Genomic DNA, 72089 nt, shown 5'->3' with positions numbered 1-72089 from the left:
TAATGAAACTTGATTCCAAAATTGTGAAGTTAATGTTGACAATTTCAAATACTACTACACACATATACTCTTATTATTATAATCTAGGATACACATAAGTCAAAAAATGAGCGTTTACCCATTTCTAATTGCTCATCAGTAACTTCTATTTTAGTAATAGTTTTCATTTCATTCATTACACATTTGGCAGATGTGATTGATTCACTCGTTGCCTCATGTTAAGAAATGTGGAAGTAACAATTAGACCTGAAAGACACATACAATGTACATGTACGTGTTGTGATGTTCAGTACAAAATGGTACTGTAGTTGAATAGTTGCCAGGGAAACACCTCGCACAGTCGGAATATCTAATGTGTTGTCAAACCTGATCCTGCATTTTCTCGGTTGCATAGGGCCAGCATGCAAAATGATTAAAGTAGCTTTGTGGATCAAGAGAGTATTGTAGATTCAGGAATGCTCGATCACAACAAATCAGAATACAAAATTTTGTAGCTACAGTTTGTACCTACAGTGCCGTGTACTGAATTCAGGCGTTCAGCTTACAAGATGGATGGATTATTGTTTTGAAATGAGATCTTAATTCTACTTTATGTCAGGAACATTATGAAAAGTGCATTAGAATGTATCTTCTTTTTTTTCTTCTTTTTTTCAAATGTCGATTCCAGAACAGAACGCTAAACATCAAATAGAACGTTTATGGCATGAAGGTTAAAAAGAAGTACATGTATTACATCTACATTTCTTGCCATAAATAAAAAAAAAAAAACATGTACGTGTACATTGAAGCAATAAATATATGTAACTGTAAACTTGGAAGAAAGTCGTGTATCTTATTAACATTGATACAATACTAGTCTACAAAATCAATATACATGTAGTATCCATGTCAATACGCTTGGCTATACATGACTGCCATGCCTCATTCGATGGCTACACAACGTCACCTTGCATCGTGCCATACGTTTGTAGTTCATAACATTATGAGACAAAATGCAGTAAATTGATTATCAGTAGCAGGAATAATTTACAACTAAGAATGGGAGGGGGATTTAACACACTGCCTCACATATACAGGAGGTACACACTACACACACACATGCACCCACACAGAAACACAAATGTGTACATAAAGTTTTTCTTTTCTTTTCCATTACATATCTGATTATAACGCCCATGTTGCTATCTTCATCGTAGAAGTAAAGATCCTGATGCTGCGTTTACGCCATGTTCCCTTCGGCCACGGCGGTCACCGCCTACAAGTTTCGTTACGGCCTATATTATGTGATGTCACGCTTTGTTGCGTACGCCCGTTTTGTATTACGGTCTACAAGGTTTCTCATTAGCACCGGGACTGCCGTGGCATTTTTTTTTTTTAAATGACAGTTTAAAAATTTGACACGGCATCCATGGCAATCAGAGACTGTCACGTTTGCCTATAGCCCGTTCCACCGCGTTGTCTCACGTTCATTCCGTTTTGTCCACGGTGGTCTGAAAGTTCGTAATTGGACGTGACGGAAAATATTTGTGTAGTCTTATAGCCTGACCAGACGCCGTGAGATCAGCGTCTGATAGCTACATGTTCACAACAGCGAGGACTGGAACAAACAGGACTAGAATACGGAGGGGAAAAAACAGGATATCCCATCTACCCACGTCGAACTACGTTTCCGGCAAACGGGGCTGCCGTGGCTGCCGGGAAGCGTTTTTTTAAAGACGGCACAGATTGGGGCATGGCGCGTGTTAAACCTATGGGAAAAACGTTGGGTTAGGGTTTATGGTTAGGGTTAGGGTTGGGGTCAGGGTTAGGGTTAGGGTTAGGGTTAGGGTTTGATGGTTAGGGTTAGGATTAGGATTAGGGTTAGGTTTAGGGATAGGGTCCCCAATCTGTGCCGTCTAAAAAAAACACGCTGCCGGGAACATGACTATTGTGTAAACGCCTCGTAAAGGACCTATCTCACCAGAGAAATTGCCGCTACCGCCCCCAAAAAGGCTTGCGCCTCTCACCAAGAAGTCGACCCACTTTATAGTCAAAAGCGGCCTAAGAGGAACGCTCTTCATCATGGAGCTATAAACTGCCATTGAGGGGTCCAAGTGACTATTTTTTACTATCCAAAAGAGAGACAGGATCGCTCACTTTTACGACACGCAGTAGTAAGTTTTGCTTTTAAAGAGGAATTTCAGGGCACTTACACTGATACATGCATGAAAGAATTAAATTCTATCGACACAAAATTGACGATTTGCCCGAAATCGGATGGAAACACAGTTATGAAATTACAAAGTTTTGCTAATATTCTCGAAACACTTCTTGCACAGTTCATAAAACGCAAATGAGTGAGTAATGTCATCGCCTCACAACATGCCATATAGTTAGTAGGCCCTACATGTATAATGCAAAATCTTGAAAATTTCTAGCTGTTCAAATACCATTATCCCCTTAGTCTCAGATTTTGATATAACTACATGACTGTAATCATTATTTTTTCACCTCTTCAGCCATGATAGGAATAACAATGACACTATCGGAACGGAGAATTTGATTTTTTTTTTTCGTCAGTTTTGTTGTCTACACGATCAGTGGTACCGCAGCCTGTTAGTGAGGTGATGACATTCTGGCTCTCTCGTTGGCATGTTGAATAGACTTCGATAACTGTTCTGCATGAATCAGCAGAACTTCGCTATTGCATTTTTTTTTTCAAATTTTCATCAAATTTTTATAAAATTTTCAATGTTGTGCTCGTTAAACCGCAGTATAACTCTTTCTTTTCAGACAATTTTTTAAATGGTCCAGAGTATATCAATTAAAGATGGTAGTGTATATCTAAATAAACATCACCTGATTTCTTGCTGGCTATAAAATATTTTGCCAAGGGGCATGGAACAAATAAATGAAACGGTCATTTAATTATGGAATATGCTCTTTCCGTTCACTGACATGCTTAATAAGTCTTTCCTATGATTATCACACGATAATCATTAATCTCATGATCTTAGGAGAAGGCCTAGTTCATTCTGAGAACCGCAATGAATGTTAATTAGCCTACATTGTATCATGATTAAACGGAGTTTGCCTTCTGGTAGCCCTACTTTTTTAAGCAAGCATGAAATGGAAGGAGATGGAACATTTCGTAACTTTCACCTATCTAGCAATTACGTTGTTCCCCGTTTCCCCAGCTACTGTCGCTAAGTACAAGAGGCGATGAGGGGGATGTTTTCAGTAGGTATGTATTCATTTCCCCGCCGTGTCGTTACCGTCCGGACGCATGGCACTGATAATAAGTCCAATGCTTTAGAAGTGATTTTACGGGACGTTTCTTGAGGATGAAACAGGAAAAGGGGAGAACAAAAAGGAGATGATGTAAATGCTCAGCATAATCACGAAAATAGGTACATTAAGACATTCTGATGCAGCTTTACTATTGAAATTTGTGTGAAATGTCGTGGGTTTTCTCATTTTCATTTTCAGCACACTGTATCTTAAATAAAATATAGATGTAAATTCCATTATATATAACAAATTTTATAAGAGAACAGCTCGTAAAAATAGCCACTAGATAAGAATTGTATTCATGAATCAGTAATGAATCAATTATTTTACGAACTCTAAAACCTTTTTCGGTTTAAAGGTTCCCCCTAAAACTTAAGAAAATAGTTCCGCACTGTTCTGAAAGTTAAAGCAAGGTATCGTACGAAGTTGTGGTACTTACAAGGAATATTTGTAAATCCGTATGGAACCTCTGTGGTTGCTTGGTCAGAAGCGCTTTCAGTGCTCACTGGGATATGAGAAAACAAAGGTAAAGCTTGTTATTAGAAAACAAAAGTCTTTCACCGGTTCATTCCTGAATGACGAAATACAGAATATACTATACAATGGGAAATCATAGTATACAATCTATACTTCGCCTTGAGAGTTTCTAGTTAAAACTATGGGCAGGGGTGACTCCAGAGAACTATTCACTGAGGGGCGCAGCCCCAAAGTGAATGGTTCTCCTGGAGGCACCGAGGCCTATCTAGTTTTATTTTTATATAAATATATAAATATTTTTATATTCTATTTTTACAAATATATATATATATTTATATTTTGGATGAAAAGTTTAAGCAAAGGACAAAGGAAGGGGAAAATGGGGGAAAATATGCGAGGCGATAAGTCGTTTGGTGAATGCGATGCTGTGAAGGGACCCTACACTGACCCTGCAGCAGCGCACGATATCAGAACTGTTTTTTGATGTTATCATTGTATTGTTCGAAAATGTTTATTTCACAGAGTGACGGAACGAAGCAGTGCGCTACGTCAAAATTGTTTTTTTGGTTTTTTTTTTGCGTCACAACTGTTGATATACAAATGATGCACAGGATTATTTCGTGGCGTTAGTGGAGGCGTGGTGCACTCTCGGGTATTTACAATGTAGTGCATGTTTCACAATTGTAAATACCCTCGAGTGCACCACGCCTCCACTAACGCCACGAAATAATCCTGTGCATCATTTGTTTTATAAAATGGGTCGAAAATTCGAAAACTAACATCATTTTTCAGCGTTTTTCACGTACCTTTGTGGGTCAAGACGTCCGAAGATGTTCGTCCCAAACATTTACGCACGTCGCACTCGCGGAAGTTCCGCACATACAGTATAAGTATAATGGGGGGTTGGGTTTCCGGACACTTAAGTTCCCGCATGAAAACTTACTTATTTTACATAGAATATGCACCCTTTACCTTAAAGACTTGATATAGACTCCTCATATAGGCCTACTAGACAACATACTCTGAAAACGGCGTGAGAATTAACCTGCTAAATCGTTGGATTTGCTCTTCAAAGTGACTCCATGTACGCGTCCGGTCCCATAACGCGTGGTCTACTGTACTGTACAAAGTGTATGGAGGTGTATCCTATTACCGAACGATTTTTGTTTTATTGCTCCAAACGGGCAACATTATGCAATAATTTAGCCAAGAATATCCTTATAGATAATTGAAATGCTGATGACTTTAGCTGTAACGAAAATACTTGAAAAATAAGCCAACTTCTAGAAAAAATCCGTATTTCAAATAACCCTTCCACAAAAGTTGTCTCTTTTTACCGACGCAAATCGTATTGTATTACCGAACGTGCGCCCTCTGTATGGGGAAATTTGTACATTGTATTTTCGGTCAATGTTTATTAACGCAGGACAACGAGCATCGAAATTTTAGCAATTATAACGTAAATTTGAGGTAAATTACGTTTTGTTTTGTTTTTTGCTGCAGTTTAGCAATTTTCGGCACTGGCTTCCCCTGTGAGATATAACAGCGCGTAGTGCAATAAATGCGTATTCGAGTTGTTGTACGCGCTCCATTGACAAAGACTGGTCAAAGTACGCGTTCGGTAATAGGATACCGTTCGGTAATAGGATACCTGACTATACGTATAAGTATACGTACGTACGCCACACGTACACATGTTATGCACAAGGGAAGACAGGCCGGCCGGCCGGCAGCCCGAACTAGAAGTTGTTTACAGGATTGACAGCGCGTATGCATGCAATTCATCAAAGGACCCGCCGCGCGCACAGACGATCGGCAATCTACCATAGGATTACAGGCAGTGTAATTGTACTGAAGTAAAGGAAGGAGGTGTGTCTCATTTCAGCGCTTCCTATTGGCTACATTCTTGAACCCATTTTATAATAGAAATTATACAACACCTCAGAATGATGTCGAATTCTGATTGGCTAAGAACATGTCACATGACATTCAATAGAAAATACCTATCAAACTCATTGAGAGTGACAGCCATACAATAGGCCCCTGGCATGGGCCTATTGCACGGCTCGAAGGTACTATAGCACGGCTTCGCGGGGGGCTACTAATGCATGGCCGCTCACAGAGTTCTGTGGCTCACACCCGTAGCAAAGCGCCAGCAAACTACATTGTACAGTGTACGTGCTGGCCGGCTGCGCTGCGCTGCCGGTAAGTCTCACAGACCAGGCGCGGCGGAGTACTGCAACGTTAACGTGTACGCGCAGTTACTTTACCTAGCTTGTTGCATGTATCGCGGCCTTTACACCTACTGCTGTGTTTTTACTTTTGACTCTGATCTGCTACGTGGACCACAGTGATCCCAAAATCAAGACTTCATTTCAAGTTGAGAAACCGTAATTTGATTATTTTTCTGTGTTTTTATACAAAATCATTTTCGGAAATAGACAAAGTCTAGACCTACTACTAGATCTACCGACATCTCAGATCGGCTTAACAGTCAGGCCTAACTCGATCTAACGTTAGCGTAGAATGGGTATAGACCCTGCGGAGTTTGTGATTCCTGGTGACTGTGTGGTCGAATCATGACGAGTGTTTGAAAGCAGTACACAGGGTGGTTTACAATTCTCTGCCTAATTGTTACATTTATTTTTGGGCCTTCCTGAGTTGGCGGTCGCTAATTTTGTATTGTGATTGTGGACAAGGTGTTGTATAAAACGAATAATTTATGATTTTGTTCGTGCATTGGGGCACGTAATACCGCACTCGGCGCGAGATTCGCCACTGGTCTATTCAACGCGGCGCTACGCGCCTTGTTGAATAGACCAGTGGCTCATCTCGCGCCTCGTGCGATATTCGTGCCCTATGCACTCACAACTCATAAATTATTCGTATATTGTTGCATGCCACGCAGCGACGGTGCGCGATGTCAGTATTGCTTTGTGACATCATTTGCAAATAGTATACAATTTGCAAAATGTCGTCATAGAAGTGATGCAAAGTACTTCATGGATGCCAACATTCAGACATAGAAAATACATATAATCACCTTAGACTCTTTCAACCAATCACTAGAGGGTTATTTTTTAGATCCAAAACATAGTACATTGTAATGATTATTGTTGTCATGCCCAGAAGCTTCAAGTCAATATCGTGGTTGACACGGAAGAATTATCTTCTTTTTTTTTTCAAACCGAAAAAAAAAAGAGTCTTACTAGCGCTTCTCAGCGTATAACATTTTTGTTAACTTCGTGTTGGTTTTGCTTTGAAGAGAATTATGTTTTCAAATTAAGCCATGTTTTTGCCAGTGCTTATTTGCCTTATATTATAATTAGTGCAAACCTAAAACTTCTGGATAATACATTATGCCTCCATTTCCCATTCCATACAAGCCATTCTCTGATTCTCACTGGTATGTTACTTATACAGTTCATTATTCTCATCGTAATTTGTTAATTAACATTAATTTTCTACTGGTGGCATTTTCTTGATCTCCTAATATAAAGTATGTTTTCTATGCAAGGCAGTTTACACCATGCACAGTGTATGAAAGACCCGGTAGCATGGAGACATCATGGAGTAGATTAAAGGTTGGCACGATTCGGATATTAAGGAATTTTGTACAGCTTTATCACGAATCTCTACGTATTACAAGCAAACACACAGCCGAACAATGTCGACTGGAGTCGATCGTTACCGATTTCGAATGCCCTTGATGGGCAGCAATTCAATCGCACCACCCCTATTTCCCCACGATACCGGGGCTTCGATGGTGTCTGGTAAAATACAAAGGCCTTGGTATATATATCTCTAATGTATAACTGGTCATCAGCTGTTTCGTTGCTAAGCAACACTTACCTACAAAATAGAAGACAAGTGTAACAACGATGATGGCAATACAAATAAAAAACATCGTCATGCATAGGGGTGCCGCAGAGCATTTTTGTCTGTCTGGCCCGCCATCTGTAGGTTGCATTTCTATAATTGGTAGCTGATCAATGTCTTTGCCGCCATTTATGGCGCCGCTATCCTCTTTGGTGATTTCATCCATGTTTACTGTGACTGAGTTGTATGTTGGTTGTGGAGAGGGTGGTGTATCGTCTTCGGATCCGTGGGTGGATACCGGTAGAGTTGCACTACTTCCGTCGGTAATTGTGTCGAAGGACGACAGTTGTGCTATCACCTCACTTTCCAAAGCTGCAGTGTCGTTTTCGTTGTATGGCGGTTGTGCGTCAGTTGCAAGTTTTTCAGGAATGTCTTCAGAATTTTTACCCTCTCCAGTCTCTTCAGCACCGTAGCTTTCCGTGTCGATTATTACTTCAGATACGGCTTCATCTACTGTCCCGTTGATACTGCCAGGGTCAGCTTGCGGAGGGTTTATCTCTCCTGTTTCTAGCGATTGCGACGACTGCTGGACGCCGGTTTCATCAAGGGGATTTTCAGGAGGTGGCGCTGGGTCCTCTCTTGACTGCAACTCCAGATCGTTTTTACTGTCATCTACTGATACTGTATTAGACTCGGGGAAAGGAGAGTTATCTTGATCCTGAGAATCTGAGGGGGAAGACATGAAGTCCTTGTTGTCGTCGGAATTTCCGTCGTCCGGCTGAGCGTCGTCCGACTTGAAATCATCCGTCTGCTCTCCGCTTTCGCGCTCAGAGTTTGGAGCAGTGTGTTTTGCCGGTGTGGAGTCTTCCTCTGACGTATGGCTGAAGGTGGCACTAATGGTCTCAGTATCTGGTGGAGGTGGAAAGTCAGAGTCATTGGCTATTGGCTCCTCATCTAATGAAGTCCGTGGCTCCAGCGAAGGGACAGTGTCACTTGCAGACGAGTGAACATCGGGATCGCCATCAAATCCAGAAAACACTGGGTCCGCTGAGGGCGGCGTCACTGTTTCGCTCGGTTGTTCTAGTGCAGCCTGCGAATTTAATAGCGAAACATGAAAACTTGTCACCATTCACAAGGGTGTGTCACAACAGAAATAGTAAAATAAACAACAAAGAAGCTGACGTTCTTTCCGTATTTTTACATTTAAAGTGGGTCTGACGGTAACCAAGAAATTTGTCAAAAAAAAAAAAAAAAAAAAAACCCTGTGACTAACCAGCCAGTATTTGATTTTGTAATTTTCATTATGACGGAGTTCGTTACACCCAGGCCCGAATTCGCGAAGGTGGTACAAATGAAACCATGGTTTAAACCACGGACAAAAACCATGGAGCGCCAAGTGTGGCATGGAATATTTCGTTACGAAGTCAGTCTTTTCGTCGATGAAATGATTATTTTGTAACGAAATGACAACATTTTGTAACTAAATGAACATTTCGTCCACGAAATGATAACGTCGTTAACGAAACGGTCATTTTGTCGACGAAATGACCAATTTCGTAACGAAATATTCCGCGCGACACTTGGCGCTCCATGGTTTTTGTCCATGGTTAAAACCATGGTTTCATTTGTACAACCTTCGTAGAATTCGGGCCTAGGGTTCAAGTGTTCTCGTTCGTGCATTTTTGGTTGATAATTATCCCTATTCTGTTGCAGCAGACACCGACTGTAACTCGTTTTCAAGCATTTGTCAATACTAACCTGATAAAATTTTCGGTCTCACAAACCAAATTACCACACATTGTGTTGGCGAGACTGAATTGTCTAACCTTTGCTGATTGACCATGTTTTAAATAAAACACCAAAAGTTAGAGTTCACCAGATCCTTGAATGAAAATCATAATTTTGCAAAAACTCCCTCGTGTGGGAGGGGGTATTTTCCCTCCCTCACCCCCCTGCATATTTCCCTGAATATATGTTTCTTACTTTTTGATAGAAACAAATATCTAATATTTGACCACAGGGGTACACCAGATCACTGAATTTCAAGTCTCAAAATGAAGAAAAATCTGCTTCGAAAGGGATATGGAATCCTGAACATTTCCCAAAATATCTACTTTTCTTGCTTTTCATAGGAAAAACAAACGAACACTTCACAAAATGTTGGCAACTAATCTCTGAATTTCAGGTCTGAAAATGCAAAATCTCCCTCCCACACCCTCACCCGTCCACTGTTTCCTGGAATATATATCTATTTAGCGCTGATTTTTCTTTTGACACAACACAACACACACACACACACAATCGACAATTTTAAGGAGTGTGCACATATCTCTCTGAATTTCAAGTCTTCAAAATGCAAAATCTTCTTATGTCCCCCCATCCCACACCCTCCCCTCACCATTATCATTTTTTTTTTCATTTTTGGAAATATAAACAACAATCAAATATTTCACTAATATTACACTAGATCTCTGAATTTCAATTCTGAAAATGAATAATCGCCCCCATGTGGGAGAGGCTATCCCTCTTCCACACCCCTCCCGCATATTTCCCCAAATACATTGTACATAGTCAATATTTTTCATACTTTTTTGACAGAAATAAAAATCGAACATTTCATCAAAAGTGTGCATCATATGTCTGAATTTTAGACTTGAAAATGCAAAGTCTCCCTCGTGTGGGAAGAAGTTCTCCCCACCCTTACCCGCACATTTTCGTGATTATTTTGTGTCACTTCTTTGATAGCATAAGCATAAGCATAAGCATAACTTTCACTAAAAGTGTGCACCATATCTCTGAATTGTAGGTCTCCAAATGCAAAATCTCTTTCGTGTTGAAGGGAGCTGTCCCGCTCCCACACTCGTCCCCCGCATATTTCCGTGGATACACAATTATTTTTCGCGCAGCTTTTTTTTTGACACACACACACACACACACACAATTTCACAAAAAGTGTAAACCTAAATGTCAAGTTTGAAAATGCAAAAAAAAAAAAAAAATCTTCCTCGTGTGGGAGGGGGTTATCCCTCCTCCTATAGACCCATATTCCCTTCATATTTCCCTGAAAGCTAGTTTATATTTTTCTTACTCTTTTGATCGAAACAACAGGCGAATATTTCACAAAAAGTGTGCACTAGATGTCTGAATTACAGATCTGAAAATGCAAAATCTCGCTCGTGTGTTAGGAGGAGTCCCCCTCCCATCCACCCCCCCCCCCCCTTCCCGGTCACTCTGTTCCCTGGCACATCATCCGAGTTTTGCCTCTTCCCTAACATGATAACGGATCGACGCCCCTGAAAATGGTTGTTTTAATTAACTGTATTCAAGAAAGTGTAGATATAAGGAAATATCCACTTTATATAGAAATAGATATCCAAATTATCATTTAATATATTTCATTTCATTGAACATGTGCATGTTCGTGATGTGTATATTGGATTTTATTCATGGTAGTGTGTGATGACTATCCCCAATCATCCTCCCACTCCTCGGTATGGATTTACGGCGTTGTTAACAGTATTATTTGTCAGAATCGAAGCAGCTATCACAATGGTTATCTGAAAACATTTTAATGAGTGTCGTCGGTATGTTTCTCGAAATTTCTGATTGTGCTACATTATCTGTGGAGAAACAAAACTTGAAAAGGAGACGCCTTCAATATAATTATAATAAGACTGGGCAGAACATTAACGCAAAGTTGAGAATGCAGTTCTCTTGTAAGTAATTCAAGTGTGTACTGCATTATTTCTACAGTTTGGTTTCAGACAGGAGCAAATCATGCTGTGTTTATTACACACGATCCACCATGTACGAACTGCCCGTTTTGTACGATTTTTCTGTTACATTATGTAATTTGATTAGGCATGGAATGCAAAATATAGTGAGCTAATACTTCAAAGAGGGTCTGAACGTCTATATTGCTCAGTTATAGACAAGATACATTGCCCATGATTCTTGAGATGATATCATCAATTTGAAAACGCACTAATCTATACGTAATGATTGAATGACGGAAGAACTAACAGTAAACGAGGAAAGGAGTCGGTCAGTGTTCTGCACAAGCAATCAGTGTCACTTATGCAGTATGAATATGAATAACTTTTTTTCTTCTCCCTCCTTCTTCTACCTGTCTTCCTGACTTCCCTGCCATAGAAGGATTCCATTTCTTATTCACTGATATTTTAATGATGATGATGACGATGATAACACGTGAGGAAGAGAAAGTGTATTTATAAAAGATAGTAACCGTCCTCCTTAAAAAAAAACAAACAAACAAAACAAAACTACCTGGCGAATAGATATTACAGCACTCCATCCGCTCAATTTGCACTAGACATATCTAAGCACACATACATACCCACACACAGAGACACAGACATAGACACACCCACACACCCACACACACACACACACACACACACACACACACTTGGAACAGAGATATATGATTATATAGATATGTATTGATGTGTCTGAACACTGCGGAAAAAAATTAACGCATTTTGTCGCTAATGACGCAGCAGTCGCAGTACTGCCCTAGATTAAGGGGAAAAAGACGATATTTCCGACATAAGCTACAATGTATACTGTCAACAGCCATGCAATCGAAGCGCAAAAGGAGCAAGTCAGCATTCCTGCATTAGCAGCCCTATGGCGATGGCTCACCCCACCCCTTCCAGCGCATTAAATTGTGCTATGTAGGATAACTCCACAATGACGCCGAAAGTTGACATCGCAATGTGTCTTTGCATTGCAATCACTAATTTTTACACTTGATGCCTGCCCTCGATGAAGGATGACCGAAAGACAGCTTAACATCTCTAGATTATGACTTACCATGCTTTGGGTGATAGCAAATCTTTTTGGAAGGAATCTTGAGATATGTTTGACGTGTAGGTCCTCATACCATTCAATGACGAGGAAAGTTTGGGTAGCTACCTCATCTACGCCACCAGACTAAAATTTGACTCAACTTCGTGGGAATCGCTTGACGGTCATAATACATGGGGGCGATGAGAGCTCGACGGGGAGTACATGAATGAAACGCTGCCGGTAAAGTGGAACTGTTTGCCGAGCTTTGTTGGTCTTAGCTATTGTTATCAACGGAGCTTGAAGGTGAAAGGGATTGCTCAGCCAAGTCATTAGTCTCCCGTGCTTAACAAAACAGACACTAACAATAAACTCACATTCACCACGCACACCCAATCTACACACACACACATACACACGCACACACACCCAGACACACACACACATCTATGTCTAGGTACCCTACATTAATGTTTATTGACGTATGTGATATAGAATAATACGAGCAGCCTTTGTAGCAACACTGAAGGTATTTGGATTTGTTATAAAGGACGAACGCATCATACACACCCATTTTTATGAGTACTTTTCAACCATGATCATTATGCATTAACCTAAAGTAGGAATGTGACGGCTTGATCTGCACTGCAAATCGTCGCTAGATTGCTATATCAAGAGAGAGAAAGAAAGAGAGTGAACAGACGAAGAAGAAAAAGAAGAAACTTCCTGAATGACAGTCTGGTAAAACAAAGAAAGAAAAAGAAGTCAAAAAAATTGAGGGAAAAAAGGCAACCAGCTAGTTTGTACTCCTATGCAGGACCCAACCATTTCAAACAGTACAATAGATTCAATTGGAATTGTCACTTGATCTAGTGGACTTGGAAAACTTTTAGAGATGAACTATATATAAGAGAAAAGAAAGAGGGTCAAGGAAGAAAATGAACGGACACGTTTGAAATGGATAGAAAAACAAATACAGGGATCAAAACTAAATCACACATCAACCGAAAAGAAAATAATAGAGGAAATAGACTATTGAGCAGCTCGCTCGTAGATAGTAAAGTGGCGTCTCGACGACACCGCCCGTGCAGAGTTACGGTGAAAAAGGAGAAGGTTTCAGTCACAGTGTCAGCATGAATAATTCGGCCGGGTCAGCCAACAAGAGTAAGATAAAACGAATATTGGAGACTTGATAACTGTCTTTAAAAGGTGCAATATCAGGTTTTATCTTAAACGCCATGAGTAGGAAAGAGCTGATATCTTGAGTTGAGGAAACAGTGTATCATGTCAGATCAGCAACGAAATAGCACAGAAGGAAACAAAGATAATAACCATGTATCTAAGATGTAAAACTTTCCGTGTAGCTTGTTCATATTCAAATTGAATAAAAAAAAAATTATCGACCATTGTCTCAATCTTTATTTCCTCCAAACACTTGTAACATAGCATACTGACGCCTTTCCTGTAGATTTATTGTATTGGTGTGTTTGACACAGGCTATATAAATGAGTTATATGATTCTCTAGCTGCAATGAGTGATATGATGCAGGTGCTACGAGAACTATCCATAATCGAATATTTCCTGATTGACACTGTGGGCATATATCATGCACAAACGTGACGAAGAAAAAATGTCAGTTTTTGACTTCACATACTGGTGATGCACTTATAGAAATCGCCAGCTTTCAAATTTCTCTATTACTATCTGACTGTAGTATCCCAGTCTTGCAGTCATTTGGCGAAAGATGCAAGATTGCCCTCACAACGTTATTTATATTTCTTACACATAAATGATCATTTTGGAATGATTGCGTGTAGTCTGCATACAGTCTCACCCTTTTCTGGAACTCGGATCGTCTAACCGAGTTAATCTCAAAAAGAAAAGCAAAGACTTTCAATTCAATGGGTCGACATCAAGCACATTAATAATGTAGCTGTGTAATTGCATCAATTACACAAATCAAGGCCAAATTACTCTTCGAATCCAAACGAAACAATCGGTCATATCCGAACTTACCTTACCGAATGACGATAAACAGGTACAGAACTTGTGCAAGTGAAGTTCAGTGTCACTTGTTAGATTTTACACCCCATACAAATTATATGCTTGCACTGCAATGACACGTTCCTTTGCAATAAAAGTATAATGGTGTAAACGAACACACTGCATTTTTGCACTGGGCGTATGCCATTTGGGACATTAAACTGTAAGTGCATTTTTTTTTTTAGTTTAGTTTAGGTTTAGTCAAAAATTAGTCTGTGTAATGTTCATATGACAGCATTCGTTGAAAACCCCATTTAGCATTTAGTAATGCTTTACCAAATACGAATTGACATATTTTCTGTGAGAGTGGTTTGGCAAAAGTGTCACTATACACCCCACATTAATTGTCTGTACGTTTTCAAAAGACATTGACATTGAAACGTTCTTGTAAAATCTGCTAGAATCAAAGACTACACATATGTACTCATTCAAAGGTTTGGTATGCCCACAGTACAAAATGAAAAGCCAGATTTAAATGCCAATAGACTGGAGCCGGTAAATCTTGTTTGGTCACTGGTCCGTGAGAATATACGTGGCCCCCTCTTTTCACCTCGATTCTAAACACCCCCGCTCCATGCCCTTATTCATTCTGTCCCTCTGTTGACCCTTTTGAACGGTACACCCTACATTCCATCTACACTGGGCCAAAATCATAAACATAAGCACGGCAGTAAGGCAGAAACATTATAATCATGCAGCTACTATTATAGTAGCTGTGTATAATACAAATGGGGCTAGCTCCATCATGCTTTAAACCAGAACTGAGGATGCTTAATTCAGCAATCAATACCTGTAGTATTCAAATTCAATCAGTTGCAACCTGTAATATTATATCTCATTATGTGATGGTACTTCTGACGTGTGACCAAGGAGGTGCTCGCCTAGGACGTCTTTGGTGTGACTATGTACCCTTCACGTATCGACATGGGACATAAAGAGACACGGGAGTTTTAGTCAACTTAACATCAAATTTATGTGTTGTATCTCAAGAGATGCTTTGTTGTAAGACGAGTGATGGCGCTGTTAACACAGATACGCATTTCATTTCAGTTGTATATTTATAGGGATACTCGGTAAAGATGAATAGAATTGTAATAAACTGTGCATAAAAACATATCATTTTCTATGTTAGAAAAAGACAAATTGCCGTATATTGCATTGGCAATATTTATGAGATGAAGAATATGAAATAGCCAGCAAAAAGGAGAATTGGGTTTGTGCGTTTACAAAAATGGGAACAAATTGAAGATTTTTTTTTTAATATTTCACTTTAATAGAATTGCTTTCTTTCTTGATGTGGAGACAGATGAACCAGACCTGGATGAACGAATTTTCTTCCTTCGGGGTGTAAAAGGTATAGGGGGCTTTGAGTCTGTAATGTCAGGAAAACGTTAAGTCGTATACCTCACTAATTAGTTAGGTATTGGGATGAGGAAATATGAGTTTGATACATCTTCCTTGACTTTGATCGTATACCACGTTATTTGAATTTGACGTAAATTAATTGAGTAAAAAATCTATTTGTTATGATCATGGAATGATATGATTTATGAAGGTATATTGTGAGGGGTTTCCTCAAACAGTGAATTGAGTTAATTGATGATTTTTTTTCTCGATAATTGATTTAAAGCTATAAAGTGCTTTTAGATTTATTCTGTATCGATGATGTTTCTTGTTATTTTGTAGTTTGTGTTGGTAGGCCTACCTAATGCGAATGTAATGATGTACTGTAAATATATGGCTAGAGGAAAGAAATAAACATTGTTTAAAACACCAGAAAAACGATTTCATCTCATTTCATTAATATGATATTAGTTTTCAACAAAGAATATAAGTGTGCAAAACATATCATGCAAAATAAGAGCAATTTACATATTCTGCATTCTCAAAATATAGCATAAACACAGAAAAAATTGTGAAGCTCAGATGCGTAATATTTCCTAAGTTATGTTGAAAAAAGTTGAAAATAGATTGGCCCCAAAGACCATTACACTTAGGTACAGAAAAAAATGTCGCCATAATGTGACAACACATCGGACTTTGACGACAAAACTGAAGACCATATAAAATCCTTCACAAGGTCGCCTTCTTGCTGGAAGAAATTGGGGGGGGGGGGGGTGACTAGTCAGATGACTTTGAAACGAATCATATTGGTCTGGGCATGGACCTAGGTCCATGGTCTGGGAGAGGAAATTGCAGATAATAAGTGACAAATGACAATGTGTACTGGCATGGCTCTCATACGCGCTCACATACCAAAGAGCAACAGTGAAATAATTACTTTCACGACTGTTGTAAACCCTAGCCCATGACATGTTGCTACACTCTTCATACCATTTGTGTCACATGTCGTGCATAGCTTCGGAGGGAGAAGAATATACATGTATTCATACTGGATGGTATCAGAATCACGTTGGACGAATTCTTTACTAACCAAAGTAATTAAGTGGAAAGATTTGTGTGATTGAAAATATTAAGGCTGGTAATGGTTCTGTGAAGACGCGGTATAGGAACGTAACAGAAACGATTTCAGTATAGATTTAAATGACGAAATACTTCGTGCTATTAACGTGTAGGCCTATAGAGAGCGATGGATGCCGTTTTAACAGGCACGTACACGTCTATACACCGAAAACCACCTCCGGCATTGTCCGGGTAGGTTTCCGTTTGAAGCAAAGTATTGCAAGTTAATCAGTTATCTTGAGTGTGGCTGCCTCATGTTACTTTGTAAGTAAAACTCCAACAGAAGTTTATTCAAAAATCGCTGTTCCTTGAATTCAAATTAATGTAGCTTTATTCGAACGTTTATAGTTGGAATGATATACTTAGCTGCGGGTTCATGACAGGACCTAAGTTGCATTTAAGTATAGAGGTTTTAAGATAACATTCTGTAAAATGATGAAATAATTGAATGATTAAAATTGATATTCATGTAACGTTTTAAAATTCCAAACTTATGAAATCTAAATAAGTGTATTCACCAATTCTAAATTTGCCTTAAATCATGTTACTTATATATAGCATGTTACTACTTCACATCACTTTTGATATACCTTCACAAACTTCATAAATCACTATTTTGTATCATAAACAAGCCATGATATTCGTGAAATTATCCTGAACAACGCATTATCATATGCACAACTGCAATCCAAAAAGCTAATTGTCAGTTATGTCTTTAAACCACATCGATTAATAAATAATAACCCATATGATTAGTTAACGTAGCTAATGAGATGTCTACATAACATTATAGGACTATACATGGTTTATGTAATGCGTCTTTCTTGTATACAAATATTTATTAGTTATCGTGATCTAATCTATTCTGAGCTAACTGCATGCAAGGGACGCAGAAGTACGTCATTATACACTGTATAACACAATTAAAGTCAACCACCCTACAATTTACATAATCGTTACGCATAATGACCTATATTCTATACACAACAGCTATATTGCATGTAATTAATCCTGAAACTTAATGATTTTTTATAAATCATCTCACACACAAAGCAATAAACATGTTTGTATACACGTATTAGCACGAAATGACTCCCCATCTCCTAGCTAGCAATAGACATAAACTGAACTGAATTCTAACTGTTCCTCTTACCTTAATTTGCAAATTGATACAAATTACAATCTCTAATGCGACATAGTTGCAACAATCACTACAAGATACATTTCAATTCTCATCATAAACTAATGTTAAAGAAAATGTATCTTATGTGAAACTTACCAATTAGGGCCTTTAAACAGTCTGTGTAGTAACTAACTGCAAAGCGGTCACTTGCTGGCTTGAGAGCTTTAACATCGGGTGGGCCACAAACAAACACGCCACAAAATGCAGGGTTGCCTCCGGTTAGTCTCTGCTAAGATTGTTACCCGAGTAAGATTGTGTCTATCAACCGCAACAAGGTGGTCAGTATCCGGATAGCCTCTGGGTAGCCTCCGAGTAAATCTCACCCTGCAATCGGCAAGGGTAGACACGAGGTATAGCCGCAGGAGAACATCTAGCTATAACGTGTCTGTTAAGACCCTCGTGGGGTAGGTCTTACCTTGGTATACAGTTGTATATATAGATAACCTTTAAAAACATGAATGCATGTTGGTACTCGTGAAAGTGAAAGACTCGACTTTAGTGAAAGAAGTACAAAAACGGATTGACCGGGAGATTAAGTCGTGTAAATTGGCTTACAAACGTAAACTTGAATGTCATTTTTCTCAAAACAAAACTCGTGCAGCATGGCGGGCCATGGAAATGATTACGGGATACAAATGCAAGAACAGAACATTAGATTTTTCTGCGGAATTCGTTGATGAACTTAATAATTTCTATGGTAGATTTGAAGTGCATAATTTTCAGAAAGAGAATGATGACTTGGAACATTATCTACAACACTTAATCACGCAGTTTGATGAGAGTAATAGGATGTGTGTAGGTGAAGAAGATGTTAGTAAAATTTTGGGAAGGGTGAAAGTAAACAAGGCTTCTGGTCCAGACGGAATAAGCAACAGAGTGTTTAAGGTCTGTCTGTAATTAAGAGCTTGCTCCATTACTGAGTAATGTATTTCAGATCTGTTTGGATACTGGCAATATCCCAAAACTATGGAAGACATCCATTGTTATACCCATTCCTAAGTGCAATAAAGCACAAGAGCTCATGATTTCCGCCCTATTGCACTAACATCCAATATCGTGAAATGTCTGGAAAGGTATCTTCTTGCTGAGTTGTTAAAGGAGACACATGAATGCATAGACCCCTTACAGTTTGCATATCGTTCAAACAGAAGCGTCGAAGATGCTACCCTCGTTTATCTCCATAAGATATATGAACATCTTGATCGCGCCAAGTCGTACGTTAGGTCTCTTTTCATAGACTTCTCGAGTGCATTCAACACGATTGCGCCGCATTGTTTAGTTCGCACGCTGATAGACATGGCCGTAAATCCTGGACTCATTCTTTGTATCAAGAATTTTCTCAGCTTTAGGTTTCAATCCGTTAAAGGTGGAAGCCATCAGTCTCAACCGATTGTAAGCAACATAGGAGCACCCCAGGGTTGTGTTCTATCACCCGTTCTGTTCTCACTGTACCCTGGTAAATGTATGACCACAAAACCATCATGCAGTATCTTAAAATATGCTGACGACACCGTGATAACGGGATACTTGTTCAATGAACCCAATGACTACGTAGCCCAGGTTAATGATTTTGTCAGTTGGTGTGATGATCATCACCTCTCCCTAAATACAAAGGAAACCAAAGAAATGATCATCGATTTCAGGAAAGGCAGTGCACGACACGAACCTTTACGGATTCATGGGAATGTCATTGAACAAGTTCACGAGTATAAGTACTTAGGAACAGTTGTTGACGACAAACTCTGCTGGAGACAAAATTGTTTGTCTATTCAAAAGAGATCAAATTAGAAAATGTTTTTTTCTCCGGAAACTTAAGTAAGTTGCAAGTTGACCGAACCATCTTAACCCTGTTCTATCAATCTGTCATAGAAAGTGTGGTCACCTTTAGCATCATTTGTATTTTTGGCAATCTGACAAATGAACAAAGGGGCAAAATTGACTCGAACACGGAAAGTTGCACAGAGGGTGATGGGCACAGAGCTCGAATCTAGGCAATCGTTGTATGCCAAACGTGTACTATCCAAACTGCAGAAAATAATGACAGATGCCTCCCGTCCACTCAATGGCTGTTTTGTGTTCAACCGTTCTGGAATAAGGTTGTGTCCACTTCAAACTCGTCGAGCACGCTTTAGGCAATCTTTTATCCCAAACTCAATACATATGTTCAATGCATCAGTTAGACGATTATATTTTGATGGTTTGGGGAGAACTTGTGCGTGTGAAGTTGATATCAATATAGAAATTATGTGAGGTCACTGAATGGCTTTATGTTTTTATGAGTGGATGAGGTTGTGTTGATTGAAAGTATTGTTTGTCAATAGGAGCGATTATAGGAGGGATCTTTAAATGATCAAATTGATTTTGATGTATGTAATTTTGGGTCAGTTTTCTGTTATTTAGGAGTTTTGCAGTAGGGCTCGAAGTGTAAAGATATATTGTCATGAGACCTGGCTGTGGATAGTTTTATTATAGCTGCTGTTCACTTTTGTATATTTGGCAGTGCCCGACATTATTGTCCTGATCGAAATGTTCACCGGTATGTTGGTAGTTTTGTTTGTAACTCACATTTTGAAACAGGTCTATTATATAGCTGGAGTTCATTTTTTTGTATATTTGGCAGTGTCTGACAATTTTGTTGTGATTGAAATGTTAATCGGTAGGTGCTTATATATGTTGGTAGTTTTTGTTTGTAACTCACAATTTGAAACAGTCGTATAGCTGCTGTTCATATTTTGTATATTTGGCAGTGTCTGACATTATTGTTCTGACTAAAATGTTTACTGGTATGATGTTGGTAGTTTTTGTTTGTAGCTTATATTTTTGAATTGTGTGTGTGTGTGGGGGGGGGGTGGAGTTTCTTTTTTGTTTTGTTTTATCTGCACTTGCGTGCTCCAGGGAACAGGATTATGGGCCAGGGACAAATTACACATTCCTCTCTCTTCCTCTCTCCCCCTCTGTCTGTCTGTCTGTCTCTCCCTCTCTCTCTCTTCCCCCCCCCCTCTCTCTCTCTCTCCTTCTCTTGTGTGGGTTATGGAGCAAGGGTTTTGGGTACTAGTATATTGTAAGTATAAATGTTGAAATAGTATTATATATATGTTTGAAGTGATTTGATATACTTATTTAACCCTATAGGGGATATCAGAGGGTTTATTTAGTTATGTTATGTTTGATATTACTGGCTGTTATGACAATTGCTAACTGAGACTTATGTTATAGCCATGTGTGTGTGTGTGTATGTGTGTGTGTGTGCGTGCGTGTGTTATTTTGAATTTTCTGATATAACTTATATATTTTGTAAATTTAAAATTGGGGGCTGAGAACGGTTAAAGTAGCTTGATTTATATAGCGTTATAATGAACTGATAATAATAAATTGTGTATGTATAATTGTTGTGTAGTAGAATGATAGGGTGTTGTTTGTATTCATTGTGCTTATCATAGACGTAATTATATAATTGTGATGTAAAATGTATTTGTATTGTCATGATCATTATATTTTTGTTGCAATGTAATGCCAGTGGAAGCCAAATTTCTATGTCTGACATAGACCAATAAAGAAATGAATGAATGAATGATCACGTGTTTTTTGTCAATGTATTTTTTTTTTCAAATATCACAAATCTGTTTTGTTAATGCATTGTATATGATTTTCCCTGTTTATTTAATGGAAATGAAAAATAAAGATGAAGTTGAAGTTGAAGATGCCAGATCACGTCATGAGGACTAAACACTGCATCACATAAATCCTGTGAACTCTCCCTATACAGGTCCACACTCATCGAGTTCTGCTGGTTCAACAGTGTCGTACAGTTGCGTGTTAATTGTAAAACATGTTGCTGATTTTCTGATCAACCCAAGGCAGATTGTTACGAACTGAGCCACATCGCTTGCCCCAAGTTGGAGATAATGATTGTACAGCTAGGTGGTAGATATAGGCGGTAGGTGGAAGACAAGGTATCACACTGAACCATCCCCCTTCCAGGATGCTGGCCACACTTGGTGATAAAGCATTTTCATCTGCTGCTCCCAAACTGTGGAATCAACCACCCCAAACTCTCCGCAATCAACATTCCCTTATAACTTAAAAAACATCTAAGAGCTCACTATTTTCATTAATGATATCTTTGTAAAGCCCATTTTAATATGTATGTGCATGGAAAATGTGCTATTTCAATGAACTGGTATTATTATTATCATTATCATTATCATTAGTATTATTATTATTATTATTATTATTATTATTATTATTATTATTATCATTATAATTATTATTGTTATTATCATTGTTATTGTTATTAGCATCATTATTATAATTATTATGATTGTTATTAGATGGCTTTTATGGGAACTGGAGGTATGTGGTGGTCTCAAAGCACTCTTACTATCTCGTTACCAAAGAAAGACAAAATATTTGTGTCTGTATGATAATACAAGGAACATGTTTTAGGACCATGTCTTTGATGTTATTTCGGAACGGTTAAACACCATTTTATAGCATTTAAAATCTTTCGGCTGGGTACATTCTTTCAGTTCCCTCCCATATCAATCATAATAGCTTTGCGAATGTATCATTTACCCCCCCCCCCCCAAAAAAAAAAACAAAAACAAAACAAAACAAAACAAAACAAACAAACAAACAAACAAACAAACAAAACAAAACAAAACAAACAAACAAACAGAACTGAGAAAATATCTAAGAAAGGGGGGGGGGGGTTCGTGTGTCGATATGGACGCCATCTTCATGCGGTTTTTCTTAAAGCCTTTTTGGTTTGTGTATACATGAGGGTCTAAGGTCTGGCGTCAGTTACGCTATTATAGAATAAACAGGCTTTAATTGGGCTCAGCACATCAATGGTGTAGCTGCAATATTAACTGTGAAGCATTACATCAGTCCATGACTGATCTTGGCTATCCCGAAAACTCCACGGCCGACCCAGTAAAGTAAGATAGACTGACAAGGAGAAGGGGAGCAACTTGCATTGACTATGTACATCTTGACTATAATCACAGAGCGCAACAACTATAAACCACAAACGATAGCACCAACAAAGGAAGCGTTAAGTAACCGAGAGAGTATATGGACTCCGCTACCATGTTCCCGTTCTAAGGGGAGGGGAGGGGGGGGGGGGGAGGGGGGGGGGTAATATATCCACCATGTTAAACAGGTTATTTTTCCATTCACAACACACACGCGGACGCAGGCACCCATGTGGACATTTCATGTAAGCACGTATTAGAGATATCGTGCAGGAAAGGATATTTAAAACTAGGGGTGCATGGGGAATTAAGTGAAGACAAGAGTCGTAGTATTTTCAGCTAATTAATTGTAATCACCGAAGTGGAAAATAGTTCACGACCTATTGGGAAAAACACAACTACCCTTATAATTCCTCCCCTCCAAAAGAACAACAAACAAATGAGGTAAACGCCAAGCGATATCTCGCCCGCATATTTTTTTCATGAAACCTCATTGAACTTTTGATCTTTCAACTTGTTCGACTTAACCGATATTCGAACTTGACCGGCATGTTTGGTGATGTACCTGTGATGTGAGTTTTCAGTGGTCAAAGCTTATAAAGCCCTGGAAAGTTATTAAGAGTATATGACGCTCAAAGGAAAAGTTCATTGTCGGGATTCATCAATTATTTCAACTTAAAGGACAAGTTCACCTTCATAGACATGTGGGTTGAGTGAATGCATCCAATAGTAGAAGACATCAGTGAGAGTTTGAGGAAAATCGGACAATCCGTTCAAAAGTTATGAATTTGTGAAGTTTCTGCTCAGTCACGGCTGGATGAAATGACTACTTTAGCTTGTGATGTCACATGAGTACAACGATATAAAGAAAGAATAAGGAAAATTCAACATTTTTCCATTTTTCTCGCATAACAAAAGAACACTCGCCTTCTCTCATTCAGAAGGCAGGGGGAATAATATTATCCTTAATATACGTCAGTAACAAGTCGAAGAAGTGTGCACTTTAATAAAAAAGTAAAGTTTTGTGAAATTCTCTTTTTATTTTCCTTATATCGTTGCACGCATGTGACATCATACACAGTAGTAGTCTTCTCATCCAGCAGTGACTGCACAGATACTTAAAAATTCATAACTTTTGAATGGATTGTCCGATTTTCCTCAAACTTTTACTGATGTATTCTACTATTGCTGCATTCTCTCATTCCTTATGTATATGAAGGTGGACTTTTCCTTTAAGGGGCATCTTTATAGGTGATGTAGGTCCTATGCAGGTGGTGTTATACTTAGCTGGTGATGATCACAGCTCAAATCTGTGGATAGTTATTGAGTGCACCACAATACGATGAATACAGAGCTAATTAGAGCAAGTTCAGTAGCCCTATGACCTTTGACCTCTTCGGACTCCACCCACATTCGAATTTGACTGGCACCTTTAGGTTACGTATATACCGTTGGTGTGAGTTTGGTGTCCATAGCTCTGAACTGTCGAAAGTTAGAGAGAGTATAGGGACTTTGCTCAAAATATTGTTGACACCAACGACAGGAAAAACAGCAGCGACGCGTAAATAATTGTCTTATTTCCGCCGTGATGGATAGACTCCCCCTAAAATTAAGAGTAGATGAATACTGTGTAAGTCACGAATTTAGGCATATCAACTCTGTACGGTTCACTGATGTATATAGGACAACTCAACATAGGTGAATTTTGGTATTATATCCTATCGTTCTTCTGATAATGATTTCTCGCTCTAATAGTGCATGGATACTTGTGTCGGATTGCAAGATGAGAGAAGAATGTGCTGTTTTCTGTTTTGCATACACGTTAATATACAATTATGAAGTAATGTACTGTTAATAGTAGGTCATTGTAGGCGGATGAAACGGAGAACGGTTCTATATGGTTCAACAGAAACAGAAATTGAATTTCTCATCTTCTAAAGGGTTGATATCAAAACCAGCATTTTTTATTGTTGAAGAAAAACAAACCCATAAAGCTCGTCTACAACACCAAAATTGAATAACCATCCGATTCTGTGACGCCAAGGCAGGCGTACTACAGTTCTGCTGGTATGTTGGACGTTTGCGCCATGACCGTTCAGGTAGTATCCACCGTCATTTCCTATCAGAGTTCGATCTACTCCCACTGGAATCCAAAATGGTTCCAACATCTAAAATACCCAGTCTGCCATTAAATAGCCTTGTTCGATTTTGGTGCTCTTTTTCAAGTTAATGTCTATTTCAACTTTAAACGGGGGTTTCGAGTATGCCTTAAAGTATGAGTTGATTTATGTGCTGAACGGGGTGCTGACGTAACCAATTAAATCAAAACTTCTTATTTTGAAGCTCCCTAGATGAGGTCGAGCTATACAGCTTTTGATATTTATAACATTTTTCCATAACTTGTACATGGACTAATACATCGAATATCAGAGCTCGCATTACAATGACCCAGTGTCATACAAAAGACGCAGTTTTTAATAAACAAACATAATGTGGCAGCCAATGAATTTTATTTTATAAATGATCATAATTAATAATAGCTTTAAGAAAAATGTCTACAACTCGGCCAAATTCGGGATTTTTGTCTGTTGATGTCATTCCATACAAATCCAGATGTGTACAAAATCTGTATGAAGTCGCTCTGCGCGATCTTTGGATTATTATGTAAAGAGCTCTCTATTGCTGACATGCCCCTGAAGGTAACGGGAATTCTCGAAAGGTCAAGGCAAGATCCATCGTTCACGCGTATGAGAGAGAGAGATCGCAACCCTTTATACTTTAAATGAGAAGTTATCACTAAGAAACGTTGCTTAGAAGTATAACTTCACCGCATGAAATTATGAATTATTCCGCAAAATGACGTTACCTATAATTACCGGTTAGTGAAGGCATATTCGGAGGAGTCAAACTTCAAAGGTTACAAATGAAATAGCCTATAAAGCAATGTAATAATTACCTGAATAAGTAGGTTATAGGGAGCTGTGTTTTCGTATACGGTAGTCAAGGAGAATTCTTGCTTTACTTGAGAGCTAGCATGCGCCATAATACCTTTGCACGGCGTCAGACTATGTCAAACTATGGTCAGATTATGTTACCTATCATGTCTCCTACATGGACAAATATTGAATGAAAGATATGAATCAGAGGGGTGAATGTTTAGCTGTAGGTTTCTTCACTTTGTCTCCCTCTACAAAATATTGTTTCTTTCCCAATCCTTCGGACATAAGCTACATGCATGAACACACACAAGACAAAGTTGAGCACTGAAAATTAAAACTATAGTTCAAGATATGTTTGGCTAGCATTAAACTTGTTCGAGTGGTTAGTCCAGGATGATGGACTGTTTTCACAGTAGGCATAGAAATATGTCTGCCCTGCGAGACAAACTCAAAATATGTCCATCATGATGAAATAACGAAGGAGGATGAGCTGGGCTATTGCCCACAACATAACATGGAAGTATAGGCCAGCAAGTAATACACAATTAGGCGAGTGAAAGTTACTAGTATACATTTAGTGATATTTCTATATTCGGCTTTTAATCTTATTCATGATTAAAAACATTTTCTTTCTTTCTTTCTTTTTTGACAGGAGTGGAGATATCTATCCCGTTTGTCATGCCTCGTGGCTTATTTTTGGATTCCACATCGCGCGATTTTGTCTTTACCGTCATATTATGAAATATGAGCCTACGAGATTACCAGGACATACTCGTCAACAACACTGCCACGAAAACGCACGCGCACACACACAATGTTGTATATATTATGTAAATTCATACCAAACAAATGTCTGAAGATATGGAATTATGATGGTCATAAATATAACAAAAGCCTCAATGTCTGGATGGTCTTGCATAACTCAACAAAATAATGTATCGATACTCCAGTGGCTGATCCAGGCGCGCCCCTTTATTTTTTATTTTTTAAAGCAAAATAAATGAAAAGAAATAAAAGGGGGGGGGGGGTAAAGGCGCCTCCACTTTATGGAATTCCTGGATCTGCCCCTGCACATTCATCCAATGATTAATTGCCAATTCTAAGGAAACTGCGACATAACTGTACGTGCACCTTATTGCTCTACCAGTAGATTCAGCAATATACATCTATTCCCATTTTATTGGAGGCGTTACCCTTGGTGCTTCGGGGGAAACGAAAGCACTGTAAAACGCATTACGTGAAATGCCATACAATACAGTCAAGGCACACAGAGTGGTACAGATATACTGGTATCTACTTCGCTCTTAATAAGTAAATCCCAGGCGTTTGACTTTAGCTTCATTTTTGCTCCTTCCATTCCACTTTTGCGAGTCATGTGGAGAAGGTAAGATGGATGCTTCACAAGACGGCAGTAGTCACGAAGGCCCCATAGCCAGCTCACCAACACCAAATGAGGAAACAAGCTCAGATGTAATGATTGCCACCAAAAGTAATCAGGCAAATTCATCCCTGGCTTGCAACATTTCTCCAGCTGGGTTATCCCAAAATCGATGGAAAAATCGTTCGGAGCATGGCCGGCCATGTCTCGTGTGCGGAGATTGTGGCACAGGTAGCCACTATTCGGCTTTTTCCTGTGATGGTTGTAAGAGTTTTTTCAAAAGGTCTCTTCAGAAGAAAATGTCTTATTCTTGCCGAGGACCATCAAATCTGCAAGGACGATGTGAAATCAACAAAGTAACCAGAAACAACTGTCAATTTTGCCGGTTCCAGAAATGTCTAGACGTGGGCATGAAACCTGACGGTAAGATTTTCTTGGTCAACGGTTTATTCAAATGCTTCCCATCAATAATTCTGTCTTTTTGTGTGATGAAGACAGTATAAATACAGTATAGTATATATTATATCAAGATGTGTCCAAGGAAGCTGAGAAAAAAAGTATTGTCATTAAGTACAGATTTGATCTATTATTCATTGTCCTTTCAGAGATCAGATGTGTGTGTGTGTCTGTGTGTCTGTGTGTGTGTGTTCAGCTACTCAGTGATTGGAGAGGCCCAAGGGTCATAGTGATTTTCAATGCTTTTTTTCCAACCCAGCAACTTTAGGGAAGCTCACCAGAGAAAACCTGACATTTTGTATTCTTTTATTTTGCTTGTTTTGTTTTTTTATCTGTTATCACTTGTATTGTCTTGCACACGCCGAATAAATAATAATAATAGTAATAATAAAGATCGAATAGCTTTGTTCTACCTATAATAAAAGCAGAACTTTTACTGACGTGATACCGGTAAACTGTTGATAGTAGTTTCGAACATATCATTTTATATCAAATTTAATATTATTTGTTTATTATGATAATGATTATAATGACTCGAATTTGGGGTGTGGAGCAGTACGTATGTAATCCTGCATAAATGTTTACGGTAACCATTCGTGTTCTTTCAAACATCTTCAAATAAGACTCGATTTTATTAGTGAAAAAATAAAAAAATCTAGCGGCAGTACATGATGAATTACACGCTTTCATTTTCTTCCTGGTCCTTACAAATACCACTACAATACCAGTGGCGTATCTAGGGAAAACGGCGCCCGGGGCAAGCGCGAAAATTGCGCCCCTAATTTCTGAAAAAGTGTTCAACCCCAACCCCATCCCGGTAGGGACTTAAAAAAGTCCACATGATATGCTTTTTCAAGCACTTAAAAGGGGTCTTTTGAGAGTGATTTAAATGTAATAGATTTAGATAAATATTGGCGAGCGAGCGCAGCGAGCGAGCCGAAAATTTTTGTAATTTCGCGTCATCATCACGTTCGGTTCTTATCTTTTTTTTGGATAAATTTTGACGAGCGAGCGCAGCGAGCGAGCCGAAAATTTTTGTATATCAGCTTACAATACATGGAATTCTTGTCATTTTTTGCTTATTAAATTTACAATTCTAATCAAGATATAGTGACGGCCTTATAGATAACGATTTATGCCAACAAACTGAGGACTTGAAAAAATACTCCAACTAAGTACGCACGAGTGAGCCGAAATTAATAATTTGTATATTTCCGCGCCATCATCACGTTTTGTTCTTATCTTCTTTTTCTTTTTCTTTTTGATAAAGTTTGGCGAGTGAGCGCAGCGAGCGAGCCGAAAATTTTTGTATTTCAGCTTACAATACATGGAATTCTTGTCATTTTTTGCTCATTAAATCTTACAATATATTCTAATCAAGATATAGTGACGGCCTTATGGATAACGATTTATACCAACAAACTGAGGACTTGAAAATATACTCCTGCATAGTACGCACGAGTGAGCCGAAATTAATAATTTGTATATTTCCGCGCCATCATCACGTTTTGTTCTTATCTTCTTCTTTTTTTAGAGAGAGAGAGAAATTTTGGCGAGCGAGCGTAGCGAGCGAGCCGAAAATTTTGTATTTCAGCTTACAATACATGGAATTCTTGTCATTTTTTGCTTATTAAATCTTACAATTCTAATCAAGATATAGTGATGGCCTTATAGATAACGATTTATATCAGCAAACTGAGGACAGAAATACTCCAAATAAGTACGCACGAGTGAGCCAAAATTTGTATATTTCCGCGCCATCATCACGTTTTGTTCTTATCTTCTTTTTTTGATAAGTTTTGGCGAGCGAGCGCAGCGAGCGAGCCGAAAATTTCTGTATTTCAGCTTACAAAACATGGAATTCTTGTCATTATTTGCTTATTAAATCTTACAATTCTAATCAGGATATAGTGACGGCCTTTTAGATAATGATTTATACAAACAAACTGAGGACTTGAAAAAAAATACTCTAAATTAGAACGTGCGAGTGAGCCGAAATTTGTATATTTCCGCGTAAACATTACGTTTTGTTCTTATCTTGTTTGATTTTTTTTGCCCCCCCTCCCCGTATGTTCGACACCTTTGACGCCCTCGTTTGATCCAGTAGGCGATCGCTTCAGAAAATTGCAGCCGCTGCTCCCTGTAACATTTTGCCTTCTAACAATGGCATGTGTGAACACAATATACATTGTCATTTTGTCCGCGTTGTCATCACGTTTTGTTCTTATCCTCTTTTCTATACATTTTGTCGAGCGAGCGCAGCGAGCGAGCCAAAATTTCAGCTTACAAAACATGGAATTCTTGTGTGAACACAATTAACATTGTCATTTTTTGTTTTTATCTTGTTTGATTTGGTTTTCTTCCCCCCCCCCCCCCCCCGGTCCGGGCGAGGTTTCTTCTTCTTCTTCTTCTTCTTCTTCTTTTCTTTTCTTTTTTTTCTTTTTCTTCTTCGTTTTTTTTTTTTTTTCGTTTCTTCGTTTTCGGCGCCCCCAAGGAGTGGCGCCCGGGGCACGTGCCCCCCTTGCCCCCCCCCCCCTAGATACGCCACTGTACAATACGACCAATAAGGTACAACCGGGAATTTTCAATCGGGAGCTATTGATCAACAAGCAGTTCACACTCTCAAGACAGATATCTAACATCATGGCAACCGGGCAAAGTCACAAGTGAAAATTACGCCAATTTTGTAAACAAGAACCTTGTGTAACCCTAACATCATATGCTAGCTGGTCATCGTGATAAAAAATATAAGACTTCTGCGATTTGATTAAAATATACGTGGTTCGACTTCTGCACGACGTTACTATCTACATGTGCTTGACTGAGCAGGTCCAACGTGCGATTAGAGCTTTAACATGTGGTCACGTCGCAAAGCAAACTATAGTTTTCGGAACAGCGGTCTCACTGACCTCCAGTCATTCAGTCGATGTTTTCACTTTAAGAGAATCGCTATCTTTGTCACACTCATTGGTAAAGGACGGATGACCAAACTTTGGCCACTATCAGTGGCATTACATCAATCTGAAGGTAAGTTTATCAAAGGCGACACATTCTTATCTATACCATTATGTATGACTACAATACTGTGTTTAACTATTGCTATACATTGCTTGATGCTCTCTTTCAGCTGTAAGAGTCAGTCGTGTGTCGGAAGGGAACTCCAGCACCAAACAGTCACTGTCAGACTGCCAAACCAGCCAGCAGCCCCGGCCAAGGTCGCCGCCTGATGTCTGCCAGAAGGGTAGTGAAGCAGCGGGAGCAGTTAGGCCCAATCCTACTGATGTGTCATTCTATCTCAATCTGAATGAAGCCGAGGCAGAGCCGTGGCAGCTCACCGTCAGGGCCCTTATCATTGCTAGCCCACAGACCTTCCCGTACGATGCCAGCAGTAGGTTTGAGACCTGCTGAATAGTGTAATGAAGCTAACTAGCAAAATTTGACATACATAAGCCCTTTTACACCATAACGTCAAAAAATAGTTGATGGATTTAAATTTGTGACAATATTCATAATGCTCCCTGACATACGCCTTACTGTAAACCTGCTATTCGTACAGATAAACCAGTTTCGATTAAGGAAAGACGTTTTCAGGGCAAACTGTTGAAGCAGAGATCTGTCTTTACATGGGAAACAATCCAATTATGCTCCTCTCGTCATTTAACCCTATAAAGCCCAAGCTTTTTCGACCCCTTCCATGCCCAAGGGGGGCACATTGTGCCCCTCCATCCCTTGGGCCTGGAAACGTTATCAAGAACACTAGTTTTTAAGCGTAGGCTTACCTCGAATATACAGGATGAGATAAATTGAAGTTGAATCTATTGAGAGTGGTAATGCCCATGATGCCCTCTTTTGACTTTCTCTCTCTCTCTCTTTCTCCCTCTCTCTCTCTCTTGTGGTAGACCCTGAGAATTTGTCTAACATACCCTCCACATCGGACGGTATACTACCCCCTCCATCAGCCATGCCCGCCGGCAGTGCCACCAACGAAGATCTTGCCAAGGGCGGTAACCAAGAGCTTCTCATGATCATCCAGTGGGCCAAAGCCATTCCCGGCTTCCGCCAGCTATGCCTTGAGGACCAGATGAGCCTCCTTAAGGCTACTTTCATGGATCTTATGATCCTACGGGTTGCCTACAGGTAAAACTGACTTTTAAGGAGTGTTGAGGCTTTATAGGAGGAGCTTGTTTCACTAGGCCTGCCAAGTTCATAGCGTTACACGAAGAATGTATATAATAATGATTGTGGGTTCTCGATTTGGATTCTTCAACGCAAACATACATAGTCAAACTGACTTAGACATGGCCGGCGGAACCGTGGGCGCCGTGGGGCTCAGGCCCCCACACTTTTTGTGCACCATACAACGGAATACATACGGTGTCATCACTTTGGGCCCTCACACTTTTTTTTAACCCGGAAGTACGTAAGTGGCACTAAATATTTCCACTGAAGACCTTTTTTTTTTTTTTTTTTTTTTTTTTGCTTGTCAGCTGAAAAACCCCGGAAATGGAAGGGGAGAAATGGAGGACTTTTTTTTTTTTTTGCTTGTAAGCTGAAGAAAGCTGGAAATGGAAAGGGAGAGACGAGCTGAGGACCCTTTTTTTATTATTGCTTGTTAGCTCATGAAACCCGGAAGTGGGCCCCACACTTTTGAAAACGCTCCGCCGGCTCTGTTAGAGTAGGCATATCTGTTTTATGTGAGTTATTATTCTTTTCCGAGATCTGTGCTTATTATTCGCTTTTTCTTATTTTCGCTTTCTTTCAACAAATTCATTTCCACTTACTCGTTTAAAGTTCAAGTGATTGATGACGTTTCAGACAGTGTCTCGATAATGACTAAGAGGATCTCTAAAATGACATGAGAATTGAATTATGTGTTTAATCAAATTTTCTGTTCGAACTATTTGTGGAGGATAACTTGACAAGAATCACGTTTTGTGTTTGCTTTTATGAAAATCAAACTTTCTCTTTTCGTTATTGTATACTAGATTGTAAAATTTATCATTTTCATTTCTCTGTATGAATTCAAGAGTGAAGGATATTTTTTTGTCAAGGACGTGAACTCGGAAAATGTATCATTCGTATATATAGAAACAGTTGTAAAAAGTTGTCTCAATATTGTGTCAGGTCTATGGATTCGTACCCTCTCATACGCGTTACTGGAAAACATTCCCTCACTTCGGCGGAGTGCAAGAAGTTAGGATGGGGGGACCTGAGTGATGGCACATTAGCGTTCTACAGCACCCTGCAAACCATGAAACTCGACCTGCCCGAATTCTGTATCATGAATGCCCTCGTCCTCTGCTTCCCAGGTAACGTTCACTCAGTTTCATACCTCTTAACAATTTGACATGACTGAAACACCATTATCACTATTTGAGTTGAGGTACATTTGGCATCTTCAATAACAGCATTAGCAGCACAAACCTGAACCGGTGGCAGCACAACAACGTGTTCCTAATGTCACGGTTACAGGGTTGTTTTCGTCTGAATAACAGAGCGGAAGAAATCATAGTTTGTTACGATCATATCGTGTCGGAATGTCGTTCGATCTGGTCTTTTTTTTTTTTCCGGGAATAGAACATTGTCTCGTTTGCTTCATCCACGCGCGCGCGCGCGCGCGCGCACACACACACACACACACACACACACCAACACACAAGGGAGAATGAAATTCCGTGTAAGACTAATATCACTGAGAACTATAGAAATGTCGCTGGGGATGTGTCACCAGCATGCCTCCGCCATATCGCATGGTTCTCCCCATAGGTCTACATTGCCTCTTGACAATTTCATAATATGATGTGTTTGAAAGTTCGGCACAACCACAAAATAATTTGTGGAGTGCCTTGGAGGTCTATAAGTATACATTCCTTAAACCACGTTCCAAGTATTCGAGAATTTTCACTTGACCCTTTCCCCTATGGCCCAAAACTTTCTTCAAAATAAACACAACTGACAATATCCAAATTTTGACAATGCATTTAGCTATTGTTAGAATAGGAAATTGTGAAATAACAAAATTTTCATTTGACTTTGACCCAATGGCCCAAATCTTTCCTTGCAGACTTTTTATTGATTAAATAGTTTCGTGTCAGGAATTATAGTAGAATCTTAGGATTTTACCATGACCTTTAACCCTTGACCCAATGACGAAAAAAAAAAATCCCAAGAGAATCATTGTCAGGCAGTACATGCATATAGTTTTATGGAGATATGCAATTTCTTACGAAAAGAAAGTTCAATTTTAGCATTTCATTTGACATTTAACCTCTGACCTTTGACCCTATATTATGGCCCACAAATTTCCCTAGAGAAATTTAATTCCAGTATCACACATATAATTACAACGATTCATGAGTGAGCACTGGCGTAGCCAGGGGGGGGGGGGGCGATGGGGGCGGTCGCCCCCCCCTAAGATTTGGACCGGGGATTTGGGAGGCGGAAAAAAAATGCGTGTATATTGTATGCATGCACATGAAGCGGGTCTCCTTTTGAACCTTTCATCAAATAAGATATTTTTTGAATATTTCACTCAAAGTGTACACCAGATCGTTGAATTTCAATTCAAAATATGCAAAATTTCTCGTGCTTGGGAGGGGGTATCCCCCTCCCAAACCCTCCCCTTCTGTGCCTCTTTCCCTAGCTTAGTACACTTTTTAGATTTAAAAAAAAATATGAATAATTCTGAGTGCACAAGACTTATCACTTATATTCCGAACAACTCAAGGTTCCCTCATGTATAAGGGGAATTTCCCTTTTTAATCGACCCTTTCCTCCCTCATTCCCCCCGCCCCATCAGTTTTTTTTTTTTTTTTTGATTTCCCAAATGTTGGTTCCATCAAATATGCGTATACGAGATATCTCAATTTCAACCTTAAAAAGGCAAAAGCTCCATCGGAAAAGAAGGGTGGAGATAACACTCGCCCACGCCTTCTCCCTGCTCGCCCGCCCCTCCCCCCCCCCTTCCGCCATGCATAGAAAAAGACTGTGGCTATACCCAGATCGCTTTATTTCAATTCTAAAAACGCAAAAACTCCGCGAGCGGGAGGGGGAATCCCCCTTCCCCCAAGCTCTACCTCACACTTTATACATACAGATGGTGTACATTCGGAATAAGAGCTAAATTCCGTGATTTCACTTCGATGAAAAAGTATTGCACCAAAAATTTACACATGATCGCTGAATTTCAGGTCTGAAAACGCAAAATCACCTTCGTGTGGGAGGGGATATGCCCCTATCTACACCCTGTGCTTTTTCTGTTTGATTGCTGAACAGACAGCGTTCATGATATTCAGTGTAAGAATTGTTTAATACAAGAAGATTATTTAAATGATACCATTTTATAGGCAAATTGTTCAATAATAATCTACACTAAAATATACTGCAACCTTAAACAAGTGGGACTGTTTCACGTCGATAAAACGCGCAAAAACATGCATCAAATTGCACCATTTGCAACATCAAAATGCAAAAAGTTCTCACCATGGGAGGGGGGAAACCCCCCTCCCACACCCTCCCCTCCCCCTTCGCTCGCTCCGCTCGCTCGGGTTCAGTCGCGTTCATGATATTCAGTGAAAAGAATTAATACAAGAAGATTATTTAAATAATACCATTTTATAGGCAAATTGTTCAATGATAACCTACATCAAAATATACTGCTACCTTAAACAAGTGTTACTGTTTCACGTCGATAAAACGCGCAAAAACATGCATCAAATTGCACCATTTGCAACGTCAAAATGCAAAAAGTTCTCACCGTGGGAGGGGGGTCACCCCCTCCCACGCCCTCCCCCCCCCCCCCCCCTCGCTCGCTCTGCTCGCTCGGGTTCAGTCGCGTTCATGATATTCAGTGAAAAGAATTAATACAAGAAAGGGCTTTTTACACTTGTAAAATTTTGCTTAGCCCCGGACCAACAGTGGGGCTAAGGGGGGGGGGGGGGGGGGGGGGCCTTAGCCCCACCGTTGGTACGGGACTATCCTTAGCCCACTTTCTGTTTACACTCGTTTTTGCCAAAGTGGGCTAGCCCCACCGATAGTACGGTACTATCTGGCCCTGAAAAATAGCAGGGGTTAGCACCGCAATTGCGGTGCCAAGCAAGTGAGTGTAAACAGAACAAAAAATAATCCTGGGCTAAGCGACGGAGACGAAGTCCGACCCTCACTGACCAATCAGAAACGAGGCAATCAAGTGCTGCCGGTGCGTGCGTGTACGTGTACAGTACACAGCGTAATTATGAATATTTATGTGGTTTGGAAAGTCCGGGGCTAAGAAATACGAGTGTAAAAAGGTCAGTTTTCTCCTTAGCCCCGGACAAGAGATAGTACGGGACTAATTGGCGAGTGTAAAAAGCTGAAAAATTGGTACGGGACTAACGATAGTCCTGGGTCAGAGAAAGTCCGGGGTTAAGAAACACAAGTGTAAAAAGCCCTGAAGTGTATTTAAATCATACCATATTATAGGCAAATTGTTCAATGATAACCTACATCAAAATATACTGCAACCTTAAACAAGTGGGACTGTTTCAACTCGTTAAAACACGCAAAAACATGCATCAAATTGCACCATTTGCAACATCAAAATGCAAAAAGTTCTAACCGTGGGAGGGGGGACACCCCCCTCCCACACCCTCCCCTCCCCCCTCTCTCGCTCCGCTCACTCGGGTTCAGTCGCGTTCATGATATTCAGTGAAGAGAATTAATACAAGAAGTTTATTTTAATTATACCATTTTATAGGCAAATTGTTCAATAATAATCTACATCAAAATAAACTGCTACCTTAAACGAGTGGGACTTTCACGTCGATAAAACGCGCAAAAACATGCATCAAATTGCATCATTTACAACATCAAAATGCAAAAAGTTCTTACCGTGGGAGGGGGGACACCCCCCTCCCACACCCTCCCCTCCCCCCTCGCTCGCTCCGCTCGCTCGGGTTCAGTCGCGTTCATGATATTCAGTGAAGAGAATTAATACAAGAAGTTTATTTAAATTATACCATTTTATAGGCAAATTGTTCAATGATAATCTACATCAAAATAAACTGCTACCTTAAACGAGTGGGACTTTCACGTCGATAAAACGCGTAAAAAATGCATCAAATTGCACCATTTGCAACATCAAAATGCAAAAAGTTCTTACCGTGGGAGGGGGGGACACCCCCCTCCCACACCCTCCCCTCCCCCTAGCTCGCTCCGCTCGCTCGGGTTCAGTCGCGTTCATGATATTCAGTGAAAAGAATTAATACAAGAAGTGTATTTAAATTATACCATTTTATAGGCAAATTGTTCAATGATAATCTACATCAAAATAAACTGCTACCTTAAACAAGTGGAACTGTTTCACGTCGATAAAACGCGCAAAAACATGCATCAAATTGCACCATTTACAACATCAAAATGCAAAAAGTTCTCACCGTGGGAGGGGGACACCCCCCTCCCACACCCTCCCCCCCTCGCTCGCTCCGCTCGCTCGGGCTCGGTCGCTTCGCTCCCTCGCACACTAACCGCCCCCTAAGATGAAATCCTGGCTACGCCGTTGTGAGTGAGAATGACGTTACGCATCGCAGAAACATAGAGGGAACAGTGAAACTTTAAGAATTTGAGCTTTTACATGAAGCCGAGTTTTGACTTGCTCAAAACCTGGCCAAGGCCCGGTTACACTACCCAAAAGTCGCGTAAACAAATGAACCATGTAAAAAATTTGAGCCTTACGCGATACATGCGCGGTTTGCGCATTTAATGAGTTTGTCTGACGTGGAACCTTCGTAGTTGTCAGCCGATGTGCGCCGGATCGGCGCTTTACGTGATTACGAGTTTTGAGCAGCTCAAAACTCGGCTTCGCGTAAAAGTTTACGCAGTATTGCGCTGTTTAACGTAATTTTTGCATAGTTTGCGTCGTTCTTGCGCGGACAATGCGTGAAATATCAGTGATCGTTCCCGACAATGTTGCCGCTATCGCGTTCATGCGCAAATAATGCGCGATTCATACGCAATTCATTAGTGATACTAGTAATGCGCAGATTATGCGTGATTTACCGGGGACCTCAGTCGTCGCGCACAACCACGTATTCGCCCTAGTTGGGGCCTTTGCGTGCGTATGCGCTGAAAATGCGTGGTTTGTTAGTGATTTTTGCGTGATATTTCCGTAGTTCTTGCGCAATTCATCGGTGATTTTCTTCGCGTAAATCAGCGGAAATTCTCGACGGACAAGTTTTACGTAATTTTTGCGTAGTTTGCGTAGTTCTTACGCGAACAATGAGCGAAATATGGGTGGAATGTCAGTGATCGGTCGCGAAAATGTTGCCGCAATCGCGTTTACCGACGACTTTCCACTGACGATTAGCAGACATTATGACCCGTGTTTTGAGTGATCTTTCCGTAGTTCTTGCGCAATTCATCGGTGATTTTCATCGCGTAAATCAGCGAAAATGGTAAAATTCTCGACGGACAAGCACGCAAAACCAGATTTCTTACGTCACTCATGCGCGTTACGCGACTTTTGGGCAGTGTGACCGAGCCCTTACGCTGTCTACAAAGTCAATTACGGACGGATAGAAGGACCGGCGGACGTACATCCCGAAAATGTAATAAATCTCGTTGCAGAGGCATAGAAAAAGCATGCCCTAAAGGGCTTTGTCGCGATATTGGCGTCATCATACTTATCTCTTAACACTCTTTAAAAGGCACATACTTTCTCGCCAGTCACTAGTTCTTCTCGAGAATGTTCCTGAAGCTATGTGTACACAGTAATACTATTGTTCTCTTAAAATGTTTGATAATCGAATCTTAATGTCAAGATGATTATTGCAGGCCTACACACATGAAAAAAAAAATTGTGAAAATGTATAATTCAGGGAGAAGCGCCTCCAATATTTATCTGATAATTATCTGATGTTCTATTTCATTCTATATATTCGATTTTCATATGATATAAATCTTGTTTGGAATGAGAATCCGTTATCAGAGTTATCTTGAAAATCGTACTTCCTGACATATTATGTGAAAACAAAATATTAATGTGCAACATTATATAATTATTCACGAAAAGCTTTAGATTGATATCATATTGAAAATATAAGTAAGTGATCGTTATCACTCACTTATTACTTGACGATAATTCATCAAATTTTCCGAATCGTCACATCTTTCAAGGGTATACCAAGGAGGTAGTAGGATATAGTACCTCTTTGGGTATTCCACGGTTAAACATCGTGTAAAGGGTTTGCAATGTTGTCGATTTTTTTATTACATTAACCTAGACTACCGCTAGGAATTTAGAGGGGCTATAAATGCATTGGACATTGTATGAGTTGATACTTCAGTTATACTTTATCATTTTGTAAATCAACAAGTTATCAATGAATCTCTATACACGTTCAGGTTTGCCGTTTTAAGCCGGTACAAATCTTCAGAAAGTCCCATTAACCTTCTCAGCACCTTCACTTCCTAAAAACAAAACAAAACAAAACAAAACAAAGCAAAGCAAAACAAAACAAAACAAAACAAAACAAAACAAAAACTGCCCTGGCTGCTTATACAATGCGGATAGTCGAAAAAACGTACCATCGTGTGGCGCGAAGACATTCGTCATTTTCTAGTTACTATGTTTCTCTCTAAAACTACGTGTTCTGTTAGGTGTAGTTCCTTTGTTATACATGTACCGTGCCATAATGATAGGGAGGCTACTCATTTATTTTTTAATTCCTTGATACACAAATACATTTTACTTATACAGTTTGATGACGGAAGATAAAATGGTTAGATATCTCCTTGAAGGTTTCATGTAATTAAATTTCTGTACCTCGTAATAACATCTTTTTCCGAGTTCTTCCACAAGCTGGCAGAGTACATCAATTGGTCAATTTCATGCCACATGCCTTTGTCCGATCACTGCAACACAGATGCTCCCGGACTGACGGAATTAGACAACGTAAGGGCGCTGCAGAGGCGTTTCCTTGAATGCTTGCAAAATCATGCTCGAGACACCTATCCCAAGGAACCCAAGCGCTACGGCAAGCTCCTGCTGCGCCTACCAACCCTACGGAAGGTTAGCAACACGGCCATGGACCACTTGCTGAGGATGAGAGTAACAGGAAGAGTTGAGGTCACCAGTCTGGTTGACGAGTTAACAAACTGCACAATATAGGCCAGAAGGAACATCGAGATATACCAGTAATACCTCGGGTTTTGCACACATTGCGTGCTTTCGTTGGAAATTGCTCGGCAAACGATCGACAAGGCTCTCGAATTCTAAGTGGTGTAAAATTCCGTGTTATAGCCTCGTGGAAATCAGAAAAATTAGATATAAGAAAATGAATGAAAATATAAGGCTACCTAAGTCATGAAGGAATTTTTGCAGTAGATGTTTTTACATTTAAAAAAAAAAAACCCTGCTTATATTCAGTGGCAATTGACATTTTGTGTATCCCTAATTTCTGGATTGTAGTTTTAACTGTGATATTAAAGAGGAAATAGTTGCACCTTTATGACGCTGCACATTGCACACTGACTTTGAATGTGGCTTTTTGTCTCTGCGACTTGTAACGTTGTCGTCAATATCTTTGTTTCCTTTTAAGATGTATAACGTCAACCACGACGTTAATAGGTGATACGCTAACGGCCTAACATCTGAAACAGGAGTCAGGTAGTGCTCGTTTTGCTGCAAAGCATGTCAGGCTCCAGCTGGCCTTCTTTTCGCAAGATATTTCAACACATGCGTTAGTTTTATTCCAATCTGTTCACAACTTTTTGAGTTATTCTCCACACAGACAGACAGACAGACAAACAAACAAACAAACAAACGAAAAACAAAACAAACGCCGATTAAAACATAACCTCAATCTTTGGCAGACGTAATAATGAAGCAAATATCCCAAAAAAACATACAAAGAAATCTCGTATGGTTAAACGGTGACAACAATTTCAACGTCATCTATATTCATGCATGCTGGAGCCACATGTTGACGATCTCAAAGCTAAAGCCTGTGGTTTCACGCTCAGTAAAACTGAGGAGGTTTGAGAAATGGAGTTCCAACTGGCTGTAAACATTTAAACAGCTGTCAGTTTTCTTTTGACGTACAAAAGAATTTCACAGGTGCTTTTGTGACCTTGATGATCAGGGTTCGATGCCGCCGTCTTTCCGAGCAAAGAGATGATTCATTGGAACGCTAACATAATGTAGGCTATACAGTACTTTGTTTGTTTTTGTATTATATTAAGGAAAATAAATTTCAGTTTATGATAAGGCATATGAAAAAGAAAGTAACCACTGACCAGATTATGTCAAGAAAGTGTAAATCCAAGCTGTACCTTGTGAAAATACCTGAACTGCACCCTTTCTGGAAAGTCAATTGTATCATCTTTCCGATCACTTCTGACAAATGAAACTGCATAATGTATAATCTTCAAGTGTAGTTCTTTACTCATTGATATGTTAGTGTAAAAACATGTAAAGTCGGGTAATCTTAATTCCTATTTCATCATTTTTGTGGAATTTTTATTTGCACATCCTTGTGTCTGTACCTTTATGCACCTCTCATGTTTCATAAGAACGGACAGCGAAAAGTAATTAACATCAAGAAGACATATCTTCCATTGAGAGTGACGAGTCATGATGCAATTCCACATGAATCAATTGTCTTCCGATCTGTGAGGCAGCTCCAGTTTAGGACATACTTCAAACATGAGATCAAAGGGAATAACACTGTTGTTACTCCATCTCTTGAACCTCCTCGGTGTAACTACAAACGATTGCAGAGAACTTTATCTCTAAACTGTTGAATTGCTCTACTATAATAGTTCATTGTAGGAGTAGCAATCGTTTGTACTGTACTTGTAATAAGCCAGTAAAAAAAAAATTAAAAAGGTCATTATTTTGGACCAACAGGCATGTTGGTTTTAAAATTCACTGGCTATATTGTTATATGTACTGATTATTCATGTAATCCTTATAAATGCTGCTTGCCACCACATCCACCTGACAGCGAGAGTGGTATTTGGCAAAGTATCAATAGAAAGAGATTGTTAATATATTCAATGCAAGAAAATGAAATGGACGCCTTCCCAAGCATTAATTGGGAACATTCTGGTCATCTGGCCTGTGCAACTTCAAACTTTGTTTGAGAAGGTTTGATGAATACCATAAATCGTTACGTAAAGCTTATGTATTATGTCGCTCTGAAAACGAGTGAAGCGTCCGTTAGGCTGCGTTCACATAGAAGTATACTATTTGGGTATTTGGGGCTCGTTTTCGAGGGCACGCGAATAGCTTGAATCGAACGATAGGATTTCCTCACACCGGTTCACATAAGAGACCACTATTCGAAAGTACCGAATAGCTGCGAATAGCATAGCAAAGTGGGAATCGAGCTTGTTCGATTTTCTTGCAGCGTATACCGTCTCTCGTTTATGAAATAATGACAATTTTGGTCTGGATTTGCCCTTTAGCAAAAATAAGCATGTAGACTGACATTCTGATGCAGTTTAGAAATTGTTACTAAGATTTGCTGGGATGTAGGAAGAAGAAATCCTCACTGCATGGGATGGTGAGTTGACGGTGCGGGTTCGGCGGGTGATGGTGTACTCGGTACAGCCTAAGGCTGCGTTCACATAGAAGTATTCGCTATTCGCTATTCGGGCACCCAGTACACCATCACCAGCACCGTCAACTCACCATCCCATGCAGGTATTACATCATAAACAAAAACATTTGCCTTTGCAAATAAATGATATCGATAAACATAAGAGCGCATACTGGCAACCCCCCCCCCCCCCCCACACACACATACAAAGTCATGCTTCAGTTGAAAAAAGAAGAAGAAAGAATAGAGAGGTCCACTAAAAAGCAGAGCTCGTATATTGTGAACCACTCCTAAAACTTATGAATTACTTATTTAAAAACACTTGTGACAAATATGATTATACGACAGGACGGGACAAAACAGAATAAACACAACAACATGACACAACTTGCTAGAATAGATGAAAAGTACGGAAGGAAAGAAAGAAAAGAGAGAATGAGAGAATGCCTATACGCTAAACAAGGGAAATGGAACAGGGGATGGTAGAGAATGTGCTTCATAGAGTTGGCGCTGCATGCAGCCGTGAAAGGATTGTGATGGCTACTTCATTACGTAATAACGAATTCAGTGATTGAATGATTGGTGGGTGGATGATGAACCCTGAGGTTGACGAAACCTATAGCTAATGAAAGAAAAAAAACATATCAGAGATAATTTAATAGAAAAGATTTCAACTTGCGCTTAAAAGAATGCAAAGATGAGGAATTTTTTATTTCACAGCTCAGTGAGTTCAAAAATCTAGGACCGGTGTATATAAATGTATTCTGAGCCAATAAAGTTCTCATGAGGGGTAAATGAAACTCATTAGATTGTCTAGTGGGATAATCATGAAAAGACTGGTTCCGTGGGAACATTGAATTGAAAATACTGGGAAGTGCATTTACATTGTAATTAAACATAAACTGACCAAGTTGAAAATAAAAATACAAATCTTTAATTTTCAAAATCTTATAACTTAGTAAATAATGGCTCTGTACGGGAACGTGGCGGGACGCCACAAATAATACGAACAACCTTTTTTTTTTTTTAATAACAGTAGTTTATCAAGTAAATTTTGATGGGCACTACCCCACGCTAGGAGTCCGTAATCAAGATAAGGTAAAATTAGAGAAAAATACAACGTCAACAAAGAGGACAATGGAATATGAAACTTAAGTCTATTAATAATACCAATATTGCGTGAAATTATTGTACTAATGTTTGTAATATGCGGCCTCCACGAAAGTTTATCGTCCACTGTGAAACCAAGGAATTTTATATGAGAAACTCGTTCTAACAAAGTGTCATCAAAAGCAATACCTGTGCCTAAATCTTCTATAGAATTACTAAAAAGCATATACTTAGTTTTCTGGAGATTAAGTGATAATTTATTAGCTCTTATCCACTGAGTTACTTTTTTCAAATCGGAATTAATGATGCATACAAGAGTATCTGGATTTTGGTGAGAAAAGAAAATATTTGAATCATCAGCAAAAAGTATAAATGAGAGTATGTCAGATGATCTGCAAAAGTCATTAATATAAATGATAAAAAAGTAATGGTCCTAATAAACTACCCTGTAGGACGCCACATTTAATGAATTCAAAACTCGAGCTGTTTTCGTTCAAAGATATATTGTTTTCGGTTTTGTAGGTAACTCCTGAACCACTCCAAGGCCTTCCCCCGAATTCCATAATGAGACAGTTTATAAAGTAATATTTCATGATTAATTGTATCGAAGGCCTTGGAGAAGTCCAGGAAGATACCAATGAGATGAGAATGATTATCAATAGTATGCGCAGCGTGGTCAATAAACTTTAAAAGGGCATGAATGGTGCTATGTTTTTGACGAAACCCAAACTGAGAATTTGTAAAAACATTATGCAAATTCCGAAAATTAATTGTTCTTGTAAATATCAATTTTTCCAATATTTTAGATAAAGATGAAAGTAAAGAAATAGGTCTATAATTACATATATCAGAACCATCTCCGTTTTTTAATAAAGGGAAAACCTTAGCTATTTTCATAAAATCAGGAAAAACACCATTTGATATGGATTTATTGAAAATATATGAAAGTGGGTCAGCAACTGAAGATATACTAGTAATTCCCTTTAAATTAAAATGACGGATATCGTCATAACCGGCACTTTGCTTGTTATTATTTGCGGTAACAATATCTATTCTTTCATATTTTGTTGTTGGAACAAAAAAAAAAAATAGAACTGGAATTGGATTGACCTAAGAATTTAGATAAATGTATATTTGACTGCGGTATTTTTTCTGCCAAATTCTCTCCAATCTTTGAGAAATAAGAGTGAAAAATGTTGACTATATCATTGGGATCTTCAAAATCTTTATCAAGCATTATTTTTGTAATTTCTGATTTCTTTTTTTGATATATTCATAGCCTGATTCAACACCTTATATGTATCTTTTTATATCATGTTTATATTTTTCTAACTGAATCATATAATATTTTCTCTTTTCCAACCGTATAATCTTTGTTAGAATATCTTTATTCGAAGTGTATTTATTTTTTGACTTCTCAGGTTTTTTTTTTTCATTTTGAATTTATGTTATAACCTATTTTTCCTATTTATTGAACGAAGAAGAGATTTTGAAATCCATGGTAATTTGGGGGAAGTTTTATAATTAAATGACTTTTCTTCTAATCTAGGAATATATTCATCCAAATATCTTTTGATTATCCCTGAAAAATTCTCAAACGATACATTTATATCATCATTATCATAAACACTAGACCAATTAGCCCTATCTAAGTTAGCACCAAGGCTAGCCACATTTTCTGGTGTAGCTCTACGTCTGGATGAAGAATGAAACTTATCAACACCGTGTTTAAGGTCAAAACATGCTATAATGGGGAAATGATCAGTAATATAATATAGAATTATAAAAGAATTAAAAACCTGCACAGAATTAGCGAAAATGTTATCAAGGAGGGTGGCGGAATGATTTGTAACACGAGTTGGCTTCGAAATTAATGGCAAAAAAGAAGCTGACAAAAACATTTCAAGAAATTCTTGAGATGTATTATCATCATTCTTAATCAAATCAATGTTAAAATCACCCATTATGAAAAACTTTAATTCATTAAAAAGGGGCTTTTTAATAAGTTTGTTATACAATCCAAAAAATCTTTAGGACTTGAACGTGGGGGTCTATAAACAATGCCAATTATGATATCTTTACTTGGCGGAATAAAAATTTCCACAAACAGGGACTCTAAAATATCATTCATAATATTAGATTCATCACGAACACTAAATTCAAATTTTTGAGATAAATAAAACGCAACCCCCACCCGTCCTGTTCACTCTGTTATTAACAATAGACTCATAACCATTTAATGCATACGGCAAATTATCATCAGATGATAACCATGTTTCAGTTAAGCCCATTACTGAAATTTGATGTTTATTTTGATTATCTAATAATATCTGTGATTAAAAATGTTTATTAGTACTCTTTATATTTAAATGTAACATGGAAAATGTGCATTGTGAAAACCCCTTTGTAAAATCTTTGAATTGATTAACAGTGACATACTTAGGAGTTTGAGTTAAGTCATATTCAAAATCAAAATCATTATACAAATCTTTTGAAGATGAGTTAACACTGTTGGCAATATGATTATCAAAAAAGCAGACGAATGTGTCTTATTTCGACTAAATTCCGAAGGGAAGCGTCTGAACAAATCAAAGAGTTCATCATCAAGGGAATCAAATGCTGCATTGAGTCGATTAGCCACAAGGAGAGTCATAAATACTGAGTATATGAAGGCATGTCAACTGACGAGTTTGTAAAGGAATGAAATATGATGGCACAAGGGAAGCACTAACAACCCCGGGTTCACGGATAGTACAGCGAGTAGGCAAATTCACATAGAGATAGATTTCTGGCAACATAATCAAAAACATAGAATACATAAACAGCATAGGAAAAGTTCATAGAATACATGTACATAAACAACACAGGTAGAAAGCGGACACACAATTGGTCAAAGTCTGTTAAAAGAAAAAAAAAAAAACTTTGACTGGGCCAGTACAAAGCATGTAAACGGACATAGAGATAGCTCCGAAATTGGACAGATCTGCTGTTTGTAGGAAATAGTTATGAATATTATCAAAAAAATTATTGATTTGTAGGATGAAAAAAAAGACATCTGTATATACCTACTGTATATCCCACTCTCGCTCCTGATTCAACCCTCCTGGTGTTCAACGCACTGATTAAATTCTTATTGAATTCAACGCACTGACTGAATTCTTTTCCTATAGAAGTGTTAAACATCAGTTCTTCACAGCTGAATAACTTCAAATAGTTAGCCACATATACAGTACCAGGAATTGTGACGGTCATAACTGCGCTTGAACGACAAAACCATGAAAACTTGACAATTAAATGTACATAGGATACATACATGGAAAGTTTTGAGGCAATGATACCATCAACTCACACATTTGCCGTTGTTCGCGTATTCATATTGACTGATCACGAACTGTTTTGTTAAAATTAGCAAGACTTTAAATTCAAATCAAATTAATCAAAATTTAAGTTCACAAAGTGTTTATCTAGGCAAGTGGATGTATTTCATTGAAAGGTGATATTGCGCAACACAGCGGATTGAGGTTTGTGGTGTAAACTATTGTAAAGATCAGGTCAGAGTCAAGGCAATTTCTGTTGGAGCACGATTGCAACAAAGACTATTACATGTACGCTCAATAAGCGTAACTTGTGATAAAAACAATGTGACACACAAGGGCTTCTATGTCAACATCGTGATACTTTATTTGTACCATGTCTAGTGCTTGGTAATGTACATGTATACTATCCATGCAGGATTCTTCAACATTTAGTGCTGGATTACAACTGTTATCCAGAAACGAGGTGGTGAATATCCGTTTTACAACTCCTTTAAGAATGTACTGTTCTCGCATCATCATCTCTACTCTTTTCCTACATTTTAATTTCTTTACTTCTCATTATTTCTCTCTCTATATCATGTATTTATGCAGTTTGGGGTATTTTATTTCAGACATCGTGGATTCTTTTCACAATCACTTTTCACATCAATATTAATAACACTCAAGCTGCAGTCTTCCTGGAGTTTATGTTCGGACATTAAGTATGAGATTCAATTGATTTTGCAGAAGACCATGAAACACTGGTAACTATTTTGATTTTGCCGACTAGACTGTAGAATACAGCCGAAATAGGATTACTTTTTTTTCTTTTATTTTGGGGCCTTTTATTTAATAACACTGCATTGCAAAGTCAAGAAGGTGGTAATTAAATGGTAATATACAGTATAAACTCTCTTCAACTCAAAGTATCTTTATTACTGATTGATATTCACGATGTGGACGCTAGTGACCATACTGCTGACTCAATTTTCCGCCTATGTCCATGGGAAAGATATTGCTTTGCCATGTTGGGTAGGTTGACAGAACATAGTCACAGCCAGCTCCAAGTATGACTTCATTTCATACCACACCATCCAAAAGAATATCAACATAGATTATGTGATCTATGTTCCATACAAACAAATGGAACATATTGAAAAAAAAACCTCCCAATCAAACAATGCTTAACAGTTACATGGTTACAATTACGAATTTTGTGTTTGCCTTTTTATATTTTCAGCTTCTAACAATGTCTGTCACAAATTTACTAGGATTGTGTGTGTACAACAGGCCGTCATTTTTACATAATTAGAAGCCTTTGTATTATTATGAAGGAAAAAGTCACATCAGTGTTGAAATGAAAAGGACACACCCAAACACACACATACACACATACAAACACTCATGAACACACAAACTTGGGGGTAGAAAATAGTGAACCCAATAAAGTGATGTGCAATCTAGTCACTTGTATAGGATGGGCAGAGATGCTATACTGTGAGGTTAACAGACTGTTACTCATCCTAATCAGGTTAATTGCCAATGACTTCTTAAAACACAAGCAAATCAATGCTGTCATTATGTCTCACGACAGCGAAGAATGAAAGGGACATGGTAATAATGAAGCCATATCTTCTTGGAATGCATGTAGTGTAGGCATTTCTAATTTACAATCAAACAGTGTGAGTACAGATATTTGTTAGTGTAAACAATCCTCAGGGCGACCATGTTTCCATTCACACAGCACACTGATCATGGATAAAACAAAACTGCTTTTTATAACTTTGTCGAAACACACAAGACAGATTCTAAGAAAACTGAATATCCATGAGATATAAGTGTAAGGCGTCAGGACATATGCTCAACACAGATCTAAATGATAATATGATAGTGCACACATACATGTAATCTTTAACCCTCTGTGTGTTAGGTGATGTTCAATGTATGGGATGAACTGTTTGGATAACGAGATCTACAGCTATCACTAGATATCTCCTCTTCGTCTCACATGCAAACTATTATTTAGCTGATTTATTTCATTACATCATTCACCATTCTTATAGCCATTGGACCAGTTTGCATAGATATAAAACATCACTATATAGTCTTCAAAGCTAAACACAATCACCACTTTTGCATAAGTACAGTAGCTGGATATGGATGGAATTAAGTACTACATGTATGCTGATATAACTGGAACCACTTTTTGGTGTAAGTTATAATACAATTGCATACCAATGGTAGTCATTCTCCCTGTGAGTATACAGGACCATACTGCTATACTAAACACCTGTCACACCTGTGTTTGCCACAATGGAATTTTCCTGTACTGGCACTTGAGTCAAGACCCAGCTGGTGGCATGCATTTAAAAGGAATCCTTTACTTTGAAAATATTTCTTTCCATTACAGAAACTCTAATCTGAGGACTCATGGCTCATGTTTGCTCAAGGTGCTAATGATTTGCATGACCTCTCCGATGACCTCCTTCATCTCAGATGATGCCTCCACTGCCAGAGACTCCAGCAAGTCCAGTGAAAGCTGTGGAAAGCATGGGGATTCGAAAAAAAAAAAAGTAATGTTATTGTCAAATAATTCAGGGGGTGTTTTAGACCTTTTTTCAGAACTCTTGTGAAATGGTGCATTCTTCTAAAATTAGTTTGAGTTCAGAGGAGATGTGTTCATTCTATGAAATGTATTAGTCCAATAATTCTTCCAGTATAGAGGCCTACTGAGCCTCAATTCACTACGTACATATTGGTGTTGGTAGCAATGCATGTAACAAACTTTTATCAGACTAGCTGCTACTGATCCTTCTTCGCCCTGTTCCAAGAAGGCGTACATACACTTAATATTCATCATTGAGTATACAATGCGACTGTTAATATCACCCTGTTGTACTTGCCTGATCTCTGACTTCATGCAGGAGAGATAGGCTGCTGCCATCCAGAGTGAGTGACTGAATGAGTAGCAATGAATGCAGTCTGATTTCTTGGCTCGTCTCAGCTAGTAATTAAGAGACAGGAAAGCACAACTAGATTAGTATTACAGTCTCTCATTGACTACTTACAATAAGTACGCCCATGCACACACACACACACACACACACACAAACTTTTCCCCCAGTGGTATTTGTTCCATTATAATTCATAGAATATGAATACAATCATCTAGACTGTTCTTTCTGTACAATATAACAAGGTCTATTCACATGATTTTGAGGCAAATTAACCTGCCTTCCTATGCGCTATATATACACACACACACACCAACACACAAAACGCCATCAATAATTTTGTCGAATGCAATTAAGCGTCCTCTTGAGAACAAATTTCTGAATTACCCTGAATAAAATGATGAGAGAGCAAGAGAAGACAGAAACTTGAACTAAACTATGAAATCCCAAAGTTAGTATTGCAGTCTACATAAAAACTGCAACTTAAGAAATGCTGGTAGCTGACCGCAATCTTGTTGTAAGAAAATGATGCATTTCATGGCTGGTGTAATAAAAACAAAATTGTCTATACAGTCATCGTACCAGTCAGGGTGTCGCATTTGGTAACACAAATATTTTTCCAGACTCAGGGTAAAAAAAAAAAAAAAAAAAAAAAATGCACATATAGAATTACTGAGAAGATGGTATGAATGCACGAAATGTGAAACATGGGTTGATGTAAGTATCACCATAAAACTAGAAATGTCGCAGTGGCGACTGGTATGGCTCCACCATATTGCATGGTTCTCACAATAGGTCTATAGAGTATATGGGTGCTGACAATGGGAGGTGCATAACTGGGAAAAACATGGGAAAAATTGTGACATTTTAGCATTTTCACTTGACCTTTGTCCCAATAGCCAAAATCGTCCTTACAGAATCATTGTGCAGCAATGTATGTTTATACCTCGTTTTATCAAGTCTATGCATTAAGTAATCTTCAAGGTATGGGGAAAAAAACACACACAAATATAACATTGAATAGTGAATTTTAGGATCTTAACCTGACATTTGACCTTTTTTAAGCTACGCTGTCCACAAAACTCATAACTGGAAGGACAACTCCAAAATATATTGCTTCCAGTGGCTCTTTGTGGCAGAGGCATTAAAAGGGAAAGCTGTGCACAAACATATATGTATGGGCAACATCCAATCATAGTAGTCTAAACTAGGACAAACATGCAGAACATCAATTTTACACAAGTATCTAGACACACAGTGAGTAGGGCAAGGTGCTCACTAACTCTCCATCTCGCACTAACTCTTTCTCTCATGCCTTTCACTGTCTCAACCATGCTCTATAAAATGATTTTCTGAAGAAAAGTTTTCACCTAAACAGCAAAATGCTGGCTGAAAAATTAAATCCCTGCACTTATGAAAATAAAATCAAAATGTGCTTCAACATATCATGGTCTTTTGACAGCATCATTATAATCTCTGTTGCTACAAAAGTCTACAATGCACAGCTCATGTACGTTGGTTTACCATATGATCCTATATGTTAGAAGACTAAAATTTGATCCAAAGCCAGCTTTGCAAAAGAATTGAGGAGAAACTTTTAAATAGGAATGGCAAGAGTAGATATTCACTATCACCTTGTAGGAGCCATGCAAGAAGAGGGATGAGTCTTTTTGTTGAGATGAGGATGCCAAGTCCTTTCCGGTTGATGCTCAGGTTGTACAGGGCCATCAGGCTGAGACTATAGACGGAGCATATAGACATTGATGTCTTTTGTTCAACCCCTCGTATTAGAGTGGCAGAAAGTTAGTTACCCTGGGACAAGCCTTTATTAAGGTTAAATACATCTATGGGTAGAATTGGTCAGGATTGATAAACGTGTGTTAAATGGTACTAGATGTGTTTCATCTGCTGCCATTGTGTCACACTAGACCTTTGTGAATGGGCAGGTTATCAAGAGACAGCACAAGAGTCGTTAGCACTCCTGACATTATATTACTTATAGCTATTTCATTAATTTTAAAGCAATACAATGAGCTCTGCTAACGATCAAACAATAGAAATGAACCTGCAAGGTCAGAATATCTGCATGTCTTGGTTATGAATTGAATATGACTTTGTGCTGACCATAAACATAAGTATAAGTCTTTAGAAGACTTCAGAAGACAAATATATCACAAGATTTGCAAACATGGAATGATTTAAAAAGAAGCATGATTTGATGGTATGAAACACGAGACACAATCAAAAATTCTTATAATAATTACAAACTTTGTTGTAGATGACAGTACATCATATCTTTTTTCCTTTGCTTTTTTTTTTCAGTTCATCTTTGTGCGAGTACCATACTTGAATATCCGCTTTGGCAATACTTGATCTTTAATGAAGACTATATTTGTTTATTACTATAATTCTTTTACTGATATTACAGATGTTCCTTTGCTGCTGATCTCCATAAGAAAGAACCAATGTTTCATCTGTACATATCATTACATAGTTACATTGTACTTTACTTTGTTTATATGCAATTCTTATATTGTATACTTTTGTCAGAAATGAAATAAAATGAAATGAGTGAATTATGACAAACACCAACTGAGAAAAGAGGAACCAGCTGGGACTTAAACATGTCACTTACTGCCTTCAGGGCAGAGGAATGCTATCTGAACTGAAGCCAGTTCATGACAGTGACACGATGAAGTTGGAGCAAATATCCAAGGAATATTTCTTTCTTTTTATCTATTTACATCTCTCCTGGCTTTATTCATATTTTGTAGCCTTTGGGTATGTAAAGTACAAAATTAAGATGTTTTTGTGGTTTTTGAAAGAGAAAGAGAGAGAGACAGTATGTGTGTATGTATATGTGTGGTTATAGATGTTGCTGTTACCAGAAAAGGAACAGCTGTCATATATAATCTGTAAAATGTATACATACTGTACTTCCATACATAAGAGCACACTTACTCCTTCAACTTTTCCAGAGACTTTGAAGATGGAGTTGAGAGAAGGCTTGTAAAAGTCTGCACCATCTGACCACATATCCTGTTTGTAGCTAGGTACTCCCTGCCTTCAGCTGATGCTGCTACATCTGATTGTGAACAAACAAACAAGCAAACCAATGAGGGGAGATAATCACACTTTTGTGTCTTGTTTTTGGACTGGAAACATTCGGCTCTGGCTTTCTGAGCAAAATGGTTTTGCACTCCCTTTTTAGACAATGATATATGTAGGCTTGTGTGTACACACACACACACACACACACACACACATATATATATATATACATATATATATGTTTCCTACAAAGCTACATCATTTTGATGTTGATTTTTATTGATCAATGTGGATAAATTCCCAGACCTTCTTACCACCACTCTGGTGTTTATCAAACTTCTTCATTTCTCTGCTTAAAAATTCTGAGCAATTTTAAGCTTTTCATGACAGGAAAATCGACTGAACCACCTGAAATAATATGCTGACCTTGCAAAACTTATTTGTAATCTAGTTAGTGATATAGTGAACATTAAGTCTTTACTTTGAATTCATATTCCATGATCAATAACTTGACACAACAAGTAAAGTTACATTTGTCCAAAATAAAAACTTGCATAATGACAATGGTGACTGTATTGCATTCTCTTCAACAAATGTCTTACTTGTTATTGTTCCGACCAAAGCCAGCACAAACTGAAGTTCTTCACTCTGCTCAGAAGGAATATCCTCTACTTGGTATGTTGCAACAAAGCTGTCCAGTGTGTGGCAAACAACTGTCATGAAATTCTGCATCTGGGACTAGGGAAGATATATGACAGAAGTAATCCCGGATTTCTCTATTGACACTTGTAATTACTTGAAATTACTCTGTACCAGTTTTCCTCCTTCTATATAAAAAGAACAATACATGGGATATGTTAAAACAACAATGCATGGAACAGAGCCAATATAAAATTATTGCTTGGGTCAAGATAATCACACACTAGTATTCTAGCATGCAGTATATGAACAGCCTGCCCTTTATGTTATCATTAACCATATCCTCACATGATTCACTTGTTACAAAGTAGTGTGAAGCTGCTCACCCCTACAAGTAAGGCAGAGATGGTTCCTTCCAGCTGAGAAGCCTTCCAGAGCAGTGTGCAACAGACAGCACCCATCCCAGCACAGTAATCTGACTGCATGAACATCCGCTGGTTACACTGAGACAACTCTCCCTTCAGCGCTAGCTTCTCCTGACAATGATGGCCAAAAAACACTTTGTTTTCATTTATTCTGCTTCTTGAGTAAAAGCAAAACTGAATTACACTGCTTTAAAGAATTAAACAAAAAACTTAATTACAAGGGAACAAAACAAAACTAAATTACAAATTAACAAAAAAATGCAATCTCATATAATACTACTGCAATATCATCATGAAATATCTAGGTTTCCACAAATCATAAAAGGCAGCATATTTGATTCACCAAGCAGGACACTGTCATCATAGCATGGCCTGACTGAGCTGATGGCCTTGTAAGGATCAAAAAAGAAAGAAAGAGAAATTGAGAGAACCAATATAATACTGGAGTTTGATAGTTCAAATGTTGTATGTAGTGGTTTTTTTTTTTTATTGGGGGGGGGTTATGTTGGTTTTTTGGGGGGATGCTTTTTTCAGAGAAAAATGTAAAATCTTTCCTACTGAATGACTTTTTTTGTTGTTGTTTTGGGTGTTGTTGTTGTTGTTTTTTATATGTGAAGGTGGAGCACAGCACGATACGTGTAGATGCAGGCCTACTGCTTTGCACTGTTCCACTACAGTCATTCAGTAGGAAAGATTTTACATTTTTCTCTAAAAAAAACACCCCCCCAAAAACCCACTACAAACAACATTCCAAAGCAGTGCAAAGCAGTAGGCCTACATCTACACGTATCATACTGTGCTCCACCTTCACATATTAAACAAAAAAAAACACCTAAAACAACTAAATACTCTGTCCTTTGAACTTTAGTCATTCTTACAAGTAGTCAATTTTGTTTAAAAAATGCTTAGCATTTACATGTGTAAAGTACATTACATTCAAGAGAAGAAAACAACATTGTACATGCTGTCCATACTTTTCTACAATCGGCTGAATACTTATTGCTAATTATTCCAGATTTGACCTTGATCCTGACCCCCTGAACTTTGCTGCATCAAGCTGGAAACTGTCTCAGTGATTCTGTCTGGTACATTTAATGTTAATTTGTAAATATAATCTCTTTCATACTTTCTATGATATTGTTTCAGTGATTGAAAAATAGATATTTTTCCCCTTCGATTCAAGCATGTCATTTGTCTTTACCAATCAACAGCACATAGCTGGTCTCGTATTCTATATCTTTTATGAGGTTTTGTTCAAATTCCTAAAGACAACTAAATTCAACATGAACAAGGCAATATATTCTGAATCTGACTTAATAAGAAGTCCGTCTAACATAATTACCGTGGAGAAACAGAGCTTTTCAGTATTTGACACAGCCATAATTTTGTTAAAATCTCTTGTTAAACCAGTACATAAAATGACACTTAAACTTCAAACCACACAAACATCTTTCTATTTCTGCACAGTGCCTTGATTCCTTCAGAAATCACTGCCCTCACCTTTCTCTCCTGTTCATATTCAGCTCTCGCTGCATCATGTCTGGATTTCCAGTGCAGACTCTCCTTCTGCGCTTCAGCTGCTCTCTTTCTTTCACAATTTAATTCTGTGTATTTTGGGTAAAAATGCAAAAACAGACAGAAAATAAATGCAGTCTCTTACTTCACCATCATTATCATTGGTTTCCATCACATAGTGTTCACAACAAATTTACTGCTAGCAATGCAGACCTGAAATTAATCATCATTGTACTGTATTTCTGTTAAAACTACCAGAAACAGTGAAATAGGCAGTAATGCTGAAAATAAATCCATCTGTGGGGGAAAAACCAGCTTCATATCATTAATGTATCACTTCTGCAATTATTATAAGAGTAGGAAATTTGACAAGATAATCAATGATTTCTAATAAATTGATAATTTTGTGATGTCATCACAAAAATCACTCAGCAGTTATAAGTAACATTTCATGTCTTTTCTTACCCTGCTCTAGAGCATGGTTAGTTGCAAAAGCCATGTAAATGTCTTCATTGGTAACCCTTGGAAGATTTTCCTTCAGCTTTTGTAGTTGTCCCTGAAGGCTGGCCATTGCTGTTCTTTTGACCATTACAAATGAATTGTCATCTGACTGCAGATGGAGAGGAATAATAAAGTTTACAACTTAAATAACAATAAAAAAATGAGCAGTTCTCATGACAGAATAAAGCAATTCACAGAATTTTGAACAGGTTCTTCATAGTTGTTTACAACACGTTGGAAAATATCAAATCAAATTAACAGTGCTTCTTGGGGGCTGCATTCCTTTGAAGAGAACGGATTGCATCAAATGTATGACATCGTAACTATGCAAAAGAAGGGGGCCTTAAAACTTCATCACGCATTGGGTCTACAGTTGTATATAAAAGAAATAATTAAAATATGGCAACACTGAAATGCTTTGATTTAAAAAAAAAAATCATGGCTTTGGCCTCAAGAACCAAAGAGCACCATATGTTTCCACAATATTAAACTTTGGCCATACTCCATTTTTACATCTTCCCCTGATATGAACAAACTGATGATAAAAAAGATGTTGAAATACTGATAACAAGAAAGCCTGATGTTGCATACTGTCCTACCAATTAAACCCATGAGGGTAGGATATAAATCATAGGCCCTATATCATTTTAGGAATCCAGGGGTTTACAAAGTCTTGTTTTCTACTAGTAGTAGTACTACAGTCTTGACAGATTAAAAACATGCTGACCCTTTCTGGCTCGTTACCAGTCGTAGCTTATGCCAATGTGAGTGTTGACAGATCTCAGGCTCGGGAATTTTGTGCTGTTGAGATGCATGCAAGGAAAGGAGTCAAAGCCGAGGCCTGAAAGAAACTCTGGAAAGGTTTCACTTTCAGTTTCTCAAGTCATGCATTTTCTTATTTTCTCCCACAAAATCACTTACATTCAAGATATTTCATATGCTACTTAGCAATAACACAAGAGGGCAGAAAACATTTCTAAAGTCCAGGATTGCAATAAATAAGTTCTCCAGTAGGCCTGCCGCCTAGATCGAGTGGAAGTGGCAGTTTAATTCTTATCAAGCCATGTCTCATGTATTTCTTAAGTTAATCAAGCCATGTTTCTTACCACGTGGTGTCCTTGACCACGACCTTGTGTCTCAGATTCAATTTCATGCTTCAGTGATGTCCATTCCTCTGCAACATGTGAGAAGCTTTTCTTCACAAGATTCAGAAGGCTGTGCTGCAGTCAGTACAGACAATGTACGGTAACGTTACACTTTAACAGGAGGAATCGCCCCAAAATGAATGAAAAACATAAAAAAGTACAACCAAATTGGATCCATTGTCATTCATTGACAATTAACTTTACTAATTGAATGGATAGCCCTATGTTAGGCCCTGTCCTAACCGCACCAGCGACCCCAACCCCTACTTCCTACTTGTACTGGTTACAGCGCCCCGCGCCGGCCGGGATTAGCCTCTACCCTACCGTTAGCTACTATCACGACGTAGGCCTAACAATATTTGTTAGCCCTAGGGCCCAGCAGTGTAGTGGGATCTACCATTATAGGCACACCTAGTCCACAGATCTTTACGTTAGAATATTGAAGATCTAAAATTATATTAATATATGAGACCCTTAAAAAAATGTATCTAAACTTTAATTGCATATGAGACCCGGGTAACCGCACCGGCAACAAGCTGTTATGTTACATCGCCCTGGGGTTAGGTAGGCATACCGGTACTTGTAACGTTACCGGGTTCCAAATTGTGCAACTTCCACGCGTAAATAGCACAACCACAATTGATTTACATACTAGAGTCTATATTCCATGTAACCTGTTTAGTGTTTGCAGAACCAGAAAAGGAAAAGGAAATAGAAAGATAACAGTATTAACACGTTAAAAGGTGCGATGATATCATAAAATCAATATCTAACACACACAAACGTCGTGGACGTGGTAGGGTGTATAAAAACTCACAATCTGCTGGACATCCATAACGAGATAGATGGTTGGTTAGGCGTGATTTTTCTTTAGACTGTAGACGTGACACATCGACTTATCAGTGCCAACGCATGCCGTTTGTTGCGCCGGCGGCAGACACAGACACGCCTTGCGCAGCGGCGCCGCTGGTGCATGCATAAAGCGCAGCATATACTAGCATGCATGACTCGACAGAGAGCGCATGCGCATCAACGGTTGAAAAATTATGATATGCCATTGGTTTCTCTTTTCAATTTTATCAAGTGTTTTCATAATCCACCTCACTTTGCTATCAAAATTTACAGAAAAAAAATCGTACCTCATTTTAATTTGATTAATGCCTGTTTGGCAAAGTCTTCAACATTTTTATTCTTATAGGTCTATGAGAGTAACGACATTATTGAATTCACACACACAAAACCATAATTACAGTTAATCTAACAAAATGTAATAAATTGACTTTTGTGAAACATCCCCCCTCGGCGGCGCCGGAGTACTAGTAACAAGTGAGTTTTCCACCCCCTCCCTCCCCGCCCGGGCGCCCCCCTCTCCCCCCCCCCCCCCCCCCCAATAAAAAGAAAGAAAGGGGGGGGGGAGGTGACTTTGGAACATGATTTTTACAAAAGAACCATCCTTACCGCGGGAGCACTGTAAGGCGTTAGGCCTACAGGCCTATTTGTAAAGATCATGTTCCAAAGCTGCATTTTGAGAGCACTTTTACAGTACAAACATTAACTTAAACATCGTTATTTACAAATAAAAGATCGGGATTGGTTGCCTGAAAAGAAAAAGGAAAATGGAACACCCCCTGCTTTTTAATGACAAGACTTTGAATGGTGCGCTTCTAAGTTGTCCTCCCGGCTACCCCATAGCGGCGAGAGAGCGAAGTAGGCCTACTAGTAAGCGACTGAGCGTGGGAGGGTGTGGGATGGGGGCTCTCCCCTCTAAGGGTAAGGACTTTTAGTGAAACTGAAGTGTTTTAATGGACAAGTCGCATTTTGAGCACTTTTAGAGAAGAAATACTAACATTCTTATTCAATGAGTAAAAGATCAGGAATGTCGTTGCTTGTAGAATAGAAAAATGAGAATGAAACACTTTTTGTTCTTGATTAGTGAAAAATGTTGTCTTTGTGTAACGATATGGAACCATAGGGGTCTAGTACTGTCCCGATTCATCAGATCGGGAAAGAGTGACAATTAAGCGTAGGCCGACATGGATGATTTGATAGGAAGTATCCTTCGTAGGGCAGCATGGTTGTGACGACGGAGAAAAAAAAAACCCTTTTTTTTTTCTTTTGCAAGATTGGCAAGAAATTTTGAGAATTTTCCAAATTTGTATCCAAAGGCAAGCGGGAAGATCGTAATGGCAAAATAAATACTACGGTACATCGGGATGAACGTATCATAGCAAGGTCTTTTAAACTAAAGTAACTTAAGCCGCTGGAAAGAAAAGTAAATGAAAGAACAACTTTTCTGCTGTAACACCGTCCTTCCTATATGCGCTCTAAAAACGCTCTCTGCACGTTGCATTCTCGCTCTATCACATACCTACGTTGTTTCGTTGTCAGTTACGCTGTTTGACTGTTACAACTGCGCTGTTCCTGCGCTTACACTTTGCGTTCCAATCCCGCACTCGCCGCTCAATATAAACTCGATCACCTTCGCCGATTGTTTCGCTGTCGACCAAAGATTCATGATCTGCCAACAACCGGTTCAAGAGAGGTACAAATATCGGCTAGGAGGATGAAGAAGTTCTTGCTACACTGAAGACTTGTCGAGGCTGATGAAGTAGCAGATAAAACAGAAACAGAATATCAGGGAGGTTAAAAAGCTGAGGGGAAGAAATACCAAAGCAGATACCTAAATACCCAATTACAGACTATAACAAGTAATAATGTTAACCGAATGAGCAAGATGGGTTGAAGATATATTTGTCAAATCTATTTTATGTCATATTATACGATTACATTTTGTACCACATTAAGCCGTCTTTGGTTAATTGGAAAATGGCAGTCAAAAACGAGGTTTATAGGCACATCGGACCCTTTATAGCTCTCTGGACAGGCAAAGAGCGTGACTACTTTGCTCAGAGGTCCCAGAGTGACAATTGCGATTAATACAAAAAAGACATCAATAGGTCATATTCCTTCGTACATATTTATAATACCCTTTGGATTACACTATCTGCCATCAACTTTATTGTTTTATTTTGTCTGATGCTGTGCTGTGTGCATCACGGTATGTGTGTGTGTGTGTGTGTGTGTGTGTGTGTGGTCGAGCACTTTATCATTGCATCATCTTTTGTACAATGTAGGCTGGCAGGTTGTGTACTTTTTTCTGTCTTTGAATCACGGTTCATTTTGAATTTCTTTTAAAAAAATACCCATATGAGAAGGTAAAAGTTTCAGTCGCACTTGTGTGATAATTTGAAAAACATATCAAGTGATGCAGGTAAAGCTACCAAATGAAACAACTGAAATTGAGAGAAAGAGACACAAACAATTTCATACATTTCGTGTTTCCACAATTGCTGCGTCCAGTGAGTGTTGTATCGCGATCTTAGCACGCCATCAAATTACCGTGTCACGACCTACCATTAAGATGTAAATATCCATGTCCACAGTAGTCAAGTAACAGCAAACATGGCTCCCACTTACCTTTTCATAAGCACTTTGGGCCCCCCACTTTTTCCTTCTTTTTTTTACCCCGGAAGTGCGTAAGTGGCACTAGTAAGAAATAGATAAAACCTTGAAGTGTGAACCCGGAAGTGGAACCCTACAGAACTACAGAAGTTGAATTGAAGAACTTTTTTGTTGTTTTTGGTTTTTTCCTTGTTAGCTGATGAAACCTGGAAGTGGCACCAGAAATCGGAAAAGCCCCCCACTTCCCACTTTTGAAAATGTGGCGCCGGCCATGGTACAGTTGTGGGAAGACCACTGGAATGCAGACATATGCCTCCAGCTGCTGACACCGTTATCATTGCTTGTCAACTCAGGAGAAACCACAGGGCTTTTTACACTTGCAAATGTTTGCTTAGTCCCGTACCAACGGAGGGGCTAAGGGGGGGGGGGGGGGGGGGGGCTGGGGGCCTTAGCCCCACCGTTGGTACCGGACTTTCCTTAGCCCACTTTCTGTTTACATTTGTTTTTGCGAAAGTGGGCTAGCCCCACCGATAATCCCGTAGTCCAGGCTAGAAGGCACCCAACCTTGTTTTTTTGATATATACAATGTTTTTTGATGGTTTCTTGTCAATTCGAGGGTGCTGATTCCAAATCCGATTGATGCCACTCTCGTAACCTTGAGCATTTTCGGCAAAATGCAAAAATCCAAAATGGCCGCCAGATATGCTAATTCATCCATGATAAACACAATAATGTGCATTATATGACCAATTATTCCACCAAACTTTGTACATTTCTGTTCCTAGAGTTACTCCATCTGCATTTGCAAGCGAATTTTCATTTCATATAGGTTCATTTAGCATTTAAAGCTAATTTTTTTATTCAAAATGGCCGCCATTCCTATGCTTATGTACTATATGAATGGCAAAACATATGCATGGAAATATAGAACAAATTTACTGTATTTCCAGTCCCGTACCTACGCTATCATAAAGTGTTGCATGTGCAATATGTTGGGTGTCACTTACAATATATAGGGGGCCTACATGTATGAGCATTTAATATTCATAAACCTTACGATCTTGAATACAATTTCTTATATATTTCATTTTGTCTCAACAAAAGTCTCAACAATATAAGTTCACTGAACGTCTCGCAAGGAATCAATATACCATCATATTCTACATGCCGGCTGAATATACAAATGTAATACTAACACAATATATTAAGGAGCCTAGATACATGGTATTTATCAAATAATGTTGAAAATTGAGGGGAAGCTAGAAAGCAAAGCTTGTATTATGCATTCCCCTAAAACCGTATTAACAAAGTACAGAAAAATCCTATACAGTAAGTGCAAAGATACATGGTTGCAGACAAAAACACATCGGACATTAATGACACAACTAAAACCCCTTTATATTGTAGATTTTTTTTTTCCAGCAAGGGGTTGGGGCGGGGGGGGGGGGGAGGGAGCAGTCCTGAGGCGAGTTCGAAATGGATCATAACCTCCATCACTTTGATATGATTTAATTTAGAAATGCCGCCTTGATATTATCGAGCAAACCTGATTTTCTTCTTGAATCAAAACAACAACAAAATCTGTTGAAGGCATAAACGAAACTGTCCTAATGCAATACCATACAAACTGTTCATTAAACATCAACCAAGGAGCAATGTAAGATACCTCTTTCAGTTCTATCACAGTTCCCAGGTGTTGATAATATACACTTTGACATCATGATCTCATTCAGTCTTGGCTTAAAACTAAAACTGTCATTTTTATTATCTTTAAAGAACCCTTTAATTGTATGTTTAGCAGCAGGTGACATCAGCCCTAAATTTGCAGAATTCTCAGGCTAAAGATGCATATTAGTCCTGCAATTGTTTTAATTGCAACCACATCTGGTGATGTTCAGCACTTCCTCAGGGGTCAGAGGGTGATTATTTGCTATAGAAACAGGGTGAAGACATGAAGACTTGCTTGATCACCACCCGTTGAAGTCCTGTGGCTTTGTTGCCAGGCCAGAGACAGTGTTGTAGGTAACTTGGGTGGTATCAGAGATGACATCAGACCAGCATCTGTACCAACCTGTTTTGGGGTCAAAGCTTTCAAGTTACAGTAGGGAAATCTAGGCTTGTGGGATTTCAGGCGCATTGATGGCAGGTTGTTCAAGGGGGCATTTCATGAAGTGTTTTGTCAGATCTTTTCTTTTTGACAAATTATTATAAGCTATTAAATCCTTGCATCTGATTGGCTGAGAGCACATTTGTCAGACAAATTTGTCAGACAAAACGCTTCATGAAATGCCCCCCCCCCCCCCCCCCATGCTATCGTGTTTGGAAGGTCAGGGTATGCGTTGACGGCACTGGTGACACTTGCCATCCTTTCCTTCCAGTGTGAGGGAGAGTGATCGAATGCCAGTGAAGGAGGGTGGACTTCCTTAGCCTATGCTTGGAAGGCTTACCACAGAGGGCTACCTTAAACATAGCGTTGGCAAGATGGTTACTAAGATGGAAGGCATGGGTCTGATGATAATCTAATAAAGGTTGGGGCAAAGTCTCCAGAAGATGAAGTACTCCACTATTGTCTTGAGATGGGTCAGTACTCGGCTCATGTCATCCAAGGACTTTCTATGAGACGTAAAGGCAAGATCATCTGCAAACTTCCTCCGTGAAGTGAATGTAATGTCACCACATATCTGTTAAAAAGACCTCTAGTGGAGTTAGTTTACAGCCACCATTAAGGAGGCCATCATTCAGAGTCCTAACACAGCTCGTCTGGTTACCGAGAGCAATCCTGAATCTGCAAATGCTGAAGATTAAAGACAAGCAGTGTGAAGTTGTTATAACACTGCTTTCAGAATGAGGCAGCACTGTACAGATCTCAGAGTCTCCCTCGACATCATAGGCCTATACTCAAACACATTCACTCCGAAAAAACGGTGGTAAAATTCATCTACCATATATAATTCATCTGGGTTAATATTAAAACTTTGGGGCATTGTTTTCATTTCAGAGATTTGACAACAGGAAGTGAGGTGGTCCCTTTTTCCACTTTCCCCTGCCTCATGTTCTTTCTCGGATGAGGGGACTGAAAAGTTTGTATAATATCGCTTTTAGATAATGTAGAACAGGACAGTTAATTGGAAATTTCATTTGTGTCATCATCTAGGATTCAGTCTTTTAATTCAGTAAATCAGAATGAATATTTTGATGTTGAACATCTCAAGGGAAGTAAGTACACTGCAAAAAGTCCGGTGTTAAATAGTGAACACCGGGCTGGTGTTAAATTTTCGGTGCTCATTTATGGTGTTAAATTAACACCTCCGGGTGTCATTTCCAAATTTTAAACTGTTTTTTGAAGAGTTTCTTAGTAATTCGCACCTTAGCCGGTGATAGGACATTTACTGTGTCTGCTTCAAAGCACTGGAACAATTTACCACTTACCGTTAGACAGTCTCCATCAGTCAGTGTGTTCAAAAAAGCCTTGAAAACACATCTTTTCAGTAGCAACTAGTTCGTAGCTGTATATATAACATTTATCCAATTATACATACTGTCGTACATGTTTTGAATTGATTGTAAGCGCTTTGGGCCTTGTGGGAAAAGCGCACTATAAATAATAGTAATAGTAATAGTAACTGCACTTCTTGTTGATTTTTAGTTTAAACAAGGCGATCAAGAATTTTACATTAAAATACTAGATTTTTGAAAAAATGTGAAAATAAATTTACACCAAAGTAACACCAGCTGGTGTGGTCCCTTATTGAAGCTGGACGGGTGTTAAACCATTGATATTAACACCAACAAATATCAAATCAACACCATGTGGTGTCATTTTTGAATTAACACCAGTACAGTGTCAAAATAACACCAGGTACAGTGTCAAATTAACACCACGAAGTGTCAGCTGAACACATTTCAACACCATCACAGTGCATTTTTAACACCTGTGGGTGTGGTCCTCTATTGAAGTTTGATCGGTGTTAGATTTAACACCCGTGGTGTTAAATCTAACACCGATGTTTTTACAGTGTATCAAATGTTAATATCTAATAATTCCTGATAAACGATCTTGATGTTGGCGTCAATTCAAGTTTTGGTGGATTTTTCCAAATACCCAGAGAAAAATTCTGATTGAGGTAGCAAATTTGGATATTTGCATCAAAAAATAAAGCAGCCTTTGTTAGTAACAACCTTCTGATTTATAATCAGCACACAAATTGGTAAACAGTGTACCTGAGTGACAGGAAAAAAAAAAGAAAATGTGTTTATTTCACACGCTCTGCCGTTCATATTGTGCAGGGGTATATGAGTGGCATCTATTTTGAAGTTTTGTATTAAGAAGAATAATAATAAGCCTAAAAACAATAAACTTTCTGTTTGTTTGCTTGTTTGTTTGCTTGTTTTGGTAGTGGCACTCATCAGATTTGCATTGCACATGCAAAACTTGGTAAAAGCGTAGGTATGTGACTGAAAATTCGTCTTCTATTTCTATGCATATTTTTTGCCATTCATATAGTACATGAGTATAGGAGTGGCGGCCATTTTGAATTGGAAATAAGCTTAAAATACTAAATGTACCTCTTCAAATGAAAAATTTCTTGCATGTGCAAGTAGAATTACTCTAGGAACAAAAATTTAAAAAAATTTGATGGAATAATTTGTCATAAAATTGACATAACTGGGATTATCATGGCCAAATTAGCATATCTGGCGGCCATTTTGGATTTTTGCGTTTTGCCGAAAATGCTCAAGGTTACGCGAGTGGCATCAATCGGATTTGGAATCAGCACCCTCGAATTGACAAGAAACCATCAAAAAACATTGTATATATCAAAAAACAAGGTTAGGTGCACTTTCTATGGAGCCTAGCCTGGACTATAGTATCTGGCCCTGCAAAATAGCAGGGTTAGCACCGCAATTGCGGTGCCAAGCAAGCGAGTGTACACAGAACGGAGACAAAGTCCGACCCCCCACTGACCAATCAGAAACGAGGTAATCAAGTGCTGCCGGTGCGTGCGTGTACTTGTACAGTGCACAGCGTAATCATGAGTATTCATGTGGTTTGGAAAGTATGGGGCTAAGAAATACGAGTGTAAAAAGGTCAGTTTTCTCCTTATCCAAGGACAAGTGCTTAGTACGGGACTTATTGGCGAGTGTAAAAAGCTGAAAAAAAAATTGGTACGGGACTAACGATAGTCAAAGTACGGGGTTAAGAAACACAAGTGTAATAAGGGCTCAAGATTGCTACTTACAATAACAAGTACAGGCATCAATCAGGAAACCACTCAACAGAGAGTAATCTCACTAGAAACATATGAAAGATGACATATCTTTAGAATATCAGTTATATAGTTTACAATGACTTATCTCACATGCACGGCATTTTATGAATTTCATTTTCTAGCTTGGAGGATGCACATTTTCATCCTATTATGTTACAGTGAAATTGTATCACACATATCCTTGAACAGTTCAGAAGTAGGTGTGTGTGTGTGTGTGTGTGTGTGTGTGCACGTGTTTTTATGGAGCATGATGACCAGTCACTGCGGTCATTCTCTTTTTCCAATATTCATTTCACTGATTTCTTTTGTTGCTTAACCTGCAATATAAAGAACTCTACATAGGTGTTTATCATGTCAACAATAGTTTTAACATCCACACATAGGAATTCATTTTACCATTTGACCTTGAAATTCTGTATCACACACAATTTGTACAAAGATTTATGTGAAACATTTCAATAGCTGAAATTACCACACGATAAAAAACTCTTCACAGACATAAAAGCATGAAAGAATGACTATTATCAGCAAGTCTATTTATTGGTATTCCTGTATCAATAAAATTAAGACAATCACAATAATATAATCCCCAAAAACAAACTGATTTGGGGGACAAACCCATAGGAACAAAACCTGTTTGCATTCAGGTTTGATCAATATGATTCCTTCTCTGCAATCTATCGTACAGGATACTTCAAAACAGTAAAATATAAAATTGGGGGAGAGATTAAAATATTGGCAAATGATATGTAAAATTCAAAGAGCTTGGCAAATAGCTCCAAATCTCTCTAAGGCATATCTATGTCATAGCAACCACACAGAAACACATGCTATCAAATATAACCATCATACCTGTTCCTCTTCAAGCTCATTGCTCAAAAACACAGTATGCAGACAATGCAGGTGTATACAATTTCTGCAAAAACAAGAATGCCAAGTGCAGAAATGGAAGCAAATTCACTGCTGAAACCTTGTTTAGAGCTGATGTTGCATGCAGGCCTTCAGCATGCACTGAGATGATCAAAAACAACATTGACAAGATACAGGCTTGTTATAACAACAGAAAAAATAAGTCCTCATCTAATCTAGTGATTCATTCTACTAGAAAATTACAGGAATAAGTTTTACAGAGCACACAGAAACTACCTTGCAGTATTATTAACAATATTTGCTCTTTATAGTTTATAGATATATACATATATATACAACATATATATATATACACATACATATAGTTGTACATATCTGTGTGGTACAAACAAAGGGGGTTTGGAACAGTGGACTTGAAGCCCCAAAACATAACACAGTGAACAACACTATCTGCATTTAATGCCAATGCCATATTTAGCCATCTACCATTAAACTTGTCTACTGTTCTGATAAATGGCAAGTGACAAATGCAAACTGAAAATTCTGCTGACATTAATTAATTTGCAAGCTTACACAGTAAGCATGACCACAACAAGACATGTTCATGTGGTAGTCAACATATCCATGATAATGTGTGCAGTTTTCACCAATTTTAAAATGTTCATACTAAATATTCATGACTGCAATACATTATCAGGGAAATATTCATATACAATGTATTCATATCTACGATGAATTAATATGTTACTATGGGATTTGTAGCATGCAGTAAAATACTATAGAGCCAACCAACACAGAGCAAGAGGTAATGATTTTAACTAAGTCTTAAATAAAACGTTTGAATGTATCTCTTCAACAATGCAAATGATATTCTAAGCTTTGCAATACTTTAGAGGTACTTGATGAACACATGATCATTGGATGCCAAGGAAATATGGTCGCATGCACCTAAATTATGCATGCGAGAAAGGATACATCAGCACATTACAGTATCCTTTATTGCTTGCTTGCTGTTCACATGGCTAGGGTATGATCATGAGGCTTCAACACTCTTGACACACAATTCACATATCTGTTCATCATCAGTAGAAAGGCTACACATCACGACAAGGCGTAGAACCAAACACAATCAAAGCATTGGGTTTGGGGGAAAACTCAGATAGTAATGCCTAGTGGTGAAACATTGTGATACCTGAAAATGAAGCACTGAAATCATAAATATAATCCTATCTGTTCACATTGAGGTACATTGATTGTCTGTACATATAGGAAAGGACATTTATGGGTCTTGCTTTTCTTACTGGGATAATTAGCCCTCAGGGAGAAGGTTTTGCATTCTTATCTTAAATTTAAAACCTCCAAAGACAAGCAGGAAGTATGCCAGTTAAAACCTGAATCAAATAGATGTACATAAGATTACTTACATAACTATACAAATTTGCAAATAAGAAGTCATCCTACAGGCTGTTGAAATCTGCCATATGACACTTCCCATTTGCTTCACACTGAAATCTACCAAAATATATCTGTGTAGTTTGCATCACATAATAATAATAATAATAATAATAATAATAATAATAATAATAATTGTAATAATGGTAATAATAAATAACACTTAAATAACACTGAATACTGATGTTTCTAAGTGCATTAATGTGGAAAAATATTGAATTAAAATAATAATAATAATAATAAACTGTGCTTGTATAGCGCATATCACATTCAGGGAGAAGTCTCTATGCACTTTAAGAATGAAACAATACAAGTAAAGGAAGTAAGGTGAAAATGGGACAGGTAAGTAAACAATAGAAAATTAAGATTAAGCTGACACTGAGAAACACCGATGGCCATGAGCCTTATCATTGCAGAAATAAATATGTTTTCAACATTCTTCTAAATGAATCAATTGTGTCAGCATCTTTGATTTTATCAGGTAGACTATTCCATAATTCTGCTGACGCTACAGCAAATGTTCGTGCTCCATAAAATTTGGTGACAGTCTGGGGACAAACTAAGAGAGACTTGGATTTTGAGCGAAGATTTCTAGTCGGATGATACCTTTGGATGAGGTCTTGGAGATATGTGGGACCCAGACCCTGTAAGCATAGGAAAGTCAGCGACAGTATTTTGTATTGCACACGGACCTTTATTGGTAGCCAGTGCAATTCACGTAAAATAGGAGTGATGTGGTCATGCTTTTGAGCATGTGTCACCAATCTCGCAGCAGAGTTTTGTATTCTCTGAAGCTTGTTTATTTGCATGTCAGGAAGACCATACAGAATACTATTACAAAAATCAATACGTGACATCACATGAGCGTGAACAAGTCTCTCTACTGATTTCCGGTTTAAGTACTGTCGTATTGTCCCAATTTTATGGAGTGCGAAGGATGCAGCTTTACAAGTATCATTTATGTAAGAATTCAGCGTAAGATGTTTGTCGAGTCTGACACCTAGATTTCTAGCAGAGTCGGCAATTGTATTAACAACTCCTTCATCCAGTGTAACAGATTCAAGTTGATTACGTTGTCTAAATCTACTGGTAAAATGAAGAACCTCAGTTTTATCTGCATTAAGTTTGAGACAATTGTGAATAGACCAATGCCTGATATCTGAAATGCAAGCCTGTAGCTTCTGAATGGCATCATTTTGCCTACCACCTTCAATAAATACATAAACTTGAGTATCGTCAGCATACATCATACAGTTCAAATTGTGATGTGAAATGATGTCCTGTAATGGAGCAGAGTACAATGTAAATGCTAAAGGGCCAATTACCGACCCTTGTGGGACACCATGGGTAGATGAATAAACCTGGGATTTTGAGTCCCCAATAACTACACAATGACTTCTGCCTTCAAGGTAAGATGTGATTAGCTTCAGTGCATTTCCAGTAAATCCATATCTTTCTTCTAGGCGCGATACTAACATTTGTTGGCTAATGGTATCAAATGCACCTGTGTAATCAAGAAGGAGTAAGATTGCCTCATGTCCCCTATCAAGAGCTAACAAAATATCATTTACAACTCTAACAATAGCAGTTTCACAGCTATGGTAAGATCTGTATGCAGATTGAGCACTAGCAAACAAATTGTTATTCATCAAATAATTCTGCAAAAAATACAGCATTAAATTCAAAGTATCTTCACTCCTGTTGATTCCTCACGTGGAGAACACATGTAGTACAATGTCTATCATAGACAATGTTAACAAGACCCCATACAACTGTGACAAAATACATTATGACTTCAGTGATACTCAGCTAGTCTTTTCATTTTGTTTTGTTCTTAATGAAGATGTTTCGGCATAATGTATGCTGTATAGATCAATCCACCCATCTGACAGCAAAATCCGTCCATTACTGCAGTGTCCCATATGCGCAAGCGTATGGCAAATGCATAATAAGAATGACAAACGTCTTGTGTCCACCACAATACATATCAGGGGTTGCGGAAGGGGGCTATCTCCCCTCCCCCCTCCCCCACACACAAACTTTCTGGTCGGGGGGGGGGGGGGGGGATGGAACACCCATGAATTTCCCATCCTCACAGCCACCCCACCCTGAAAAAAAAAGTGTTTTACTGTAGGCCTGGGGTACAGTACTGAAAAGAAAACTGTACATGTGCACATCACATTCATGCAGGATCAGAGTTAACATTTTTATGTGCTTTTAAATCTGTGAAGAGTACCCCACTCTCAAAATTTGGGAAAATAAAAACCTCACAAAATATAGTGTATAGAGAGAAATGCATCAGCTTAAATTTCTTGTTTTCTCTGCGCACTTGGCATATCTTCATTAATTTAAGGTAAAAAACCCCATATATTCATATAACTGAATATTTCACAGAATGTGTCATGGTAGAGTCAACGCATCTTTGTTCCTGCCAGCTTCATGAAACAAACACAATGTAGAAGTCTATCATACACACCTATGCATCGTTTAGAGAAATTCAGACACTTTTTACTTACATCACTCATGAGCATATTCCTTACAGAAGTGATGCTGCAAACTGCCTGATAGAAAACCGAACTACCACCAAAAAATTGGAAGTATCCTAGTTTATACCACATAGAGATGATAGCTCTATAAACTAGGATGAAGGGAATTTAACTAATCAAACCAGTTGCACTGATAACAATCATTAACAAATTGCAATTACTTATTCTTTGAACAGTGAAACAATCCCATTACCTACAAATTATACAATTATTGTTGATCTAAAAGTTTGGCACGAGATACTTGCAGCAATTATTAAAGCAAAGCTTGTTAAATTCACAACTGCACTACACTACACTGCATGACGTACAATGCAGATGCAAATTGGAAATAAAGCTATGTATCCTTTGAGATGCCTGGTGATTTGGAATTGGGCAATTTACATTCTCAAAATGGGGAACAACAAAAATATATATATCGCAAGCCATTACGTGTAATTTCCATAATGAAACATTTGTGACCGCTCAGTAGGCCAAAATAAATTTTCACTTTTCTACATTAAAAAGTAAGCACTAAGTTTTAAAATGATAACTTGTTAAAACTGGACAATCCTAACCCATTCAAAAATTGGTTGAAACAAGAGAGAGTTTGGAGGTGCAGATTAATCAAAAAGGGTAAAAAGAGGATTGAAAGATTAGGGTCACTCTGGCAAGCTGTGCAGAAGTATCAATGATACTTAGAGAAAGCAGCGCCTGACCCCCAAAATATGGTCAAGAAAAACTGCTTATATCTCTACTTTGGTTTTGCTTTAAGCCACCATGCTTTAAGCCACCATATGGACAACTTTTAAAACAATTATAATATCCTACCATAAAAGCCATGAAAAGAATGTCAGATACTTTACAGCTTTACAAATACTGCAACAAATCAGCTTCTGTAACATAAGTTAGGAGTTCACTGCTGTTGTTACAGGCATGAAAAGAAAAAAACACACAGAAAGATGGAAATACGGAATGTATATTTAGAGTCTGATAAACAGCACTGATTTCCTTGTTTTGAAAGAAAACAATAAGAAAATCTTACATTTTCACATGCTCTAATACATAATTCATCAACACCACCTCTACAAGACTGGTCTTATGGAGAATTAACATTGTTTTTGTTCTATTACAGGAAATTATCACAGAGGGTTTCATGTGTAGCACTCTTGGAAGTCGTGACTGACTGCTCAACCTGTATGACATATTAACTGCCACATGATTTACACTTGAACTCAAATACAGGGCAAAGAAACATCAAACTCTGATACAAAGATAAACAAGATGATACAGTTGACTAGCCATAAGTGTAATCAGGCCACTGGCTACAAGTGACATTCCATACACTTCACAGAAGTCACGTGCATCATGTATAATTGCAAAATACTCTTGATCTATATCTCTGTACATGATAAAATATACTCATTTTAAAATTTCTTGCACAAATGATTCTTCGAAAACTGTGCAAGCAGTATAGAATACAA

The 72089-nt window shown here is 38.4% G+C and overlaps 2 protein-coding genes across 2 annotated transcripts; one reads left to right on the top strand and one right to left on the bottom strand.

The window, feature by feature from the left end:
• The first annotated feature begins 27369 nt into the window (after nt 1-27369).
• LOC139730475 (estrogen-related receptor gamma-like) lies at nt 27370-39959 on the top strand. Its single transcript, XM_071641315.1, has 5 exons — nt 27370-27469; nt 30942-31202; nt 31714-31951; nt 32939-33123; nt 39715-39959. Exons 1-5 carry the CDS (start codon nt 27370-27372, stop codon nt 39957-39959), a joined length of 1029 nt encoding a protein of 342 aa, XP_071497416.1.
• Nucleotides 39960-49227: 9268 nt separating this feature from the next.
• On the bottom strand, nt 49228-57864 carry LOC139730474 (heat shock factor 2-binding protein-like). The gene is made up of 10 exons (XM_071641314.1): nt 57847-57864; nt 56991-57104; nt 55849-55993; nt 55369-55472; nt 53830-53979; nt 53407-53542; nt 52715-52838; nt 51388-51491; nt 49703-49803; nt 49228-49338 (listed from the first exon to the last, which is right to left on the bottom strand). Exons 1-10 carry the CDS (start codon nt 57862-57864, stop codon nt 49228-49230), a joined length of 1107 nt encoding a protein of 368 aa, XP_071497415.1.
• Between the last annotated feature and the right edge of the window lie 14225 nt (nt 57865-72089).

This window comes from Diadema antillarum, unplaced genomic scaffold (genome assembly GCF_040938485.1).
Source record: "Diadema antillarum isolate AM-2024a unplaced genomic scaffold, OU_Dant_1.0 seq00000315_RagTag, whole genome shotgun sequence".
Taxonomy (NCBI): Eukaryota; Metazoa; Echinodermata; class Echinoidea; order Diadematoida; family Diadematidae; genus Diadema; species Diadema antillarum.
This window is presented reverse-complemented; position numbering and strand designations above follow the sequence as displayed.

Bases quoted from the DNA above. Each gene is read 5' to 3' on its own strand.
- LOC139730475 (XM_071641315.1), top strand. From the start codon at position 27,370: ATGGATGCTTCACAAGACGGCAGTAGTCACGAAGGCCCCATAGCCAGC. The intron at 27,470-30,941 runs GTAATCAGGCAA...GCTCTCTTTCAG, and splicing joins TGTAATGATTGCCACCAAAA to CTGTAAGAGTCAGTCGTGTG. The intron at 33,124-39,714 runs GTAACGTTCACT...ACTGCAACACAG, and splicing joins CCTCGTCCTCTGCTTCCCAG to ATGCTCCCGGACTGACGGAA.
- LOC139730474 (XM_071641314.1), bottom strand. The intron at 53,543-53,829 runs GTGAGCAGCTTC...TATCTTCCCTAG, and splicing joins TCTCTGCCTTACTTGTAGGG to TCCCAGATGCAGAATTTCAT. The intron at 49,804-51,387 runs GTGATAGTGAAT...CTTAATTACTAG, and splicing joins TCTTGCATGGCTCCTACAAG to CTGAGACGAGCCAAGAAATC.